The sequence below is a fragment of the Schistocerca gregaria genome, unplaced genomic scaffold (genome assembly GCF_023897955.1).
Source record: "Schistocerca gregaria isolate iqSchGreg1 unplaced genomic scaffold, iqSchGreg1.2 ptg000387l, whole genome shotgun sequence".
NCBI classification, from domain to species: domain Eukaryota; kingdom Metazoa; phylum Arthropoda; class Insecta; order Orthoptera; family Acrididae; genus Schistocerca; species Schistocerca gregaria.
In genome coordinates this window covers 6,705,295-6,777,383 of record NW_026061829.1, presented here as the reverse complement: position 1 = coordinate 6,777,383, position 72,089 = coordinate 6,705,295, and positions in this window count along the sequence as shown.

The window sequence follows — 72,089 nt, the reverse complement described above, 5'->3', positions numbered from 1 at the left end:
AGTTAATGACTTTTTACCCTTCGTTGGTGCCTTGGACACGTTCTTGGAAATTAAGATTTTGCATGAAGGAGGACTATCAGCCGAGTTGCACGGGAGAATGTGAAAAGTGTTCATATGTAGTAAAAACCTGAGACATCCGTCCGTTTTCGTCATTTGTTATCGAATCGACTTAAAGCCAGATCGTCACATTGGCCGCTCTTCTCTCTGAAACGCTTGTACCTATCGTCTGCAAAGCTATGTCGCGTGCTGCGGTATGCGGAGACACTAAAATCACCATTGTAGAACACTGATGAAGCATCTAAGTTGATGTAATAGCCAGTAAGAAGTAATCCAATTCAAGTTTTAGGTATCGATTATTGACTTTTTAGCTGGCTTTGGTGCCTTGGACATGGGCTAGGACCTTAAGATTCTGCATGAAAGGAAGACTAGCAGCCGAGTTGCATGGGAGAATGTGAAAAGTGTTCATATGTAGTAAAAACCTGAGCAATCCGTCCGTGTTCGTCATTTGTTATCGAATCGACTTAAAGCCAGATCGTCACATTGGCTGCTCTTCTCTCTGAAACGGTTGCACTTATCGTCTGCAAAGCTATGTCGCGTGCTGCGGTATGCGGAGACACTAAAATCACCATAGTAGAACACAGATGAAGCATCTAAGTTGATGTAATAGCCAGTAAGAAGTAATCCAATTCAAGTTTTAGGTATCGATTATTGACTTTTTAGCTGGCTTTGGTGCCTTGGACCTGAGCTAGGACCTTAAGATTCTGCATGAAAGGAGGACTAGCAGCCGAGTTGCACGGGAGAATGTGAAAAGTGTTCAGATGCAGTAAAAACCTGAGACATCCGTCCGTTTTCGTCATTTGTTATCGCATCGACTTAAAGCCAGATCGTCACATTGGCCGCTCTTCTCTCTGAAACGGTTGTACTTATCGTCTGCAAAGCTATGTCGCGTGCTGCGGTATGCGGACACACTAAAAGCACCATAGTAGAACACAGATGAAGCTTCTAAGTTGATGTAATAGCCAGTAAGAAGAAATAAAATTCAAGTTTTATCTATCGGTTATTGACTTTTTACTCTTCTTTGGTGCCTTGGACACGAGCTAGAAACTTAAGATATTGCATGAAGGAGGACTAGCTGCCGAGTTGCACGGGAGAATGTGAAAAGTGTTCATATGTAGTTAAAACCTGAGAAATCCGTCCGTTTTCGTCATTTGTTTTCGAATCGACTTAAAGCCAGATCGTCACATTGGCCGCTCTTCTCTCTGAAACGCTTGTACTTATCGTCTGCAAAGCTATGTCGCATGCTGCGGTATGCTGAGACACTACAAGCAGCATAGTAGAACACAGATGAAGCTTCTAAGTTGATGTAATAGCCAGTAAGAAGTAGTACAATTCAAGTTTTAGGTATTGATTATTGACTTTTAAGCTGGTTTTGGTGCCTTGGACATGAGCTAGGACCTTAAGATTCTGCATGAAAGGAGGACTAGCAGCCGAGTTGCACGGGAGAATGTGAAAAGTGTTCATATGTAGTAAAAACCTGAGAAATCGGTCCGTTTTCGTCATTTGTTATCGAATCGACTTAAAGCCAGATCGTCATATTGGCCGCTCTTCTCTCTGAAACGGTTGTACTTATCGTCTGCAAAGCTATGTCGCGTGTTGCCGTAGGCGAAAACAGGAAAAGCACCATAGTAGAACACAGATGAAGCTTCTAAGTTTACGTAATAGCCAGGAAGAAGTAGTACAATTCAAGTTTTAGGTGTCGGTTATTGACTTTTTAGCTGGCTTTGGTGCCTTGGACAAAAGCTAGGACCTTAACATTCTGTATGAAAGGAGGACTAGCAGCCGATTTGCATGGGAGAATGTGAAAAGTGTTCATATGTAGTAAAAACCCGAGAAATCCGTCCGTTTTCGTCATTTGTTATCGAATCGACTTAAAGCCAGATCGTCAAATTAGCCGCTCTTCTCTCTGAAACGGTTGTACTTATCGATTGCAAAGCTATGTCGCGTGCTGCGGTATGCGGAGACACTAAAAGCACCATAGTAGAACACAGACGAAGCTTCTAAGTTGATGTAATAGCCAGTAAGATGTAGTACAATTCAAGTTTTAGGTATCGATTATTGACTTTTTAGCTAGCTTTGGTGCCTTGGACATGAGCTAGGACCTTATGATTCTGCATGAAAGGAGGACTAGCAGCCGAGTTGCACGGGAGAATGTGAAAAGTGTTCATATGTAGTAAAAACCTGAGAAATCCGTCCGTTTTCGTGATTTGTTATCGAATCGACTTAAAGCCAGATCGTCACATTGGCCGCTCATCTCTCTGAAACGGTTGTACTTATCGTCTGCAAAGCTATGTCGCGTGCTGCGGTATGCGGAAACACTAAAAGCACCATAGTAGAACCCAGATGAAGCTTCTAAGTTAATGTAATAGCCAGTAAGAAGTAGTACAATTAAAGTTTTAGGTATCAGTTAATGACTTTTTACCCTTCGTTGGTGCCTTGGACACGTTCTTGGAAATTAAGATTTTGCATGAAGGAGGACTATCAGCCGAGTTGCACGGGAGAATGTGAAAAGTGTTCATATGTAGTAAAAACCTGAGACATCCGTCCGTTTTCGTCATTTGTTATCGAATCGACTTAAAGCCAGATCGTCACATTGGCCGCTCTTCTCTCTGAAACGCTTGTACCTATCGTCTGCAAAGCTATGTCGCGTGCTGCGGTATGCGGAGACACTAAAATCACCATTGTAGAACACTGATGAAGCATCTAAGTTGATGTAATAGCCAGTAAGAAGTAATCCAATTCAAGTTTTAGGTATCGATTATTGACTTTTTAGCTGGCTTTGGTGCCTTGGACATGGGCTAGGACCTTAAGATTCTGCATGAAAGGAAGACTAGCAGCCGAGTTGCATGGGAGAATGTGAAAAGTGTTCATATGTAGTAAAAACCTGAGCAATCCGTCCGTGTTCGTCATTTGTTATCGAATCGACTTAAAGCCAGATCGTCACATTGGCTGCTCTTCTCTCTGAAACGGTTGCACTTATCGTCTGCAAAGCTATGTCGCGTGCTGCGGTATGCGGAGACACTAAAATCACCATAGTAGAACACAGATGAAGCTTCTAAGTTGATGTAATAGCCAGTAAGAAGTAGTACAATTCAAGTTTTAGGTATTGAATATGGAACTTTTAGCTAGCTTTGGTGCCTTGGACATGAGCTAGGACCTTAAGATTCAGCATGAAAGGAGGACTAGCAGCCGAGTAGCACGGGAGAATGTGAAAAGTGTTCATATGTAGTTAAAACCTGAGAAATCCGTCCGTTTTCGTCATTTGTTATCGAATCGACTTAAAGCCAGATCGTCACATTGGCCGCTCTTCTCTCTGAAACGGTTGTACTTATCGTCATCAAAGATATGTCGCGTGCTGCGGTATGCGGAGACACTAAAAGCACCATAGTAGAACACAGATGAAGCTTCTAAGTTGATGTAATAGCCAGTAAGATGTAGTCCAATTCGAGATTTAGGTATCGATTATTGACTTTTTAGCTGGGTTTTGGTGCCTTGGACATGAGGTAGGACCTTAATATTCTGCATGAAAGGAGGACTAGCAGCCGAGTTGCATGGGGGAATGTGAAAAGTGTTCAAATGTAGTAAAAACCTGAGAAATCCGTCCGTTTTCGTCATTTGTTATCGAATCGACTTAAAGCCAGATCGTCACATTGGCCGCTCTTCTCTCTGAAACGGTTGTACTTATCGTCTGCAAAGCTATGTCGCGTGCTGCGGTATGCGGAGACACTAAAAGCACCATAGTAGAACACAGATGAAGCTTCTAAGTTGATGTAATAGCCAGTAAGAAGTAGTACAATTCAAGTTTTAGGTATTGAATATGGAACCTTTAGCTGGCTTTGGTGCCTTTGACATGAGCTAGGACCTTAAGATTCTGCATGAAAGGAGGACTAGCAGCCGAGATGCACGGGAGAATGTGAAAAGTGTTCATATGTTGTAAATACCTTAGAAATCCGTCCGTTTTCGTCATTTGTTATCGAATCGACTTAAAGCCAGATTGTCACATTGGCCGCTCTTCTCTCTGAAACCCTTGTACCTATCGTCTGCAAAGCTATGTCGCGTGCTGCGGTATGCGGAGACACTAAAATCACCATAGTGGAACACAGATGAAGCATCTAAGTTGATGTAATAGCCAGTAAGAAGTAATCAAATTCAAGTTTTAGGTATCGATTATTGACTTTTTAACTGGCTTTGGTGCCTTGGACATGAGCTAGGACCTTAAGATTCTGCATTAAAGGAGGACTAGCAGCCGAGTTGCATGGGAGAATGTGAAAAGTGTTCATATGTAGTAAAAACCTGAGAAATCGGTCCGTTTTCGTCATTTGTTATCGAATCGACTTAAAGCCAGATCGTCATATTGGCCGCTCTTCTCTCTGAAACGGTTGTACTTATCGTCTGCAAAGCTATGTCGCGTGTTGCCGTAGGCGAAAACAGGAAAAGCACCATAGTAGAACACAGATGAAGCTTCTAAGTTTACGTAATAGCCAGGAAGAAGTAGTACAATTCAAGTTTTAGGTGTCGGTTATTGACTTTTTAGCTGGCTTTGGTGCCTTGGACAAAAGCTAGGACCTTAACATTCTGTATGAAAGGAGGACTAGCAGCCGATTTGCATGGGAGAATGTGAAAAGTGTTCATATGTAGTAAAAACCCGAGAAATCCGTCCGTTTTCGTCATTTGTTATCGAATCGACTTAAAGCCAGATCGTCAAATTAGCCGCTCTTCTCTCTGAAACGGTTGTACTTATCGATTGCAAAGCTATGTCGCGTGCTGCGGTATGCGGAGACACTAAAAGCACCATAGTAGAACACAGACGAAGCTTCTAAGTTGATGTAATAGCCAGTAAGATGTAGTACAATTCAAGTTTTAGGTATCGATTATTGACTTTTTAGCTAGCTTTGGTGCCTTGGACATGAGCTAGGACCTTATGATTCTGCATGAAAGGAGGACTAGCAGCCGAGTTGCACGGGAGAATGTGAAAAGTGTTCATATGTAGTAAAAACCTGAGAAATCCGTCCGTTTTCGTGATTTGTTATCGAATCGACTTAAAGCCAGATCGTCACATTGGCCGCTCATCTCTCTGAAACGGTTGTACTTATCGTCTGCAAAGCTATGTCGCGTGCTGCGGTATGCGGAAACACTAAAAGCACCATAGTAGAACCCAGATGAAGCTTCTAAGTTGATGTAATAGCCAGTAAGAAGTAGTACAATTAAAGTTTTAGGTATCAGTTAATGACTTTTTACCCTTCGTTGGTGCCTTGGACACGTTCTTGGAAATTAAGATTTTGCATGAAGGAGGACTATCAGCCGAGTTGCACGGGAGAATGTGAAAAGTGTTCATATGTAGTAAAAACCTGAGACATCCGTCCGTTTTCGTCATTTGTTATCGTATCGACTTAAAGCCAGATCGTCACATTGGCCGCTCTTCTCTCTGAAACGCTTGTACTTATCGTCTGCAAAGCTATGTCGCGTGCTGCGGTATGCGGAGGCACTAAAAGCATCATAGTAGAACACAGATGAAGCTTCTAAGTTGATGTAATAGCCAGTAAGAAGTAGTACAATTCAAGTTTTATTTATCGATTATTGACTTTTTAGCTAGCTTTGGTGCCTTGGACATGAGCTAGGACCTTAAGATTCTGCATGAAAGGAGGACTAGCAGCCGAGTTGCACGGGAGAATGTGAAAAGTGTTCATAAGTAGTAAAAACCTGAGAAATTCGTCCGTTTTCGTCATTTGTTTTCGAATCGACTTAAAGCCAGATCGTCACATTGGCCGCTCTTCTCTCTGAAACGCTTGTACTTATCGTCTGCAAAGCTATGTCGCATGCTGCGGTATGCTGAGACACTACAAGCAGCATAGTAGAACACAGATGAAGCTTCTAAGTTGATGTAATAGCCAGTAAGAAGTAGTACAATTCAAGTTTTAGGTATTGATTATTGACTTTTAAGCTGGTTTTGGTGCCTTGGACATGAGCTAGGACCTTAAGATTCTGCATGAAAGGAGGACTAGCAGCCGAGTTGCACGGGAGAATGTGAAAAGTGTTCATATGTAGTAAAAACCTAAGAAATTCGTCCGTTTTCGTCATTTGTTATCGAATCGACTTAAAGCCAGATCGTCACATTGGCCGCTCTTCTCTCTGAAACGGTTGTACTTATCGTCTGCAAAGCTATGTCGCATGCTGCGGTATGCGGAGACAATAAAAGCACCATAGTAGAACACAGATGAAGCTTCTAATTTGACGTAATAGCCAGGAAGAAGTAGTACAATTCAAGTTTTAGGTATCGACTATTGACTTTTTAGCTGGCATTGATGCCTTGGACAGGAGCTAGGACGTTAAGATTCTGCATGAAAGGAGGACTAGCAGCCGATTTGCATGGGAGAATGTGAAAAGTGTTCATATGTAGTAAAAACCCGAGAAATCCGTCCGTTTTCGTCATTTGTTATCGAATCGTCTTAAAGCCAGATCGTCACATTAGCCGCTCTTCACTCTGAAACGGTTGTACTTATCGTCTACAAAGCTATGTCGCGTGCTGCGATATGCGGAGACACTAAAAGCACTATAGTAGAACACAAATGATGCTTCTAAGTTGATGTAATAGCCAGTAAGAAGTAGTCCAATTCAAGATTTAGGTATCGATTATTGACTTTTTAGCTGGCTTTGGTGCCTTGGACATGAGCTAGGACCTTATGATTCTGCATGAAACGAGGACTAGCGGCCGCGTTGCACGGGAGTATGTGAAAAGTGTTCATATGTAGTAAAAACCTGAGAAATCTGTCCATTTTCGTCATTTGTTATCGAATCGACTTAAAGCTAGATCGTCACATTGGCCGCTCTTCTCTCTGAAACGGTTGTACTTATCGTCTGCAAAACTATGTCGCGTGCTGCGGTATGCGGAAACACTAAAATCACCATAGTAGAACAAAGATGAAGCTTCTAAGTTGATGTAATAGCCAGTAAGAAGTAGTACAATTCAAGTTCTAGGTATCGATTATTGACTTTTTAGCAGGCTTTGGTGCCTTGGACATGAGCTAGGACCTTAAGATTCTGCATGAAAGGAGGACTAGCAGCCGAGTTGCAGGGGAGAATGTAAAAAGTGTTCATAAGTAGTAAAAACCTGAGAAATCCGTCCGTTTTCGTCATTTGTTATCGAATCGACTTAAAGCCAGATCGTCACATTGGCCGCTCTCTTCTCTGAAACGGTTGTACTTATCGTCTTTAGAACTATGTCGCGTGCTGCAGTATGCGGAGAAACTAAAAGCACCGTAGTAGAACACAGATGAAGCTTCTAAGTTGATGTAATAGCCAGGAAGAAGTAGTACAATTCAAGTTTTAGGTATCGATTATTGACTTTTTAGCTGGCTTTGGTGCCTTGGACATGAGCTAGGGCCTTAAGATTCTGCACGAAAGGAGGACTAGCAGCCGAGTTGCACGGGAGAATGTGAAAAGTGTTCATATGTAGTAAAAACCTTAGAAATCCGTCCGTTTTCGGCATTTGTTATCGAATCGACTTAAAGCCAGATCGTCACATTGGCCGCTCTTCTCTCTGAAACGGTTGTACTTATCGCCTTCAAAGGTATGTCGCGTGTTGCCGTAGGCGGAAACAGGAAAAGCACCATAGTAGAACACAGATGAAGCTTCTAAGTTGATGTAATAGCCAGTAAGAAGTAGTCCAATTCAAGATTTAGGTATCGATTATTGACTTTTTAGCTGGCTTTGGTGCCTTGGACAGGTGCTAGGACCTTAATATTCTGCATGAAAGGAGGACTAGCAGCCGAGTTGCATGGGAGAATGTGAAAAGTGTTCATATGCAGTAAAAACCTGAGACATCCGTCCGTTTTCGTCATTTGTTATCGAATCGACTTAAAGCCAGATCGTCACATTGGCCGCTCTTTTCACTGAAACGGTTGTACTTATCGTCTGCAAAGCTATGTCGCGTGCTGCAGTATGCGGAGACACTGAAAGCACCATAGTAGAACACAGATTAAGCTTCTAAGTTGATGTAATACCCAGTAAGAAGTAGTAAAATTCAAGTTTTAGTTATCGATTATTGACTTTTTAGCTGGCTTTGGTGCCTTGGACATGAGCTAGGACCTTAACATTCTGCATGAAAGGAGGACTAGCAGCCGAGTTGCACGGGAGAACGTGAAAAGTGTTCATATGTAGTAAAAACCTTAGAAATCCGTCCGTTTTCGTCATTTGCTATCGAATCGACTTAAAGCCAGATTGTCACATTGGCCGCTCTTCTCTCTGAAACGCTTGTACCTATCGTCTGCAAAGCTATGTCGCGTGCTGCGGTATGCGGAGACACTAAAATCACCATTGTAGAACACAGATGAAGCATCTAAGTTGATGTAATAGCCAGTAAGAAGTAATCCAATTCAAGTTTTAGGTATCGATTATTGACTTTTTAGCTGGCTTTGGTGCCTTGGACATGGGCTAGGACCTTAAGATTCTGCATGAAAGGAAGACTAGCAGCCGAGTTGCATGGGAGAATTTGAAAAGTGTTCATATGTAGTAAAAACCTGAGAAATCCGTCCGTGTTCGTCATTTGTTATCGAATCGACTTAAAGCCAGATCGTCACATTGGCTGCTCTTCTCTCTGAAACGGTTGCACTTATCGTCTGCAAAGCTATGTCGCGTGCTGCGGTATGCGGAGACACTAAAATCACCATAGTAGAACACAGATGAAGCATCTAAGTTGATGTAATAGCCAGTAAGAAGTAATCCAATTCAAGTTTTAGGTATTGAATATTGACCTTTTAGCTGGCTTTGGTGCCTTGGACATGAGCTAGGACCTTAAGATTCTGCATTAAAGGAGGACTAGCAGCCGAGTTGCATGGGAGAATGTGAAAAGTGTTCATATGTAGTAAAAACCTGAGAAATCCGTCCGTTTTCGTCATTTGTTATCGAATCGACTTAAAGCCAGATCGTCACATTGGCTGCTCTTCTCTCTGAAACGGTTGCACTTATCGTCTGCAAAGCTATGTCGCGTGGTGCGGTATGCGGAGACACTAAAAGCACCATAGTAGAACACAGATGAAGCATCTTAGTTGATGTAATAGCCAGTAAGAAGTAATCCAATTCAAGTTTTAGGTATCGATTATTGACTTTTTAGCTGGCTTTGGTGCCTTGGACCTGAACTAGGACCTTAAGATTCTGCATGAAAGGAGGACTAGCAGCCGAGTTGCACGGGAGAATGTGAAAAGTGTTCATATGCAGTAAAAACCTGAGACATCCGTCCGTTTTCGTCATTTGTTATCGAATCGACTTAAAGCCAGATCGTCACATTGGCCGCTCTTCTCTCTGAAACGGTTGTACTTATCGTCTGCAAAGCTATGTCGCGTGCTGCGGTATGCGGACACACTAAAAGCACCATAGTAGAACACAGATGAAGCTTCTAAGTTGACGTAATAGCCAGTAAGAAGAAATAAAATTCAAGTTTTATCTATCGGTTATTGACTTTTTACTCTTCTTTGGTGCCTTGGACACGAGCTAGAAACTTAAGATATTGCATGAAGGAGGACTAGCAGCCGAGTTGCACGGGAGAATGTGAAAAGTGTTCATATGTAGTAAAAACCTGAGAAATCCGTCCGTTTTCGTCATTTGTTATCGAATCGACTTAAAGCCAGATCGTCACATTGGCCGCTCTTCTCTCTGAAACGGTTGTACTTATCGTCTGCAAAGCTATGTCGCGTGCTGCGGTATGCGGAGACACTAAACGCACCATAGTAGAACACAGATGAAGCTTCTAAGTTGATGTAATAGCCAGTAAGAAGAAGTACAATTCAAGTTTTAGGTATCGATTATTGACTTTTTAGCTGGCTTTGGTGCCTTGGACAAGAGCTAGGACCTTAAGATTCTGCATGAAAGGAGGACTAGCAGCCGAGTTGCACGGGAGAATGTGAAACGTGTTCATATGTAGTAAAAACCTGAGACATCCGTCCGTTTTCGTCATTTGTTATCGAATCGACTTAAAGCCAGATCGACACATTGGCCGCTCTTCTCTCTGAAACGGTTGTACTTATCGTCTGCAAAGCTATGTCGCGTGCTGCGTTATGCTGAGACACTAAAAGCACCATAATAGAACACAGATGAAGCTTCTAAGTTGATGTAATAGCCTGTAAGAAGTAGTACAATTCAAGTTTTAGGTGTTGAATATGGAACTTTTAGCTGGCTTTGGTGCCTTGGACATGAGCTAGGACCTTAAGATTTTGCATGAAAGGAGGACTAGCAGCCGACTTGCACGGGAGAATGTGAAAAGTGTTCATATGTAGTTAAAACCTGAGAAATCCGTCCGTTTTCGTCATTTGTTATCGAATCGACTTAAAGCCAGATCGTCACATTGGCCGCTCTTCTCTCTGAAACGGTTGTACTTATCGTCTTCAAAGGTATGTCGTGTGTTGCCGTAGGCGGAAACAGGAAAAGCACCATAGTAGAACACAGATGAAGCTTCTAAGTTGATGTAATAGCCAGTAAGAAGTAGTCCAATTCGAGATTTAGGTATCGATTATTGACTTTTTAGCTGGGTTTTGGTGCCTTGGACACGAGGTAGGACTTTAATATTCTGCATGAAAGGAGGACTAGCAGCCGAGTTGCATGGGGGAATGTGAAAAGTGTTCAAATGTAGTAAAAACCTGAGAAATCCGTCCGTTTTCGTCATTTGTTATCGAATCGACTTAAAGCCAGATCGTCACATTGGCCGCTCTTCTCTCTGAAACGGTTGTACTTATCGTCTGCAAAGCTATGTCGCGTGCTGCGGTATGCGGAGACACTAAAAGCACCATAGTAGAACACAGATGAAGCTTCTAAGTTGATGTAATAGCCAGTAAGAAGTAGTACAATTAAAGTATTAGGTATCGATTATTGACTTTTTAGCTGGCTTTGGTGCCTTGGACATGAGCTAGGACCTTAAGATTCTGCATGAAAGGAGGACTAGCAGCCGAGATGCACGGGAGAATGTGAAAAGTGTTCATATGTTGTAAAAACCTTAGAAATCCGTCCGTTTTCGTCATTTGTTATCGAATCGACTTAAAGCCAGATTGTCACATTGGCCGCTCTTCTCTCTGAAACCCTTGTACCTATCGTCTGCAAAGCTATGTCGCGTGCTGCGGTATGCGGAGACACTAAAATCACCATAGTGGAACACAGATGAAGCTTCTAAGTTGATGTAATAGCCAGTAAGAAGTAATCAAATTCAAGTTTTAGGTATCGATTATTGACTTTTTAGCTGGCTTTGGTGCCTTGGACATGAGCTAGGACCTTAAGATTCTGCATTAAAGGAGGACTAGCAGCCGAGTTGCATGGGAGAATGTGAAAAGTGTTCATATGTAGTAAAAACCTGAGAAATCGGTCCGTTTTCGTCATTTGTTATCGAATCGACTTAAAGCCTGATCGTCATATTGGCCGCTCTTCTCTCTGAAACGGTTGTACTTATCGTCTGCAAAGCTATGTCGCGTGTTGCCGTAGGCGAAAACAGGAAAAGCACCATAGTAGAAAACAGATGAAGCTTCTAAGTTTACGTAATAGCCAGGAAGAAGTAGTACAATTCAAGTTTTAGGTGTCGGTTATTGACTTTTTAGCTGGCTTTGGTGCCTTGGACAAAAGCTAGGACCTTAACATTCTGTATGAAAGGAGGACTAGCAGCCGATTTGCATGGGAGAATGTGAAAAGTGTTCATATGTAGTAAAAACCCGAGAAATCCGTCCGTTTTCGTCATTTGTTATCGAATCGACTTAAAGCCAGATCGTCAAATTAGCCGCTCTTCTCTCTGAAACGGTTGTACTTATCGATTGCAAAGCTATGTCGCGTGCTGCGGTATGCGGAGACACTAAAAGCACCATAGTAGAACACAGATGAAGCTTCTAAGTTGATGTAATAGCCAGTAAGAAGTAGTACAATTCAAGTTTTAGGTATCGATTATTGACTTTTTAGCTAGCTTTGGTGCCTTGGACATGAGCTAGGACCTTATGATTCTGCATGAAAGGAGGACTAGCAGCCGAGTTGCACGGGAGAATGTGAAAAGTGTTCATATGTAGTAAAAACCTGAGAAATCCGTCCGTTTTCGTGATTTGTTATCGAATCGACTTAAAGCCAGATCGTCACATTGGCCGCTCATCTCTCTGAAACGGTTGTACTTATCGTCTGCAAAGCTATGTCGCGTGCTGCGGTATGCTGAGACACTAAAAGCTCCATAGTAGAACACAAATCAAGCTTCTAAGTTGATGTAATAGCCAGTAAGAAGTAGTACAATTCTAGTTTTAGGTATTGAATATTGAATTTCTAGCTGGCTTTGGTGCCTTGGACATGAGCTAGGAACTTAATATTCTGCATGAAAGGAGGGCTAGCAGCCGAGTTGCACGGGAGAATGTGAAAAGTGTTCATTTGTAGTAAAAACCTGAGATATCCGTCCATTTTCGTCATTTGTTATCGAATCGACTTAAAGCCAGATCGTCACATTGGCCGCTCTTCTCTCTGAAAAAGTTGTACTTATCGTCTGCAAAGCTATGTCGCGTGCTGCGGTATGCGGAAACACTAAAAGCACCATAGTAGAACCCAGATGAAGCTTCTAAGTTGATGTAATAGCCAGTAAGAAGTAGTACAATTAAAGTTTTAGGTATCAGTTAATGACTTTTTACCCTTCTTTGGTGCCTTGGACACGTTCTAGGAAATTAAGATTTTGCATGAAGGTGGACTATCAGCCGAGTTGCACGGGAGAATGTGAAAAGTGTTCATATGTAGTAAAAACCTGAGACATCCGTCCGTTTTCGTCATTTGTTATCGAATCGACTTAAAGCCAGATCGTCACATTGGCCGCTCTTCTCTCTGAAACGCTTGTACTTATCGTCTGCAAAGCTATGTCGCGTGCTGCGGTATGCGGAGGCACTAAAAGCATCATAGTAGAACACAGATGAAGCTTCTAAGTTGATGTAATAGCCAGTAAGAAGTAGTACAATTCAAGTTTTAGGTATCGATTATTGACTTTTTAGCTAGCTTTGGTGCCTTGGACATGAGCTAGGACCTTAAGATTCTGCATGAAAGGAGGACTAGCAGCCGAGTTGCACGGGAGAATGTGAAAAGTGTTCATAAGTAGTAAAAACCTGAGAAATTCGTCCGTTTTCGTCATTTGTTTTCGAATCGACTTAAAGCCAGATCGTCACATTGGCCGCTCTTCTCTCTGAAACGCTTGTACTTATCGTCTGCAAAGCTATGTCGCATGCTGCGGTATGCTGAGACACTACAAGCAGCATAGTAGAACACAGATGAAGCTTCTAAGTTGATGTAATAGCCAGTAAGAAGTAGTACAATTCAAGTTTTAGGTATTGATTATTGACTTTTTAGCTGGCTTTGGTGCCTTGGACATGAGCTAGGACCTTAAGATTCTGCATGAAAGGAGGACTAGCGGCCGAGTAGCACGGGAGAATGTGAAAAGTGTTCATATGTAGTAAAAACCTGAGAAATCCGTCCGTTTTCGTCATTTGTTATCGAATCGACTTAAAGCCAGATCGTCACATTGGCCGCTCTTCTCTCTGAAACGCTTGTACTTATCGTCTGCAAAGCTATGTCGCGTGCTGCGGTATGCGGAGACAATAAAAGCACCATAGTAGAACACAGATGAAGCTTCTAATTTGACGTAATAGCCAGGAAGAAGTAGTACAATTCAAGTTTTAGGTATCGACTATTGACTTTTTAGCTGGCATTGGTGCCTTGGACATGAGCTAGGACGTTAAGATTCTGCATGAAAGGAGGACTAGCAGCCGATTTGCATGGGAGAATATGAAAAGTGTTCATATGTAGTAAAAACCTGAGAAATCCGTCCGTTTTCGTCATTTGTTATCGAATCGTCTTAAAGCCAGATCGTCACATTAGCCGCTCTTCACTCTGAAACGGTTGTACTTATCGTCTACAAAGCTATGTCGCGTGCTGCGATATGCGGAGACACTAAAAGCACCATAGTAGAACACAAATGATGCTTCTAAGTTGATGTAATAGCCAGTAATAAGTAGTCCAATTCAAGATTTAGGTATCGATTATTGACTTTTTAGCTGGCTTTGGTGCCTTGGACATGAGCTAGGACCTTATGATTCTGCATGAAACGAGGACTAGCGGCCGCGTTGCACGGGAGTATGTGAAAAGTGTTCATATGTAGTAAAAACCTGAGAAATCTGTCCATTTTCGTCATTTGTTATCGAATCGACTTAAAGCCAAATCGTCACATTGGCCGCTCTTCTCTCTGAAACGCTTGTACTTATCGTCTGCAAAGCTATGTCGCGTGCTGCGGTATGCGGAGGCACTAAAAGCATCATAGTAGAACACAGATGAAGCTTCTAAGTTGATGTAATAGCCAGTAAGAAGAAGTACAATTCAAGTTTTAGGTATCGATTATTGACTTTTTAGCTAGCTTTGGTGCCTTGGACATGAGCTAGGACCTTAAGATTCTGCATGAAAGGAGGACTAGCAGCCGAGTTGCACGGGAGAATGTGAAAAGTGTTCATAAGTAGTAAAAACCTGAGAAATTCGTCCGTTTTCGTCATTTGTTATCGAATCGACTTAAAGCCAGATCGTCACATTGGCCGCTCTTCTCTCTGAAACGCTTGTACTTATCGTCTGCAAAGCTATGTCGCATGCTGCGGTATGCTGAGACACTACAAGCAGCATAGTAGAACACAGATGAAGCTTCTAAGTTGATGTAATAGCCAGTAAGAAGTAGTACAATTCAAGTTTTAGGTATTGATTATTGACTTTTTAGCTGGCTTTGGTGCCTTGGACATGAGCTAGGACCTTAAGATTCTGCATGAAAGGAGGACTAGCAGCCGAGTTGCACGGGAGAATGTGAAAAGTGTTCATATGTAGTAAAAACCTGAGAAATTCGTCCGTTTTCGTCATTTGTTATCGAATCGACTTAAAGCCAGATCGTCACATTGGCCGCTCTTCTCTCTGAAACGCTTGTACTTATCGTCTGCAAAGCTATGTCGCGTGCTGCGGTATGCGGAGACAATAAAAGCACCATAGTAGAACACAGATGAAGGTTCTAATTTGACGTAATAGCCAGGAAGAAGTAGTACAATTCAAGTTTTAGGTATCGACTATTGACTTTTTTGCTGGCATTGGTGCCTTGGACATGAGCTAGGACGTTAAGATTCTGCATGAAAGGAGGACTAGCAGCCGATTTGCATGGGAGAATGTGAAAAGTGTTCATATGTAGTAAAACCCCCGAAAAATCCGTCCGTTTTCGTCATTTGTTATCGAATCGTCTTAAAGCCAGATCGTCACATTAGCCGCTCTTCACTCTGAAACGGTTGTACTTATCGTCTACAAAGCTATGTCGCGTGCTGCGATATGCGGAGACACTAAAAGCACCATAGTAGAACACAAATGATGCTTCTAAGTTGATGTAATAGCCAGTAATAAGTAGTCCAATTCAAGATTTAGGTATCGATTATTGACTTTTTAGCTGGCTTTGGTGCCTTGGACATGAGCTAGGACCTTATGATTCTGCATGAAACGAGGACTAGCGGCCGCGTTGCACGGGAGTATGTGAAAAGTGTTCATATGTAGTAAAAACCTGAGAAATCTGTCCATTTTCGTCATTTGTTATCGAATCGACTTAAAGCCAGATCGTCACATTGGCCGCTCTTCTCTCTGAAAAAGTTGTACTTATCGTCTGCAAAGCTATGTCGCGTGCTGCGGTATGCGGAAACACTAAAAGCACAATAGTAGAACCCAGATGAAGCTTCTAAGTTGATGTAATAGCCAGTAAGAAGTAGTACAATTAAAGTTTTAGGTATCAGTTAATGACTTTTTACCCTTCTTTGGTGCCTTGGACACGTTCTAGGAAATTAAGATTTTGCATGAAGGAGGACTATCAGCCGAGTTGCACGGGAGAATGTGAAAAGTGTTCATATGTAGTAAAAACCTGAGAAATCGGGCCGTTTTCGTCTTTTGGTATCGAATCGACTTAAAGCCAGATCGTCACATTGGCCGCTCTTCTCTCTGAAACGCTTGTACTTATCGTCTGCAAAGCTATGTCGCGTGCTGCGGTATGCGGAAACACTAAAATCACCATAGTAGAACACAGATGAAGCTTCTAAGTTGATGTAATAGCCAGTAAGAAGTAGTACAATTCAAGTTTTAGGTATCGATTATTGACTTTTTAGCAGGCTTTGGTGCCTTGGACATGAGCTAGGACCTTAAGATTCTGCATGAAAGGAGGACTAGCAGCCGAGTTGCAGGGGAGAATGTAAAAAGTGTTCATATGAAGTAAAAACCTGAGAAATCCGTCCGTTTTCGTCATTTGTTATCGAATCGACTTAAAGCCAGATCGTCACATTGGCCGCTCTTCTCTCTGAAACGGTTGTACTTATCGTCTGCAAAGCTATGTCGCGTGTTGCCGTAGGCGGAAACAGGAAAAGCACCATAGTAGAACACAGATGAAGCTTCTAAGTTGATGTAATAGCGAGTAAGAAGTAGTCCAATTCAAGTTTTAGGTATCGATTATTGACTTTTTAGCTGGCTTTGGTGCCTTGGACATGAGCTAGGACCTTAAGATTCTGCATGAAAGGAGGACTAGCAGCCGAGTTGCACGGGAGAATGTGAAAAGTGTTCATATGTAGTAAAAACCTGAGAAATTCCTCCGTTTTCGTCATTTGTTATCGAATCGACATAGAGCCAGAACGTCACATTGGCTGCTCTTCTCTCTGAAACGGTTGTACTTATCGTCTGCAAAGCTATGTCGCGTGCTGCGGTATGCGGACACAATAAAAGCACCATAGTAGAACACAGATGAAGCTTCTAAGTTGATGTAATATTCAGTAAGAAGTAGTACAATTAAAGTTTTAGGTATCGGTTAATGACTTTTACACTTCTCTGGTGCCTTGGACACGAGCAAGGAAATTAAGATTTTGCATGAAGGAGGACTATCAGCCGAGTTGCACGGGAGAATGTGAAAAGTGTTCATATGTAGTAAAAACCTGAGAAATCCGTCCGTTTTCGTCATTTGTTATCGAATCGACTTAAAGCCACATCGTCTTATTGGCCGCTCTTCTCTCTGAAACGCTTGTACTTATCGTCTGCAAAGCTATGTCGCGTGCTGCGGTATGCGGAAACACTAAAATCACCATAGTAGAACACAGATGAAGCTTCTAAGTTGATGTAATAGCCAGGAAGAAGTAGTACAATTCAAGTTTTAGGTATCGATTATTGACTTTTTAGCTGGCTTTGGTGCCTTGGACATGAGCTAGGACCTTAAGATTCTGCACGAAAGGAGGACTAGCAGCCGAGTTGCACGGGAGAATGTGAAAAGAGTTCATATGTAGTAAAAACCTTAGAAATCCGTCCGTTTTCGTCATTTGTTATCGAATCGACTTAAAGCCAGATCGTCACATTGGCCGCTCTACTCTCTGAAACGGTTGTACTTATCGTCTGCAAAGCTATGTCGCGTGCTGCGGTATGTGGAGACACTAAAAGCACCATAGTAGAACACAGATGAAGCTTCTAAGTTGATGTAATAGCCAGTAAGAAGTAGTAGAATTCAAGTTTTAGGTATCGATTATTGACTTTTTAGCTGTTTTTGGTGCCTTGGACATGAGCTAGGACCTTAAGATTCTGCATGAAAGGAGGACTAGCAGCCGAGTTGCACGGGAGAATGTGAAAAGTGTTCATATGTAGTAAAAACCTGAGAAATCCGTCCGTTTTCGTCATTTGTTATCGAATCGACTTAAAGCCAGATCGTCACATTGGCCGCTCTTCTCTCTCAAACGGTTGTACTTATCGTCTACAAAGCTATGTCGCGTGCTGCGGTATGCGGAGACACTAAAATCACCATAGTAGAACACAGATGAAGCTTCTAAGTAGATGTAATAGCCAGTAAGAAGTAGTAGAATTCAAGTTTTAGGTATCGATTATTGACTTTTAAGTTGGCTTTGGTGCCTTGGACATGAGCTAGGACCTTAAGATTCTGCATGAAAGGAGGACTAGCAGCCGAGTTGCACGGGAGAATGTGAAAAGTGTTCATATGTAGTAAAAACCTGAGAAATCCGTCCGTTTTTGTCATTTGTTATCGAATCGACTTAAAGCCAGATCGTCACATTGGTCGCTCTGCTCTCAGAAACGGTTGTACTTATCGTCTGCAAAGCTATGTCGCGTGTTGCCGTGGGCGGAAACAGAAAGGCACAATAGTAGAACATAGATGAAGCTTCTAAGTTGATGTAATAGCCAGTAAGAAGTAGACCAATTAGAGATTTAGGTATCGATTATTGACTTTTTAGCTGGCTTTGGTGCCTTGGACATGAGCTAGGACTTTAAGATTCTGCATAAAAGGAGGACTAGCAGCCCAGTTGCACGGGAGAATGTGAAAAGTGTTCATATGTATTAAAAACCTGAGACATCCGTCCGTTTTCGTCATTTGTTATCGAATCGACTTAAAGCCAGATCGTCACATTGGCCGCTCTTCTCTCTGAAACGGTTGTACTTATCGTCTGCAAAGCTATGTCGCGTGCTACGGTATGCGGAGACACTAAAAGCACCATAGTAGAACACAGATGAAGCTTCTAAGTTGATGTAATAGCCAGTAAGAAGTAGTACAATTCAGGTTTTACGTATCGATTATTGACTTTTTAGCTGGCTTTGGTGCCTTGGACATGAGCTAGGACCTTAAGATTCTGCATGAAAGGAGGACTAGCAGCCGAGTAGCACGGGAGAATGTGAAAAGTGTTCATATGTAGTAAAAACCTGAGAAATTCGTCCGTTTTCGTCATTTGTTATCGAATCGACTTAAAGCCAGATCGTCACATTGGCCGCTCTTCTCTCTGAAACGGTTGTACTTATCGTCTACAAAGCTATGTCGCGTGCTGCGGTATGCGGAGACACTAAAATCACCATAGTAGAACACAGATGGAGCTACTAAGTTGATGTAATAGCCAGTAAGAAGTAGTACAATTCAAGTTTTAGGTATCGATTATTGACTTTTTAGCTAGCTTTGGTGGCTTGGACATGAGCTAGGACCTTAAGATTCTGCATGAAAGGAGGACTAGCAGCCGAGTAGCACGGGAGAATGTGAAAAGTGTTCATATGTAGTAAAAACCTGAGAAATTCGTCCGTTTTCGTCATTTGTTATCGAATCGACTTAAAGCCAGATCGTCACATTGGCCGCTCTTCTCTCTGAAACGCTTGTACTTATCGTCTGCAAAGCTATGTCGCATGCTGCGGTATGCTGAGACACTACAAGCAGCATAGTAAAACACAGATGAAGCTTCTAAGTTGATGTAATAGCCAGTAAGAAGTAGTACAATTCAAGTTTTAGGTATCGATTATTGACTTTTTAGCTGGCTTTGGTGCCTTGGACATGAGCTAGGACCTTAAGATTCTGCATGAAAGGAGGACTAGCAGCCGAGTTGCAGGGGAGAACGTAACAAGTGTTCATATGAAGTAAAAACCTGAGAAATCCGTCCGTTTTCGTCATTTGTTATCGAATCGACGTAAAGCCAGATCGTCACATTGGCCGCTCTGCTCTCGGAAACGGTTGTACTTATCGTCTGCAAAGCTATGTCGCGTGCTGCGGTATGTGGAGACACTAAAAGCACTATAGTAGAAGACAGATGAAGCTTCTAAGTTGATGTAATAGCCAGTAAGTAGTAGTACAATTCAAGTTTTAGGTATTGAATATTGACTTTTTAGCTGGCTTTGGTGCCTTGGACATGAGCTAGGACCTTAAGATTCTGCATGAAAGGAGGACTAGCAGCCGAGATGCACGGGAGTATGTGAAAAGTGTTCATATGTAGTAAAAACCTGAGAAATCCGTCCGTTTTCGTCATTTGTTATCGAATCTACTTAAAGACAGATCGTCACATTGGCCGCTCTGCTCTCGGAAACGGTTGTACTTATCGTCTGCAAAGCTATGTCGCGTGTTGCCGTAGGCGGAAACAGGAAAAGCACCATAGTAGAACACAGATAAAGCTTCTAAGTTGATGTAATAGCGAGTAAGAAGTAGTCCAATTCAAGTTTTAGGTATCGATTATTGACTTTTTAGCTGGCTTTGGTGCCTTGGACATGAGCTAGGACCTTAAGATTCTGCATGAAAGGAGGACTAGCAGCCGAGTAGCACGGGAGAATGTGAAAAGTGTTCATATGTAGTAAAAACCTGAGAAATTCGTCCGTTTTCGTCATTTGTTATCGAATCGACTTAAAGCCAGATCGTCACATTGGCCGCTCTTCTCTCTGAAACGGTTGTACTTATCGTCTACAAAGCTATGTCGCGTGCTGCGGTATGCGGAGACACTAAAATCACCATAGTAGAACACAGATGGAGCTACTAAGTTGATGTAATAGCCAGTAAGAAGTAGTACAATTCAAGTTTTAGGTATCGATTATTGACTTTTTAGCTAGCTTTGGTGCCTTGGACATGAGCTAGGACCTTAAGATTCTGCATGAAAGGAGGACTAGCAGCCGAGTAGCACGGGAGAATGTGAAAAGTGTTCATATGTAGTAAAAACCTGGGAAATTCGTCCGTTTTCGTCATTTGTTATCGAATCGACTTAAAGCCACATCGTCTTATTGGCCGCTCTTCTCTCTGAAACGCTTGTACTTATCGTCTGCAAAGCTATGTCGCATGCTGCGGTAAGCTGAGACACTACAAGCAGCATAGTAGAACACAGATGAAGCTTCTAAGTTGATGTAATAGCCAGTAAGAAGTAGTACAATTCAGGTTTTACGTATCGATTATTGACTTTTTAGCTGGCTTTGGTGCCTTGGACATGAGCTAGTACCTTAAGATTCTGCATGAAAGGAGGACTAGCAGCCGAGTTGCACGGGAGAATGTGAAAAGTGTTCATATGTAGTAAAAACCTTAGATATCCATCCGTTTTCGTCATTTCTCATCGAATCGACTTAAAGCCAGATCGTCACATTGGCCGCTCTTCTCTCTGAAACGGTTGTACTTATCGTCTGCAAAGCTATGTCGCATGCTGCGGTATGTGGAGACACTAAAAGCACTATAGTAGAACACAGATGAAGCTTCTAAGTTGATGTAATAGCCAGTAAGTAGTAGTAGAATTCAAGTTTTAGGTATTGAATATTGACTTTTTAGCTGGCTTTGGTGCCTTGGACATGAGCTAGGACCTTAAGATTCTGCATGAAAGGAGGACTAGCTGCCGAGTTGCAGGGGAGAATGCAAAAAGTGTTCATATGAAATAAAGACCTGAGTAATCCGTCCGTTTCCGTAATTTGTTATCGAATCGACTTAAAGCCAGATCGTCACATTGGTCGCTCTGCTCTCAGAAACGGTTGTACTTATCGTCTACAAAGCTATGTCGCGTGTTGCCGTAGGCGGAAACAGAAAAGCACAATAGTAGAACATAGATGAAGCTTCTAAGTTGATGTAATAGCCAGTAAGAAGTAGACCAATTAGAGATTTAGGTATCGATTATTGACCTTTTAGCTGGCTTTGGTGCCTTGGACATGAGCTAGGACTTTAAGATTCTGCATAAAAGGAGGACTAGCAGCCCAGTTGCACGGGAGAATGTGAAAAGTGTTCATATGTAGTAAAAACCTGAGACATCCGTCCGTTTTCGTCATTTGTTATCGAATCGACTTAAAGCCAGATCGTCACATTGGCCGCTCTTCTCTCTGAAACGGTTGTACTTATCGTCTGCAAAGCTATGTCGCGTGCTGCGGTATGTGGAGACACTAAAAGCACCATAGTAGAACACAGATGAAGCTTCTAAGTAGATGTAATAGCCAGTAAGAAGTAGTAGAATTCAAGTTTTAGGTATCGATTATTGACTTTTAAGCTGGCTTTGGTGCCTTGGACATGAGCTAGGACCTTAAGATTCTGCATGAAAGGAGGACTAGCAGCCGAGTTGCACGGGAGAATGTGAAAAGTGTTCATATGTAGTAAAAACCTGAGAAATCCGTCCGTTTTTGTCATTTGTTATCGAATCGACTTAAAGCCAGATCGTCACATTGGTCGCTCTGCTCTCAGAAACGGTTGTACTTATCGTCTGCAAAGCTATGTCGCGTGTTGCCGTAGGCGGAAACAGAAAGGCACAATAGTAGAACATAGATGAAGCTTCTAAGTTGATGTAATAGCCAGTAAGAAGTAGACCAATTAGAGATTTAGGTATCGATTATTGACTTTTTAGCTGGCTTTGGTGCCTTGGACATGAGCTAGGACTTTAAGATTCTGCATAAAAGGAGGACTAGCAGCCCAGTTGCACGGGAGAATGTGAAAAGTGTTCATATGTATTAAAAACCTGAGACATCCGTCCGTTTTCGTCATTTGTTATCGAATCGACTTAAAGCCAGATCGTCACATTGGCCGCTCTTCTCTCTGAAACGGTTGTACTTATCGTCTGCAAAGCTATGTCGCGTGCTACGGTATGCGGAGACACTAAAAGCACCATAGTAGAACACAGATGAAGCTTCTAAGTTGATGTAATAGCCAGTAAGAAGTAGTACAATTCAGGTTTTACGTATCGATTATTGACTTTTTAGCTGGCTTTGGTGCCTTGGACATGAGCTAGGACCTTAAGATTCTGCATGAAAGGAGGACTAGCAGCCGAGTAGCACGGGAGAATGTGAAAAGTGTTCATATGTAGTAAAAACCTGAGAAATTCGTCCGTTTTCGTCATTTGTTATCGAATCGACTTAAAGCCAGATCGTCACATTGGCCGCTCTTCTCTCTGAAACGGTTGTACTTATCGTCTACAAAGCTATGTCGCGTGCTGCGGTATGCGGAGACACTAAAATCACCATAGTAGAACACAGATGGAGCTACTAAGTTGATGTAATAGCCAGTAAGAAGTAGTACAATTCAAGTTTTAGGTATCGATTATTGACTTTTTAGCTAGCTTTGGTGCCTTGGACATGAGCTAGGACCTTAAGATTCTGCATGAAAGGAGGACTAGCAGCCGAGTAGCACGGGAGAATGTGAAAAGTGTTCATATGTAGTAAAAACCTGAGAAATTCGTCCGTTTTCGTCATTTGTTATCGAATCGACTTAAAGCCAGATCGTCACATTGGCCGCTCTTCTCTCTGAAACGCTTGTACTTATCGTCTGCAAAGCTATGTCGCGTGCTGCGGTATGCGGAGACAATAAAAGCACCATAGTAGAACACAGATGAAGCTTCTAATTTGACGTAATAGCCAGGAAGAAGTAGTACAATTCAAGTTTTAGGTATCGACTATTGACTTTTTAGCTGGCATTGGTGCCTTGGACATGAGCTAGGACGTTAAGATTCTGCATGAAAGGAGGACTAGCAGCCGATTTGCATGGGAGAATATGAAAAGTGTTCATATGTAGTAAAAACCTGAGAAATCCGTCCGTTTTCGTCATTTGTTATCGAATCGTCTTAAAGCCAGATCGTCACATTAGCCGCTCTTCACTCTGAAACGGTTGTACTTATCGTCTACAAAGCTATGTCGCGTGCTGCGATATGCGGAGACACTAAAAGCACCATAGTAGAACACAAATGATGCTTCTAAGTTGATGTAATAGCCAGTAATAAGTAGTCCAATTCAAGTTTTAGGTATCGATTATTGACTTTTTAGCTGGCTTTGGTGCCTTGGACATGAGCTAGGACCTTAAGATTCTGCATGAAAGGAGGACTAGCAGCCGAGTAGCACGGGAGAATGTGAAAAGTGTTCATATGTAGTAAAAACCTGAGAAATTCGTCCGTTTTCGTCATTTGTTATCGAATCGACTTAAAGCCAGATCGTCACATTGGCCGCTCTTCTCTCTGAAACGGTTGTACTTATCGTCTACAAAGCTATGTCGCGTGCTGCGGTATGCGGAGACACTAAAATCACCATAGTAGAACACAGATGGAGCTACTAAGTTGATGTAATAGCCAGTAAGAAGTAGTACAATTCAAGTTTTAGGTATCGATTATTGACTTTTTAGCTAGCTTTGGTGCCTTGGACATGAGCTAGGACCTTAAGATTCTGCATGAAAGGAGGACTAGCAGCCGATTTGCACGGGAGAATGTGAAAAGTGTTCATATGTAGTAAAAACCTGGGAAATTCGTCCGTTTTCGTCATTTGTTATCGAATCGACTTAAAGCCACATCGTCTTATTGGCCGCTCTTCTCTCTGAAACGCTTGTACTTATCGTCTGCAAAGCTATGTCGCATGCTGCGGTAAGCTGAGACACTACAAGCAGCATAGTAGAACACAGATGAAGCTTCTAAGTTGATGTAATAGCCAGTAAGAAGTAGTACAATTCAGGTTTTACGTATCGATTATTGACTTTTTAGCTGGCTTTGGTGCCTTGGACATGAGCTAGTACCTTAAGATTCTGCATGAAAGGAGGACTAGCAGCCGAGTTGCACGGGAGAATGTGAAAAGTGTTCATATGTAGTAAAAACCTTAGAAATCCATCCGTTTTCGTCATTTCTCATCGAATCGACTTAAAGCCAGATCGTCACATTGGCCGCTCTTCTCTCTGAAACGGTTGTACTTATCGTCTGCAAAGCTATGTCGCATGCTGCGGTATGTGGAGACACTAAAAGCACTATACTAGAACACAGATGAAGCTTCTAAGTTGATGTAATAGCCAGTAAGTAGTAGTAGAATTCAAGTTTTAGGTATTGAATATTGACTTTTTAGCTGGCTTTGGTGCCTTGGACATGAGCTAGGACCTTAAGATTCTGCATGAAAGGAGGATTAGCAGCCGAGTTGCAGGGGAGAACGTAAGAAGTGTTCATATGAAGTAAAAACCTGAGAAATCCGTCCGTTTTCGTCATTTGTTATCGAATCGACATAAAGCCAGATCGTCACATTGGCCGCACTGCTCTCGGAAACGGTTGTACTTATCGTCTGCAAAGCTATGTCGCGTGTTGCCGTAGGCGGAAACAGGAAAAGCACCATAGTAGAACACAGATGAAGTTTCTAAGTTGATGTAATAGCGAGTAAGAAGTAGTCCAATTCAAGTTTTAGGTATCGATTATTGACTTTTTAGCTAGCTTTGGTGCCTTGGACATGAGCTAGGACCTTAAGATTCTGCATGAAAGGAGGACCAGCAGCCGAGTAGCACGGGAGAATGTGAAAAGTGATCATATGTAGTAAAAACCTGAGAAATTCGTCCGTTTTCGTCATTTGTTATCGAATTGACTTATAGCCAGATCGTCACATTGGCCGCTCTTCTCTCTGAAACGCTTGTACTTATCGTCTGCAAAGCTATGTCGCATGCTGCGGTATGCTGAGACACTACAAGCAGCATAGTAGAACACAGATGAAGCTTCTAAGTTGATGTAATAGCCAGTAAGAAGTAGTACAATTCAAGTTTTAGGTATCGATTATTGACTTTTTAGCTAGCTTTGGTGCCTTGGACATGAGCTATAACCTTAAGATTCAGCATGAAAGGAGGACTAGCAGCCGAGTATCACGGGAGAATGTGAAAAGTGTTCATATGTAGTAAAAACCTGAGAAATTCGTCCGTTTTCGTCATTTGTTATCGAATCGACTTAAAGCCAGATCGTCACATTGGCCGCTCTGCTCTCGGAAACGGTTGTACTTATCGTCTGCAAAGCTATGTCGCTTGTTGCCGTAGGCGGAAACAGGAAAAGCACCATAGTAGAACACAGATGAAGCTTCTAAGTTCTGTAATAGAAAGTAAGAAGTAGTCCAATTCAAGTTTTAGGTATCGATTATTGACTTTTTAGCTGGCTTTGGTGCCTTGGACATGAGCTAGGACCTTAAGATGCTGCATGAAAGGAGGACTAGCAGCCGAGTAGCACGGGAGAATGTGAAAAGTGTTCATATGTAGTAAAAACCTGAGAAATTCGTCCGTTTTCGTCATTTGTTATCGAATCGACTTAAAGCCAGATCGTCACATTGGCCGCTCTTCTCTCTGAAACGCTTGTACTTATCGTCTGCAAAGCTATGTCGCGTGCTGCGGTATGCGGAGACACTAAATGCACCATAGTAGAACACAGATGAAGCTTCTAAGTTGATGTAATAGCCAGTAAGAAGTAGTAGAATTCAAGTTTTAGGTATCCATTATTGACTTTTTAGCTGGCTTTGGTGCCTTGGACATGAGCTAAGACATTAAGATTCTGCATGAAAGGAGGACTAGCAGCCGAGTTGCACGGGAGAATGTGAAAAGTGTTCATATGTAGTAAAAACCTGGGAAATTCGTCCGTTTTCGTCATTTGTTATCGAATCGACTTAAAGCCACATCGTCTTATTGGCCGCTCTTCTCTCTGAACCCTTGTACTTATCGTCTGCAAAGCTATGTCGCATGCTGCGGTATGCTGAGACACTACAAGCAGCATAGTAGAACACAGATGAAGCTTCTAAGTTGATGTAATAGCCAGTAGGAAGTAGTACAATTCAAGTTTTAGGTATCGATTATTGACTTTTTAGCTAGCTTTGGTGCCTTGGACATGAGCTAGGACCTTAAGATTCTGCATGAAAGGAGGACTAGCAGCCGAGTAGCACGGGAGAATGTGAAAAGTGTTCATATGTAGTAAAAACCTGAGAAATTCGTCCGTTTTCGTCATTTGTTATCGAATCGACTTAAAGCCAGATCGTCACATTGGCCGCTCTTCTCTCTGAAACGCTTGTACTTATCGTCTGCAAAGCTATGTCGCATGCTGCGGTATGCTGAGACACTACAGGCAACATAGTAAAACACAGATGAAGCTTCTAAGTTGATGTAATAGCCAGTAAGAAGTAGTACAATTCAAGTTTTAGGTATCGATTATTGACTTTTTAGCTGGCTTTGGTGCCTTGGACATGAGCTAGGACCTTAAGATTCTGCATGAAAGGAGGACTAGCAGCCGAGTTGCAGGGGAGAACGTAAGAAGTGTTCATATGAAGTAAAAACCTGAGAAATCCGTCCGTTTTCGTCATTTGTTATCGAATCGACGTAAAGCCAGATCGTCACATTGGCCGCTCTGCTCTCGGAAACGGTTGTACTTATCGTCTGCAAAGCTATGTCGCGTGCTGCGGTATGTGGAGACACTAAAAGCACTATAGTAGAACACAGATGAAGCTTCTAAGTTGATGTAATAGCTAGTAAGTAGTAGTAGAATTCAAGTTTTAGGTATTGAATATTGACTTTTTAGCTGGCTTTGGTGCCTTGGACATGAGCTAGGACCTTAAGATTCTGCATGAAAGGAGGACTAGCAGCCGAGATGCACGGGAGTATGTGAAAAGTGTTCATATGTAGTAAAAACCTGAGAAATCCGTCCGTTTTCGTCATTTGTTATCTAATCTACTTAAAGACAGATCGTCACATTGGCCGCTCTGCTCTCGGAAACGGTTGTACTTATCGTCTGCAAAGCTATGTCGCGTGTTGCCGTAGGCGGAAACAGGAAAAGCACCATAGTAGAACACAGATAAAGCTTCTAAGTTGATGTAATAGCGAGTAAGAAGTAGTCCAATTCAAGTTTTAGGTATCGATTATTGACTTTTTAGCTGGCTTTGGAGCCTTGGACATGAGCTAGGACCTTAAGATTCTGCATGAAAGGAGGACTAGCAGCCGAGTAGCACGGGAGAATGTGAAAAGTGTTCATATGTAGTAAAAACCTGAGAAATTCGTCCGTTTTCGTCATTTGTTATCGAATCGACTTAAAGCCAGATCGTCACATTGGCCGCTCTTCTCTCTGAAACGGTTGTACTTATCGTCTACAAAGCTATGTCGCGTGCTGCGGTATGCGGATACACTAAAATCACCATAGTAGAACACAGATGGAGCTACTAAGTTGATGTAATAGCCAGTAAGAAGTAGTACAATTCAAGTTTTAGGTATCGATTATTGACTTTTTAGCTAGCTTTGGTGCCTTGGACATGAGCTAGGACCTTAAGATTCTGCATGAAAGGAGGACTAGCAGCCGAGTAGCACGGGAGAATGTGAAAAGTGTTCATATGTAGTAAAAACCTGGGAAATTCGTCCGTTTTCGTCATTTGTTATCGAATCGACTTAAAGCCACATCGTCTTATTGGCCGCTCTTCTCTCTGAAACGCTTGTACTTATCGTCTGCAAAGCTATGTCGCATGCTGCGGTATGCTGAGACGCTACAAGCAGCATAGTAGAACACAGATGAAGCTTCTAAGTTGATGTAATAGCCAGTAAGAAGTAGTACAATTCAGGTTTTACGTATCGATTATTGACTTTTTAGCTAGCTTTGGTGCCTTGGACATGAGCTAGGACCTTAAGATTCTGCATGAAAGGAGGACCAGCAGCCGAGTAGCACGGGAGAATGTGAAAAGTGATCATATGTAGTAAAAACCTGAGAAATTCGTCCGTTTTCGTCATTTGTTATCGAATTGACTTATAGCCAGATCGTCACATTGGCCGCTCTTCTCTCTGAAACGCTTGTACTTATCGTCTGCAAAGCTATGTCGCATGCTGCGGTATGCTGAGACACTACAAGCAGCATAGTAGAACACAGATGAAGCTTCTAAGTTGATGTAATAGCCAGTAAGAAGTAGTACAATTCAAGTTTTAGGTATCGATTATTGACTTTTTAGCTAGCTTTGGTGCCTTGGACATGAGCTATAACCTTAAGATTCAGCATGAAAGGAGGACTAGCAGCCGAGTAGCACGGGAGAATGTGAAAAGTGTTCATATGTAGTAAAAACCTGAGAAATTCGTCCGTTTTCGTCATTTGTTATCGAATCGACTTAAAGCCAGATCGTCACATTGGCCGCTCTGCTCTCGGAAACGGTTGTACTTATCGTCTGCAAAGCTATGTCGCTTGTTGCCGTAGGCGGAAACAGGAAAAGCACCATAGTAGAACACAGATGAAGCTTCTAAGTTGATGTAATAGAAAGTAAGAAGTAGTCCAATTCAAGTTTTAGGTATCGATTATTGACTTTTTAGCTGGCTTTGGTGCCTTGGACATGAGCTAGGACCTTAAGATGCTGCATGAAAGGAGGACTAGCAGCCGAGTAGCACGGGAGAATGTGAAAAGTGTTCATATGTAGTAAAAACCTGAGAAATTCGTCCGTTTTCGTCATTTGTTATCGAATCGACTTAAAGCCAGATCGTCACATTGGCCGCTCTTCTCTCTGAAACGCTTGTACTTATCGTCTGCAAAGCTATGTCGCGTGCTGCGGTATGCGGAGACACTAAATGCACCATAGTAGAACACAGATGAAGCTTCTAAGTTGATGTAATAGCCAGTAAGAAGTAGTAGAATTCAAGTTTTAGGTATCCATTATTGACTTTTTAGCTGGCTTTGGTGCCTTGGACATGAGCTAAGACATTAAGATTCTGCATGAAAGGAGGACTAGCAGCCGAGTTGCACGGGAGAATGTGAAAAGTGTTCATATGTAGTAAAAACCTGGGAAATTCGTCCGTTTTCGTCATTTGTTATCGAATCGACTTAAAGCCACATCGTCTTATTGGCCGCTCTTCTCTCTGAACCCTTGTACTTATCGTCTGCAAAGCTATGTCGCATGCTGCGGTATGCTGAGACACTACAAGCAGCATAGTAGAACACAGATGAAGCTTCTAAGTTGATGTAATAGCCAGTAGGAAGTAGTACAATTCAAGTTTTAGGTATCGATTATTGACTTTTTAGCTAGCTTTGGTGCCTTGGACATGAGCTAGGACCTTAAGATTCTGCATGAAAGGAGGACTAGCAGCCGAGTAGCACGGGAGAATGTGAAAAGTGTTCATATGTAGTAAAAACCTGAGAAATTCGTCCGTTTTCGTCATTTGTTATCGAATCGACTTAAAGCCAGATCGTCACATTGGCCGCTCTTCTCTCTGAAACGCTTGTACTTATCGTCTGCAAAGCTATGTCGCATGCTGCGGTATGCTGAGACACTACAGGCAGCATAGTAAAACACAGATGAAGCTTCTAAGTTGATGTAATAGCCAGTAAGAAGTAGTACAATTCAAGTTTTAGGTATCGATTATTGACTTTTTAGCTGGCTTTGGTGCCTTGGACATGAGCTAGGACCTTAAGATTCTGCATGAAAGGAGGACTAGCAGCCGAGTTGCAGGGGAGAACGTAAGAAGTGTTCATATGAAGTAAAAACCTGAGAAATCCGTCCGTTTTCGTCATTTGTTATCGAATCGACGTAAAGCCAGATCGTCACATTGGCCGCTCTGCTCTCGGAAACGGTTGTACTTATCGTCTGCAAAGCTATGTCGCGTGCTGCGGTATGTGGAGACACTAAAAGCACTATAGTAGAACACAGATGAAGCTTCTAAGTTGATGTAATAGCTAGTAAGTAGTAGTAGAATTCAAGTTTTAGGTATTGAATATTGACTTTTTAGCTGGCTTTGGTGCCTTGGACATGAGCTAGGACCTTAAGATTCTGCATGAAAGGAGGACTAGCAGCCGAGATGCACGGGAGTATGTGAAAAGTGTTCATATGTAGTAAAAACCTGAGAAATCCGTCCGTTTTCGTCATTTGTTATCTAATCTACTTAAAGACAGATCGTCACATTGGCCGCTCTGCTCTCGGAAACGGTTGTACTTATCGTCTGCAAAGCTATGTCGCGTGTTGCCGTAGGCGGAAACAGGAAAAGCACCATAGTAGAACACAGATAAAGCTTCTAAGTTGATGTAATAGCGAGTAAGAAGTAGTCCAATTCAAGTTTTAGGTATCGATTATTGACTTTTTAGCTGGCTTTGGAGCCTTGGACATGAGCTAGGACCTTAAGATTCTGCATGAAAGGAGGACTAGCAGCCGAGTAGCACGGGAGAATGTGAAAAGTGTTCATATGTAGTAAAAACCTGAGAAATTCGTCCGTTTTCGTCATTTGTTATCGAATCGACTTAAAGCCAGATCGTCACATTGGCCGCTCTTCTCTCTGAAACGGTTGTACTTATCGTCTACAAAGCTATGTCGCGTGCTGCGGTATGCGGATACACTAAAATCACCATAGTAGAACACAGATGGAGCTACTAAGTTGATGTAATAGCCAGTAAGAAGTAGTACAATTCAAGTTTTAGGTATCGATTATTGACTTTTTAGCTAGCTTTGGTGCCTTGGACATGAGCTAGGACCTTAAGATTCTGCATGAAAGGAGGACTAGCAGCCGAGTAGCACGGGAGAATGTGAAAAGTGTTCATATGTAGTAAAAACCTGGGAAATTCGTCCGTTTTCGTCATTTGTTATCGAATCGACTTAAAGCCACATCGTCTTATTGGCCGCTCTTCTCTCTGAAACGCTTGTACTTATCGTCTGCAAAGCTATGTCGCATGCTGCGGTATGCTGAGACGCTACAAGCAGCATAGTAGAACACAGATGAAGCTTCTAAGTTGATGTAATAGCCAGTAAGAAGTAGTACAATTCAGGTTTTACGTATCGATTATTGACTTTTTAGCTAGCTTTGGTGCCTTGGACATGAGCTAGGACCTTAAGATTCTGCATGAAAGGAGGACCAGCAGCCGAGTAGCACGGGAGAATGTGAAAAGTGATCATATGTAGTAAAAACCTGAGAAATTCGTCCGTTTTCGTCATTTGTTATCGAATTGACTTATAGCCAGATCGTCACATTGGCCGCTCTTCTCTCTGAAACGCTTGTACTTATCGTCTGCAAAGCTATGTCGCATGCTGCGGTATGCTGAGACACTACAAGCAGCATAGTAGAACACAGATGAAGCTTCTAAGTTGATGTAATAGCCAGTAAGAAGTAGTACAATTCAAGTTTTAGGTATCGATTATTGACTTTTTAGCTAGCTTTGGTGCCTTGGACATGAGCTATAACCTTAAGATTCAGCATGAAAGGAGGACTAGCAGCCGAGTAGCACGGGAGAATGTGAAAAGTGTTCATATGTAGTAAAAACCTGAGAAATTCGTCCGTTTTCGTCATTTGTTATCGAATCGACTTAAAGCCAGATCGTCACATTGGCCGCTCTGCTCTCGGAAACGGTTGTACTTATCGTCTGCAAAGCTATGTCGCTTGTTGCCGTAGGCGGAAACAGGAAAAGCACCATAGTAGAACACAGATGAAGCTTCTAAGTTGATGTAATAGAAAGTAAGAAGTAGTCCAATTCAAGTTTTAGGTATCGATTATTGACTTTTTAGCTGGCTTTGGTGCCTTGGACATGAGCTAGGACCTTAAGATGCTGCATGAAAGGAGGACTAGCAGCCGAGTAGCACGGGAGAATGTGAAAAGTGTTCATATGTAGTAAAAACCTGAGAAATTCGTCCGTTTTCGTCATTTGTTATCGAATCGACTTAAAGCCAGATCGTCACATTGGCCGCTCTTCTCTCTGAAACGCTTGTACTTATCGTCTGCAAAGCTATGTCGCGTGCTGCGGTATGCGGAGACACTAAATGCACCATAGTAGAACACAGATGAAGCTTCTAAGTTGATGTAATAGCCAGTAAGAAGTAGTAGAATTCAAGTTTTAGGTATCCATTATTGACTTTTTAGCTGGCTTTGGTGCCTTGGACATGAGCTAAGACATTAAGATTCTGCATGAAAGGAGGACTAGCAGCCGAGTTGCACGGGAGAATGTGAAAAGTGTTCATATGTAGTAAAAACCTGGGAAATTCGTCCGTTTTCGTCATTTGTTATCGAATCGACTTAAAGCCACATCGTCTTATTGGCCGCTCTTCTCTCTGAACCCTTGTACTTATCGTCTGCAAAGCTATGTCGCATGCTGCGGTATGCTGAGACACTACAAGCAGCATAGTAGAACACAGATGAAGCTTCTAAGTTGATGTAATAGCCAGTAGGAAGTAGTACAATTCAAGTTTTAGGTATCGATTATTGACTTTTTAGCTAGCTTTGGTGCCTTGGACATGAGCTAGGACCTTAAGATTCTGCATGAAAGGAGGACTAGCAGCCGAGTAGCACGGGAGAATGTGAAAAGTGTTCATATGTAGTAAAAACCTGAGAAATTCGTCCGTTTTCGTCATTTGTTATCGAATCGACTTAAAGCCAGATCGTCACATTGGCCGCTCTTCTCTCTGAAACGCTTGTACTTATCGTCTGCAAAGCTATGTCGCATGCTGCGGTATGCTGAGACACTACAGGCAGCATAGTAAAACACAGATGAAGCTTCTAAGTTGATGTAATAGCCAGTAAGAAGTAGTACAATTCAAGTTTTAGGTATCGATTATTGACTTTTTAGCTGGCTTTGGTGCCTTGGACATGAGCTAGGACCTTAAGATTCTGCATGAAAGGAGGACTAGCAGCCGAGTTGCAGGGGAGAACGTAAGAAGTGTTCATATGAAGTAAAAACCTGAGAAATCCGTCCGTTTTCGTCATTTGTTATCGAATCGACGTAAAGCCAGATCGTCACATTGGCCGCTCTGCTCTCGGAAACGGTTGTACTTATCGTCTGCAAAGCTATGTCGCGTGCTGCGGTATGTGGAGACACTAAAAGCACTATAGTAGAACACAGATGAAGCTTCTAAGTTGATGTAATAGCTAGTAAGTAGTAGTAGAATTCAAGTTTTAGGTATTGAATATTGACTTTTTAGCTGGCTTTGGTGCCTTGGACATGAGCTAGGACCTTAAGATTCTGCATGAAAGGAGGACTAGCAGCCGAGATGCACGGGAGTATGTGAAAAGTGTTCATATGTAGTAAAAACCTGAGAAATCCGTCCGTTTTCGTCATTTGTTATCTAATCTACTTAAAGACAGATCGTCACATTGGCCGCTCTGCTCTCGGAAACGGTTGTACTTATCGTCTGCAAAGCTATGTCGCGTGTTGCCGTAGGCGGAAACAGGAAAAGCACCATAGTAGAACACAGATAAAGCTTCTAAGTTGATGTAATAGCGAGTAAGAAGTAGTCCAATTCAAGTTTTAGGTATCGATTATTGACTTTTTAGCTGGCTTTGGAGCCTTGGACATGAGCTAGGACCTTAAGATTCTGCATGAAAGGAGGACTAGCAGCCGAGTAGCACGGGAGAATGTGAAAAGTGTTCATATGTAGTAAAAACCTGAGAAATTCGTCCGTTTTCGTCATTTGTTATCGAATCGACTTAAAGCCAGATCGTCACATTGGCCGCTCTTCTCTCTGAAACGGTTGTACTTATCGTCTACAAAGCTATGTCGCGTGCTGCGGTATGCGGATACACTAAAATCACCATAGTAGAACACAGATGGAGCTACTAAGTTGATGTAATAGCCAGTAAGAAGTAGTACAATTCAAGTTTTAGGTATCGATTATTGACTTTTTAGCTAGCTTTGGTGCCTTGGACATGAGCTAGGACCTTAAGATTCTGCATGAAAGGAGGACTAGCAGCCGAGTAGCACGGGAGAATGTGAAAAGTGTTCATACGTAGTAAAAACCTGGGAAATTCGTCCGTTTTCGTCATTTGTTATCGAATCGACTTAAAGCCACATCGTCTTATTGGCCGCTCTTCTCTCTGAAACGCTTGTACTTATCGTCTGCAAAGCTATGTCGCATGCTGCGGTATGCTGAGACGCTACAAGCAGCATAGTAGAACACAGATGAAGCTTCTAAGTTGATGTAATAGCCAGTAAGAAGTAGTACAATTCAGGTTTTACGTATCGATTATTGACTTTTTAGCTGTCTTTGGTGCCTTGGACATGAGCTAGTACCTTAAGATTCTGCATGAAAGGAGGACTAGCAGCCGAGTTGCACGGGAGAATGTGAAAAGTGTTCATATGTAGTAAAAACCTTAGAAATCCATCCGTTTTCGTCATTTCTCATCGAATCGACTTAAAGCCAGATCGTCACATTGGCCGCTCTTCTCTCTGAAACGGTTGTACTTATCGTCTGCAAAGCTATGTCGCGTGCTGCGGTATGTGGAGACACTAAAAGCGCTATAGTAGAACACAGATGAAGCTTCTAAGTTGATGTAATAGCCAGTAAGTAGTAGTAGAATTCAAGTTTTAGGTATTGAATATTGACTTTTTAGGTGTCTTTGGTGCCTTGGACATGAGCTAGGACCTTAAGATTCTGCATGAAAGGAGGACTAGCAGCCGAGTTGCAGGGGAGAACGTAAGAAGTGTTCATATGAAGTAAAAACCTGAGAAATCCGTCCGTTTTCGTCATTTGTTATCGAATCGACGTAAAGCCAGATCGTCACATTGGCCGCTCTGCTCTCGGAAACGGTTGTACTTATCGTCTGCAAAGCTATGTCGCGTGTTGCCATAGGCGGAAACAGGAAAAGCACCATAGTAGAACACAGATGAAGCTTCTAAGTTGATGTAATAGCGAGTAAGAAGTAGTCCAATTCAAGTTTTAGGTATCGATTATTGACTTTTTAGCTAGCTTTGGTGCCTTGGACATGAGCTATAACCTTAAGATTCAGCATGAAAGGAGGACTAGCAGCCGAGTAGCACGGGAGAATGTGAAAAGTGTTCATATGTAGTAAAAACCTGAGAAATTCGTCCGTTTTCGTCATTTGTTATCGAATCGACTTAAAGCCAGATCGTCACATTGGCCGCTCTGCTCTCGGAAACGGTTGTACTTATCGTCTGCAAAGCTATGTCGCTTGTTGCCGTAGGCGGAAACAGGAAAAGCACCATAGTAGAACACAGATGAAGCTTCTAAGTTGATGTAATAGAAAGTAAGAAGTAGTCCAATTCAAGTTTTAGGTATCGATTATTGACTTTTTAGCTGGCTTTGGTGCCTTGGACATGAGCTAGGACCTTAAGATGCTGCATGAAAGGAGGACTAGCAGCCGAGTAGCACGGGAGAATGTGAAAAGTGTTCATATGTAGTAAAAACCTGAGAAATTCGTCCGTTTTCGTCATTTGTTATCGAATCGACTTAAAGCCAGATCGTCACATTGGCCGCTCTTCTCTCTGAAACGCTTGTACTTATCGTCTGCAAAGCTATGTCGCGTGCTGCGGTATGCGGAGACACTAAATGCACCATAGTAGAACACAGATGAAGCTTCTAAGTTGATGTAATAGCCAGTAAGAAGTAGTAGAATTCAAGTTTTAGGTATCCATTATTGACTTTTTAGCTGGCTTTGGTGCCTTGGACATGAGCTAAGACATTAAGATTCTGCATGAAAGGAGGACTAGCAGCCGAGTTGCACGGGAGAATGTGAAAAGTGTTCATATGTAGTAAAAACCTGGGAAATTCGTCCGTTTTCGTCATTTGTTATCGAATCGACTTAAAGCCACATCGTCTTATTGGCCGCTCTTCTCTCTGAACCCTTGTACTTATCGTCTGCAAAGCTATGTCGCATGCTGCGGTATGCTGAGACACTACAAGCAGCATAGTAGAACACAGATGAAGCTTCTAAGTTGATGTAATAGCCAGTAGGAAGTAGTACAATTCAAGTTTTAGGTATCGATTATTGACTTTTTAGCTAGCTTTGGTGCCTTGGACATGAGCTAGGACCTTAAGATTCTGCATGAAAGGAGGACTAGCAGCCGAGTAGCACGGGAGAATGTGAAAAGTGTTCATATGTAGTAAAAACCTGAGAAATTCGTCCGTTTTCGTCATTTGTTATCGAATCGACTTAAAGCCAGATCGTCACATTGGCCGCTCTTCTCTCTGAAACGCTTGTACTTATCGTCTGCAAAGCTATGTCGCATGCTGCGGTATGCTGAGACACTACAGGCAGCATAGTAAAACACTGATGAAGCTTCTAAGTTGATGTAATAGCCAGTAAGAAGTAGTACAATTCAAGTTTTAGGTATCGATTATTGACTTTTTAGCTGGCTTTGGTGCCTTGGACATGAGCTAGGACCTTAAGATTCTGCATGAAAGGAGGACTAGCAGCCGAGTTGCAGGGGAGAACGTAAGAAGTGTTCATATGAAGTAAAAACCTGAGAAATCCGTCCGTTTTCGTCATTTGTTATCGAATCGACGTAAAGCCAGATCGTCACATTGGCCGCTCTGCTCTCGGAAACGGTTGTACTTATCGTCTGCAAAGCTATGTCGCGTGCTGCGGTATGTGGAGACACTAAAAGCACTATAGTAGAACACAGATGAAGCTTCTAAGTTGATGTAATAGCTAGTAAGTAGTAGTAGAATTCAAGTTTTAGGTATTGAATATTGACTTTTTAGCTGGCTTTGGTGCCTTGGACATGAGCTAGGACCTTAAGATTCTGCATGAAAGGAGGACTAGCAGCCGAGATGCACGGGAGTATGTGAAAAGTGTTCATATGTAGTAAAAACCTGAGAAATCCGTCCGTTTTCGTCATTTGTTATCTAATCTACTTAAAGACAGATCGTCACATTGGCCGCTCTGCTCTCGGAAACGGTTGTACTTATCGTCTGCAAAGCTATGTCGCGTGTTGCCGTAGGCGGAAACAGGAAAAGCACCATAGTAGAACACAGATAAAGCTACTAAGTTGATGTAATAGCGAGTAAGAAGTAGTCCAATTCAAGTTTTAGGTATCGATTATTGACTTTTTAGCTGGCTTTGGAGCCTTGGACATGAGCTAGGACCTTAAGATTCTGCATGAAAGGAGGACTAGCAGCCGAGTAGCACGGGAGAATGTGAAAAGTGTTCATATGTAGTAAAAACCTGAGAAATTCGTCCGTTTTCGTCATTTGTTATCGAATCGACTTAAAGCCAGATCGTCACATTGGCCGCTCTTCTCTCTGAAACGGTTGTACTTATCGTCTACAAAGCTATGTCGCGTGCTGCGGTATGCGGATACACTAAAATCACCATAGTAGAACACAGATGGAGCTACTAAGTTGATGTAATAGCCAGTAAGAAGTAGTACAATTCAAGTTTTAGGTATCGATTATTGACTTTTTAGCTAGCTTTGGTGCCTTGGACATGAGCTAGGACCTTAAGATTCTGCATGAAAGGAGGACTAGCAGCCGAGTAGCACGGGAGAATGTGAAAAGTGTTCATATGTAGTAAAAACCTGGGAAATTCGTCCGTTTTCGTCATTTGTTATCGAATCGACTTAAAGCCACATCGTCTTATTGGCCGCTCTTCTCTCTGAAACGCTTGTACTTATCGTCTGCAAAGCTATGTCGCATGCTGCGGTATGCTGAGACGCTACAAGCAGCATAGTAGAACACAGATGAAGCTTCTAAGTTGATGTAATAGCCAGTAAGAAGTAGTACAATTCAGGTTTTACGTATCGATTATTGACTTTTTAGCTGTCTTTGGTGCCTTGGACATGAGCTAGTACCTTAAGATTCTGCATGAAAGGAGGACTAGCAGCCGAGTTGCACGGGAGAATGTGAAAAGTGTTCATATGTAGTAAAAACCTTAGAAATCCATCCGTTTTCGTCATTTCTCATCGAATCGACTTAAAGCCAGATCGTCACATTGGCCGCTCTTCTCTCTGAAACGGTTGTACTTATCGTCTGCAAAGCTATGTCGCGTGCTGCGGTATGTGGAGACACTAAAAGCGCTATAGTAGAACACAGATGAAGCTTCTAAGTTGATGTAATAGCCAGTAAGTAGTAGTAGAATTCAAGTTTTAGGTATTGAATATTGACTTTTTAGGTGTCTTTGGTGCCTTGGACATGAGCTAGGACCTTAAGATTCTGCATGAAAGGAGGACTAGCAGCCGAGTTGCAGGGGAGAACGTAAGAAGTGTTCATATGAAGTAAAAACCTGAGAAATCCGTCCGTTTTCGTCATTTGTTATCGAATCGACGTAAAGCCAGATCGTCACATTGGCCGCTCTGCTCTCGGAAACGGTTGTACTTATCGTCTGCAAAGCTATGTCGCGTGTTGCCATAGGCGGAAACAGGAAAAGCACCATAGTAGAACACAGATGAAGCTTCTAAGTTGATGTAATAGCGAGTAAGAAGTAGTCCAATTCAAGTTTTAGGTATCGATTATTGACTTTTTAGCTAGCTTTGGTGCCTTGGACATGAGCTAGGACCTTAAGATTCTGCATGAAAGGAGGACTAGCAGCCGAGTAGCACGGGAGAATGTGAAAAGTGATCATATGTAGTAAAAACCTGAGAAATTCGTCCGTTTTCGTCATTTGTTATCGAATCGACTTATAGCCAGATCGTCACATTGGCCGCTCTTCTCTCTGAAACGCTTGTACTTATCGTCTGCAAAGCTATGTCGCATGCTGCGGTATGCTGAGACACTACAAGCAGCATAGTAGAACACAGATGAAGCTTCTAAGTTGATGTAATAGCCAGTAAGAAGTAGTACAATTCAAGTTTTAGGTATCGATTATTGACTTTTTAGCTAGCTTTGGTGCCTTGGACATGAGCTAGGACCTTAAGATTCAGCATGAAAGGAGGACTAGCAGCCGAGTAGCACGGGAGAATGTGAAAAGTGTTCATATGTAGTAAAAACCTGAGAAATTCGTCCGTTTTCGTCATTTGTTATCGAATCGACTTAAAGCCAGATCGTCACATTGGCCGCTCTGCTCTCGGAAACGGTTGTACTTATCGTCTGCAAAGCTATGTCGCTTGTTGCCGTAGGCGGAAACAGGAAAAGCACCATAGTAGAACACAGATGAAGCTTCTAAGTTGATGTAATAGCCAGTAAGAAGTAGTCCAATTCAAGTTTTAGGTATCGATTATTGACTTTTTAGCTGGCTTTGGTGCCTTGGACATGAGCTAGGACCTTAAGATGCTGCATGAAAGGAGGACTAGCAGCCGAGTAGCACGGGAGAATGTGAAAAGTGTTCATATGTAGTAAAAACCTGAGAAATTCGTCCGTTTTCGTCATTTGTTATCGAATCGACTTAAAGCCAGATCGTCACATTGGCCGCTCTTCTCTCTGAAACGCTTGTACTTATCGTCTGCAAAGCTATGTCGCGTGCTGCGGTATGCGGAGACACTAAATGCACCATAGTAGAACACAGATGAAGCTTCTAAGTTGATGTAATAGCCCGTAAGAAGTAGTAGAATTCAAGTTTTAGGTATCCATTATTGACTTTTTAGCTGGCTTTGGTATCTTGGACATGAGCTAAGATCTTAAGATTCTGCATGAAAGGAGGACTAGCAGCCGAGTTGCACGGGAGAATGTGAAAAGTGTTCATATGTAGTAAAAACCTGGGAAATTAGTCCGTTTTCGTCATTTGTTATCGAATCGACTTAATGCCACATCGTCTTATTGGCCGCTCTTCTCTCTGAAACGCTTGTACTTATCGTCTGCAAAGCTATGTCGCATGCTGCGGTATGCTGAGACACTACAAGCAGCATAGTAGAACACAGATGAAGCTTCTAAGTTGATGTAATAGCCAGTAAGAAGTAGTACAATTCAAGTTTTAGGTATCGATTATTGTCTTTTTAGCTAGCTTTGGTGCCTTGGACATGAGCTAGGACCTTAAGATTCTGCATGAAAGGAGGACTAGCAGCCGAGTAGCACGGGAGAATGTGAAAAGTGTTCATATGTAGTAAAAACCTGAGAAATTCGTCCGTTTTCGTCATTTGTTATCGAATCGACTTAAAGCCAGATCGTTACATTGGCCGCTCTTCTCTCTGAAACGCTTGTACTTATCGTCTGCAAAGCTATGTCGCATGCTGCGGTATGCTGAGACACTACAAGCAGCATAGTAAAACACAGATGAAGCTTCTAAGTTGATGTAATAGCCAGTAAGAAGTAGTACAATTATTGACTTTTTAGCTAGCTTTGGTGCCTTGGACATGAGCTAGGACCTTAAGATTCAGCATGAAAGGAGGACTAGCAGCCGAGTAGCACGGGAGAATGTGAAAAGTGTTCATATGTAGTAAAAACCTCAGAAATTCGTCCGTTTTCGTCATTTGTTATCGAATCGACTTAAAGCCAGATCGTCACATTGGCCGCTCTGCTCTCGGAAACGGTTGTACTTATCGTCTGCAAAGCTATGTCGCTTGTTGCCGTAGGCGGAAACAGGAAAAGCCAGTAAGAAGTAGTCCAATTCAAGTTTTAGGTATCGATTATTGAATTTTTAGCTGGCTTTGGTGCCTTGGACATGAGCTAGGACCTTAAGATTCTGCATGAAAGGAGGACTAGCAGCCGAGTAGCACGGGAGAATGTGAAAAGTGTTCATATGTAGTAAAAACCTGAGAAATTCGTCCGTTTTCATCATTTGTTATCGAATCGACTTAAAGCCAGATCGTCACATTGGCCGCTCTTCTCTCTGAAACGGTTGTACTTATCGTCTACAAAGCTATGTCGCATGCTGCGGTATGCTGAGACACTACAAGCAGCATAGTAGAACACAGATGAAGCTTCTAAGTTGATGTAATAGCCAGTAAGAAGTAGTACAATTCAGGTTTTACGTATCGATTATTGACTTTTTAGCTGGCTTTGGTGCCTTGGACATGAGCTAGTACCTTAAGATTCTGCATGAAAGGAGGACTAGCAGCCGAGTTGCACGGGAGAATGTGAAAAGTGTTCATATGTAGTAAAAACCTTAGAAATCCATCCGTTTTCGTCATTTCTCATCGAATCGACTTAAAGCCAGATCGTCACATTGGCCGCTCTTCTCTCTGAAACGGTTGTACTTATCGTCTGCAAAGCTATGTCGCGTGCTGCGGTATGTGGAGACACTAAAAGCACTATAGTAGAACACAGATGAAGCTTCTAAGTTGATGTAATAGCCAGTAAGTAGTAGTAGAATTCAAGTTTTAGGTATTGAATATTGACTTTTTAGCTGGCTTTGGTGCCTTGGACATGGGCTAGGACCTTAAGATTCTGCATGAAAGGAGGACTAGCAGCCGAGTTGCAGGCGAGAACGTAAGAAGTGTTCATATGAAGTAAAAACCTGAGAAATCCGTCCGTTTTCGTCATTTGTTATCGAATCGACGTAAAGCCAGATCGTCACATTGGCCGCTCTGCTCTCGGAAACGGTTGTACTTATCGTCTGCAAAGCTATGTCGCGTGTTGCCGTAGGCGGAAACAGGAAAAGCACCATAGTAGAACACAGATGAAGCTTCTAAGTTGATGTAATAGCGAGTAAGAAGTAGTCCAATTCAAGTTTTAGGTATCGATTATTGACTTTTTAGCTGGCTTCGGTGCCTTGGACATGAGCTAGGACCTTAAGATTCTGCATGAAAGGAGGACTAGCAGCCGAGTAGCACGGGAGAATGTGAAAAGTGTTCATATGTAGTAAAAACCTGAGAAATTCGTCCGTTTTCGTCATTTGTTATCGAATCGACTTAAAGCCAGATCGTCACATTGGCCGCTCTTCTCTCTGAAACGCTTGTACTTATCGTCTGCAAAGCTATGTCGCATGCTGCGGTATGCTGAGACACTAAAATCACCATAGTAGAACACAGATGGAGCTACTAAGTTGACGTAATAGCCAGTAAGAAGTAGTACAATTCAAGTTTTACGTATCGATTATTGACTTTTTAGCTAGCTTTGGTGCCTTGGACATGAGCTAGGACCTTAAGATTCAGCATGAAAGGAGGACTAGCAGCCGAGTAGCACGGGAGAATGTGAAAAGGGTTCATATGTAGTAAAAACCTGAGAAATTCGTCCGTTTTCGTCATTTGTTATCGAATCGACTTAAAGCCAGATCGTCACATTGGCCGCTCTGCTCTCGGAAACGGTTGTACTTATCGTCTGCAAAGCTATGTCGCTTGTTGCCGTAGGCGGAAACAGGAAAAGCACCATAGTAGAACACAGATGAAGCTTCTAAGTTGATGTAATAGCCAGTAAGAAGTAGTCCAATTCAAGTTTTAGGTATCGATTATTGACTTTTTAGCTGGCTTTGGTGCCTTGGACATGAGCTAGGACCTTAAGATGCTGCATGAAAGGAGGACTAGCAGCCGAGTAGCACGGGAGAATGTGAAAAGTGTTCATATGTAGTAAAAACCTGAGAAATTAGTCCGTTTTCGTCATTTGTTATCGAATCGACTTAAAGCCAGATCGTCACATTGGCCGCTCTTCTCTTTGAAACGCTTGTACTTATCGTCTGCAAAGCTATGTCGCGTGCTGCGGTATGCGGAGACACTAAATGCACCATAGTAGAACACAGATGAAGCTTCTAAGTTGATGTAATAGCCAGTAAGAAGTAGTAGAATTCAAGTTTTAGGTATCCATTATTGACTTTTTAGCTGGCTTTGGTACCTTGGACATGAGCTAAGACCTTAAGATTCTGCATGAAAGGAGGACTAGCAGCCGAGTTGCACGGGAGAATGTGAAAAGTGTTCATATGTAGTAAAAACCTGGGAAATTCGTCCGTTTTCGTCATTTGTTATCGAATCGACTTAATGCCACATCGTCTTATTGGCCGCTCTTGTCTCTGAAACGCTTGTACTTATCGTCTGAAAAGCTATGTCGCATGCTGCGGTATGCTGAGACACTACAAGCAGCATAGTAGAACACAGATGAAGCTTCTAAGTTGATGTAATAGCCAGTAAGAAGTATTACAATTCAAGTTTTAGGTATCGATTATTGACTTTTTAGCTAGCTTTGGTGCCTTGGACATGAGCTAGGACCTTAAGATTCTGCATGAAAGGAGGACTAGCAGCCGAGTAGCACGGGAGAATGTGAAAAGTGTTCATATGTAGTAAAAACCTGAGAAATTCGTCCGTTTTCGTCATTTGTTATCGAATCGACTTAAAGCCAGATCGTCACATTGGCCGCTCTGCTCTCTGAAACGCTTGTACTTATCGTCTGCAAAGCTATGTCGCATGCTGCGGTATGCTGAGACACTACAAGCAGCATAGGAAACACAGATGAAGCTTCTAAGTTGATGTAATAGCCAGTAAGAAGTAGTACAATTCAAGTTTTAGGTATCGATTATTGACTTTTTAGCTGGCTTTGGTGCCTTGGACATGAGCTAGGACCTTAAGATTCTGCATGAAAGGAGGACTAGCAGCCGAGTTGCAGGGGAGAATGTAAAAAGTGTTCATATGAAGTAAAAACCTGAGAAATCCGTCCGTTTTCGTCATTTGTTATCGAATCGACTTAAAGCCAGATCGTCACATTGGCCGCTCTGCTCTCGGAAACGGTTGTACTTGTCGTCTGCAAAGCTATGTCGCGTGTTGCCGTAGGCGGAAACAGGAAAAGCACCATAGTAGAACACAGATGAAGCTTCTAAGTTGATGTAATAGCCAGTAAGAAGTAGTCCAATTCAAGTTTTAGGTATCGATTATTGACTTTTTAGCTGGCTTCGGTGCCTTGGACATGAGCTAGGACCTTAAGATTCTGCATGAAAGGAGGACTAGCAGCCGAGTAGCACGGGAGAATGTGAAAAGTGTTCATATGTAGTAAAAACCTGAGAAATTCGTCCGTTTTCGTCATTTGTTATCGAATCGACTTAAAGCCAGATCGTCACATTGGCCGCTCTTCTCTCTGAAACGGTTGTACTTATCGTCTACAAAGCTATGTCGCGTGCTGCGGTATGCGGAGACACTAAAATCACCATAGTAGAACACAGATGGAGCTACTAAGTTGACGTAATAGCCAGTAAGAAGTAGTACAATTCAAGTTTTAGGTATCGATTATTGACTTTTTAGCTAGCTTTGGTGCCTTGGACATGAGCTAGGACCTTAAGATTCTGCATGAAAGTAGGACTAGCAGCGGAGTAGCATGGGAGAATGTGAAAAGTGTTCATATGTTGTAAAGACCTGGGAAATTCGTCCGTTTTCGTCATTTGTTATCGAATCGACTTAAAGCCACATCGTCTTATTGGCCGCTCTTCTCTCTGACACGCTTGTACTTATCGTCTGCAAAGCTATGTCGCATGCTGCGGTATGCTGAGACACTACAAGCAGCATAGTAGAACACCGATGAAGCTTCTAAGTTGATGTAATAGCCAGTAAGAAGTAGTACAATTCAAGTTTTAGGTATCGATTATTGGCTTTTTAGCTAGCTTTGGTGCCTTGGACATGAGCTAGGACCTTAAGATTCAGCATGAAAGGAGGACTAGCAGCCGAGTAGCACGGGAGAATGTGAAAAGTGTTCATATGTAGTAAAAACCTGAGAAATTCGTCCGTTTTCGTCATTTGTTATCGAATCGACTTAAAGCCAGATCGTCACATTGGCCGCTCTGCCCTCGGAAACGGTTGTACTTATCGTCTGCAAAGCTGTGTCGCGTGTTGCCGTAGGCGGAAACAGGAAAAGCACCATAGTAGAACACAGATGAAGCTTCTAAGTTGATGTAATAGCCAGTAAGAAGTAGTACAATTCAAGTTTTAGGTATCGATTATTGACTTTTTAGCTGGCTTTTTTGCCTTGGACATGAGCTAGGACCTTAAGATTCTGCATGAAAGGAGGACTAGCAGCCGAGATGCAGGGGAAAATGTGAAAAGTGTTCATATGTAGTAAAAACCTGCGAAATCCGTCCGTTTTCGTCATTTGTTATCGAATCGACTTAAAGCCAGATCGTCACATTGGCCGCTCTTCTCTCTGAAACTGTTGTACTTATCGTCTGTAAAACTATGTCGCGTGCTGCGGTATGCGGAGAAACTAAAAGCACCGTAGTAGAACACAGATGAAGCTTCTAAGTTGATGTAATAGCCAGGAAGAAGTAGTACAATTCAAGTTTTAGGTATCGATTATTGACTTTTTAGCTGGCCTTGGTGCCTTGGACATGAGCTAGGACCTTAACATTCTGCATGAAAGGATAACTACCAGCCGAGTTGCACGGGAGAATGTGAAAAGTGTTCATATGTAGTAACAACCTTAGAAATCCGTCCGTTTTCGTCATTTGTTATCGAATCGACTAAAAGCCAGATCGTCACGTTGGCCGCTCTTCTCTCTGAAACGGTTGTACTTATCGTCTGCAAAGCTATGTCGCGTGCTGCGGTATGCGGAGACACTAAATGCACCATAGTAGAACACAGATGAAGCTTCTAAGATGATGTAATAGCCAGGAAGAAGTAGTACAATTCAAGTTTTAGGTATCCATTATTGACTTTTTGCTGGCTTTGGTACCTTGGACATGAGCTAAGACCTTAAGATTCTGCATGAAAGGAGGACTAGCAGCTGAGTTGCACGGGAGAATGTGAAAAGTGTTCTTATGTAGTAAGAACCTGAGAAATCCGTATGTTTTCGTCATTTGTTATCGAATCGACTTAAAGCCAGATCGTCACATTGGCCGCTCTTCTCTCTGAAAAAGTTGTACTTATCGTCTGCAAAGCTATGTCGCGTGCTGCGGTATGCGGACACACTAAAAGCACCATAGTAGAAAACAGATGAAGCTTCTAAGTTGATGTAATAGCCAGTAAGAAGTAGTCCAATTCAAGTTTTAGGTATCGATTATTGACTTTTTAGCTGGCTTCGGTGCCTTGGACATGAGCTAGGACCTTAAGATTCTGCATGAAAGGAGGACTAGCAGCCGAGTAGCACGGGAGAATGTGAAAAGTGTTCATATGTAGTAAAAACCTGAGAAATTCGTCCGTTTTCGTCATTTGTTATCGAATCGACTTAAAGCCAGATCGTCACATTGGCCGCTCTTCTCTCTGAAACGGTTGTACTTATCGTCTACAAAGCTATGTCGCGTGCTGCGGTATGCGGAGACACTAAAATCACCATAGTAGAACACAGATGGAGCTACTAAGTTGACGTAATAGCCAGTAAGAAGTAGTACAATTCAAGTTTTAGGTATCGATTATTGAATTTTTAGCTAGCTTTGGTGCCTTGGACATGAGCTAGGACCTTAAGATTCTGCATGAAAGTAGGACTAGCAGCGGAGTAGCATGGGAGAATGTGAAAAGTGTTCATATGTTGTAAAAACCTGGGAAATTCGTCCGTTTTCGTCATTTGTTATCGAATCGACTTAAAGCCACATCGTCTTATTGGCCGCTCTTCTCTCTGACACGCTTGTACTTATCGTCTGCAAAGCTATGTCGCATGCTGCGGTATGCTGAGACACTACAAGCAGCATAGTAGAACACAGATGAAGCTTCTAAGTTGATGTAATAGCCAGTAAGAAGTAGTACAATTCAAGTTTTAGGTATCGATTATTGGCTTTTTAGCTAACTTTGGTGCCTTGGACATGAGCTAGGACCTTAAGATTCAGCATGAAAGGAGGACTAGCAGCCGAGTAGCACGGGAGAATGTGAAAAGTGTTCATATGTAGTAAAAACCTGAGAAATTCGTCCGTTTTCGTCATTTGTTATCGAATCGACTTAAAGCCAGATCGTCACATTGGCCGCTCTGCCCTCGGAAACGGTTGTACTTATCGTCTGCAAAGCTGTGTCGCGTGTTGCCGTAGGCTGAAACAGGAAAAGCACCATAGTAGAACACAGATGAAGCTTCTAAGTTGATGTAATAGCCAGTAAGAAGTAGTACAATTCAAGTTTTAGGTATCGATTATTGACTTTTTAGCTGGCTTTTTTGCCTTGGACATGAGCTAGGACCTTAAGATTCTGCATGAAAGGAGGACTAGCAGCCGAGATGCAGGGGAAAATGTGAAAAGTGTTCATATGTAGTAAAAACCTGCGAAATCCGTCCGTTTTCGTCATTTGTTATCGAATCGACTTAAAGCCAGATCGTCACATTGGCCGCTCTTCTCTCTGAAACTGTTGTACTTATCGTCTGTAAAACTATGTCGCGTGCTGCGGTATGCGGAGAAACTAAAAGCACCGTAGTAGAACACAGATGAAGCTTCTAAGTTGATGTAATAGCCAGGAAGAAGTAGTACAATTCAAGTTTTAGGTATCGATTATTGACTTTTTAGCTGGCCTTGGTGCCTTGGACATGAGCTAGGACCTTAACATTCTGCATGAAAGGATAACTACCAGCCGAGTTGCACGGGAGAATGTGAAAAGTGTTCATATGTAGTAACAACCTTAGAAATCCGTCCGTTTTCGTCATTTGTTATCGAATCGACTAAAAGCCAGATCGTCACGTTGGCCGCTCTTCTCTCTGAAACGGTTGTACTTATCGTCTGCAAAGCTATGTCGCGTGCTGCGGTATGCGGAGACACTAAATGCACCATAGTAGAACACAGATGAAGCTTCTAAGATGATGTAATAGCCAGGAAGAAGTAGTACAATTCAAGTTTTAGGTATCCATTATTGACTTTTTAGCTGGCTTTGGTACCTTGGACATGAGCTAAGACCTTAAGATTCTGCATGAAAAAGGGACTAGCAGCTGAGTTGCACGGGAGAATGTGAAAAGTGTTCATATGTAGTAAGAACCTGAGAAATCCGTACGTTTTCGTCATTTGTTATCGAATCGACTTAAAGCCAGATCGTCACATTGGCCGCTCTTCTCTCTGAAAAAGCTGTACTTATCGTCTGCAAAGCTATGTCGCGTGCTGCGGTATGCGGACACACTAAAAGCACCATAGTAGAAAACAGATGAAGCTTCTAAGTTGATGTAATAGCCAGTAAGAAGTAGTACAATTAAAGTTTTAGGTATCGGTTAATGACATTTACCCTTCTTTGGTGCCTTGGACACGAGCTAGGAAATTAAGATTTTGCATGAAGGAGGACTATCAGCCGAGTTGCACGGGAGAATGTGAAAAGTGTTCATATGTAGTAAAAACCTGAGAAATCCGTCCGTTTTCGTCATTTGTTATCGAATCGACTTAAAGCCAGATCGTCACATTGGCCGCTCTTCTCTCTGAAACGGTTGTACTTATCGTCTACAAAGCAATGTCGCGTGCTGCGGTATGCGGAGACACTAAAAGCACCATAGTAGAACACAGATGAAGCTTCTAAGTTGACGTAATAGCCAGTAAGAAGTAGTACAATTCAAGTTTTAGGTATCGATTATTGACTTTTTAGCTAGCTTTGATGCCTTGGACATGAGCTAGGACCTTAAGATTCTGCATGAAAGGAGGACTAGCAGCCGAGTAGCACGGGAGAATGTGAAAAGTGTTCATATGTAGTAAAAACCTGAGAAATTCGTCCGTTTTCGTCATTTGTTATCGAATCGACTTAAAGCCAAATCGTCACATTGGCCGCTCTTCTCTCTGAAACGCTTGTACTTATCGTCTGCAAAGCTATGTCGCATGCTGCGTTATGCTGAGACACTACAAGCAGCATAGTAGAACACAGATGAGGCTTCTAAGTTGATGTAATAGCCAGTAAGAAGTAGTACAATTCAAGTTTTAGGTATCGATTATTGACTTTTTAGCTAGCTTTGGTGCCTTGGACATGAGCTAGGACCTTAAGATTCTGCATGAAAGGAGGACTAGCAGCCGAGTAGCACGGGAGAATGTGAAAAGTGTTCATATGTAGTAAAAACCTGAGAAATTCGTCCGTTTTCGTCATTTGTTATCGAATCGACTTAAAGCCAGATCGTCACATTGGCCGCTCTGCTCTCGGAAACGGTTGTACTTATCGTCTGCAAAGCTATGTCGCTTGTTGCCGTAGGCGGAAACAGGAAAAGCACCATAGTAGAACACAGATGAAGCTTCTAAGTTGATGTAATAGCCAGTAAGAAGTAGTCCAATTCAAGTTTTAGGTATCGATTATTGACTTTTTAGCTGGCTTTGGTGCCTTGGACATGAGCTAGGACCTTAAGATGCTGCATGAAAGGAGGACTAGCAGCCGAGTAGCACGGGAGAATGTGAAAAGTGTTCATATGTAGTAAAAACCTGAGAAATTCGTCCGTTTTCGTCATTTGTTATCGAATCGACTTAAAGCCAGATCGTCACATTGGCCGCTCTTCTCTCTGAAACGCTTGTACTTATCGTCTGCAAAGCTATGTCGCGTGCTGCGGTATGCGGAGACACTAAATGCACCATAGTAGAACACAGATGAAGCTTCTAAGTTGATGTAATAGCCCGTAAGAAGTAGTACAATTCAAGTTTTAGGTATCGATTATTGACTTTTTAGCTGGCTTTGGTGCCTTGGACATGAGCTAGGACCTTAAGATTCTGCATGAAAGGAGGACTAGCAGCCGAGTTGCAGGGGAGAATGTAAAAAGTGTTCATATGAAGTAAAAACCTGAGAAATCCGTCCGTTTTCGTCATTTGTTATCGAATCGACTTAAAGCCAGATCGTCACATTGGCCGCTCTGCTCTCGGAAACGGTTGTACTTGTCGTCTGCAAAGCTATGTCGCGTGTTGCCGTAGGCGGAAACAGGAAAAGCACCATTGTAGAACACAGATGAAGCTTCTAAGTAGATGTAATAGCCAGTAAGAAGTAGTCCAATTCAAGTTTTAGGTATCGATTATTGACTTTTTAGCTGGCTTCGGTGCCTTGGACATGAGCTAGGACCTTAAGATTCTGCATGAAAGGAGGACTAGCAGCCGAGTAGCACGGAAGAATGTGAAAAGTGTTCATATGTAGTAAAAACCTGAGAAATTCGTCCGTTTTCGTCATTTGTTATCGAATCGACTTAAAGCCAGATCGTCACATTGGCCGCTCTTCTCTCTGAAACGGTTGTACTTATCGTCTACAAAGCTATGTCGCGTGCTGCGGTATGCGGAGACACTAAAATCACCATAGTAGAACACAGATGGAGCTACTAAGTTGCCGTAATAGCCAGTAAGAAGTAGTACAATTCAAGTTTTAGGTATCGATTATTGACTTTTTAGCTAGCTTTGGTGCCTTGGACATGAGCTAGGACCTTAAGATTCTGCATGAAAGTAGGACTAGCAGCCGAGTAGCATGGGAGAATGTGAAAAGTGTTCATATGTTGTAAAAACCTGGGAAATTCGTCCGTTTTCGTCATTTGTTATCGAATCGACTTAAAGCCACATCGTCTTATTGGCCGCTCTTCTCTCTGACACGCTTGTACTTATCGTCTGCAAAGCTATGTCGCATGCTGCGGTATGCTGAGACACTACAAGCAGCATAGTAGAACACAGATGAAGCTTCTAAGTTGATGTAATAGCCAGTAAGAAGTAGTACAATTCAAGTTTTAGGTATCGATTATTGGCTTTTTAGCTAGCTTTGGTGCCTTGGACATGAGCTAGGACCTTAAGATTCAGCATGAAAGGAGGACTAGCAGCCGAGTAGCACGGGAGAATGTGAAAAGTGTTCATATGTAGTAAAAACCTGAGAAATTCGTCCGTCTTCGTCATTTGTTATCGAATCGACTTAAAGCCAGATCGTCACATTGGCCGCTCTGCCCTCGGAAACGGTTGTACTTATCGTCTGCAAAGCTATGTCGCGTGTTGCCGTAGGCGGAAACAGGAAAAGCACCATAGTAGAACACAGATGAAGCTTCTAAGTTGATGTAATAGCCAGTAAGAAGTAGTACAATTCAAGTTTTAGGTATCGATTATTGACTTTTTAGCTGGCTTTTTTGCCTTGGACATGAGCTAGGACCTTAAGATTCTGCATGAAAGGAGGACTAGCAGCCGAGATGCAGGGGAAAATGTGAAAAGTGTTCATATGTAGTAAAAACCTGCGAAATCCGTCCGTTTTCGTCATTTGTTATCGAATCGACTTAAAGCCAGATCGTCACATTGGCCGCTCTTCTCTCTGAAACTGTTGTACTTATCGTCTGTAAAACTATGTCGCGTGCTGCGGTATGCGGAGAAACTAAAAGCACCGTAGTAGAACACAGATGAAGCTTCTAAGTTGATGTAATAGCCAGGAAGAAGTAGTACAATTCAAGTTTTAGGTATCGATTATTGACTTTTTAGCTGGCCTTGGTGCCTTGGACATGAGCTAGGACCTTAACATTCTGCATGAAAGGATAACTACCAGCCGAGTTGCACGGGAGAATGTGAAAAGTGTTCATATGTAGTAACAACCTTAGAAATCCGTCCGTTTTCGTCATTTGTTATCGAATCGACTAAAAGCCAGATCGTCACGTTGGCCGCTCTTCTCTCTGAAACGGTTGTACTTATCGTCTGCAAAGCTATGTCGCGTGCTGCGGTATGCGGAGACACTAAATGCACCATAGTAGAACACAGATGAAGCTTCTAAGATGATGTAATAGCCAGGAAGAAGTAGTACAATTCAAGTTTTAGGTATCCATTATTGACTTTTTAGCTGGCTTTGGTACCTTGGACATGAGCTAAGACCTTAAGATTCTGCATGAAATGAGGACTAGCAGCTGAGTTGCACGGGAGAATGTGAAAAGTGTTCATATGTAGTAAGAACCTGAGAAATCCGTACGTTTTCGTCATTTGTTATCGAATCGACTTAAAGCCAGATCGTCACATTGGCCGCTCTTCTCTCTGAAAAAGTTGTACTTATCGTCTGCAAAGCTATGTCGCGTGCTGCGGTATGCGGACACACTAAAAGCACCATAGTAGAAAACAGATGAAGCTTCTAAGTTGATGTAATAGCCAGTAAGAAGTAGTACAATTAAAGTTTTGGGTATCGGTTAATGACATTTACCCTTCTTTGGTGCCTTGGACACGAGCTAGGAAATTAAGATTTTGCAAGAAGGAGGACTATCAGCCGAGTTGCACGGGAGAATGTGAAAAGTGTTCATATGTAGTAAAAACCTGAGAAATCCGTCCGTTTTCGTCATTTGTTATCGAATCGACTTAAAGCCAGATCGTCACATTGGCCGCTCTTCTCTCTGAAACGGTTGTACTTATCGTCTACAAAGCAATGTCGCGTGCTGCGGTATGCGGAGACACTAAAAGCACCATAGTAGAACACAGATGAAGCTTCTAAGTTGACGTAATAGCCAGTAAGAAGTAGTACAATTCAAGTTTTAGGTATCGATTATTGACTTTTTAGCTAGCTTTGATGCCTTGGACATGAGCTAGGGCCTTAAGATTCTGCATGAAAGGAGGACTAGCAGCCGAGTAGCACGGGAGAATGTGAAAAGTGTTCATATGTAGTAAAAACCTGAGAAATTCGTCCGTTTTCGTCATTTGTTATCGAATCGACTTAAAGCCAGATCGTCACATTGGCCGCTCTACTCTCTGAAACGCTTGTACTTATCGTCTGCAAAGCTATGTCGCATGCTGCGGTATGCTGAGACACTACAAGCAGCATAGTAGAACACAGATGAGGCTTCTAAGTTGATGTAATAGCCAGTAAGAAGTAGTACAATTCAAGTTTTAGGTATCGATTATTGACTTTTTAGCTAGCTTTGGTGCCTTGGACATGAGCTAGGACCTTAAGATTCTGCATGAAAGGAGGACTAGCAGCCGAGTAGCACGGGAGAATGTGAAAAGTGTTCATATGTAGTAAAAACCTGAGAAATTCGTCCGTTTTCATTATTTGTTATAGAATCGACTTAAAGCCAGATCGTCACATTGGGCGCCCTTCTCTCTGAAACACTTGTACATATCGTCTGCGAAGCTATGTCACGTGCTGCGGAATGCGGAGACACTAAAATCACCACAGTAGAACACAGATGAAGCTTCTAAGTTGATGTAATAGCCAGTAAGAAGTAGTAGAATTCAAGTTTTAGGTATCGATTATTGACTTTTCAGCTGGCTTTGGTACCTTGGACATGTGCTAAGACCTTAAGATTCTGCATGAAAGGAGGACTAGCAGCCGAGTTGCACGGGAGAATGTCAAAAGTGTTCATATGTAGTAAAAACCTGAGAAATCCGTACGTTTTCGTCATTTGTTATCGAATCGACTTAAAGCCAGATCGTCACATTGGCCGCTCTTCTCTCTGAAAAAGTTGTACTTATCGTCTGCAAAGCTATGTCGCGTGCTGCGGTATGCGGACACACTAAAAGCACCATAGTAGAAAACAGATGAAGCTTCTAAGTTGATGTAATAGCCAGTAAGAAGTAGTACAATTAAAGTTTTAGGTATCGGTTAATGACATTTACCCTTCTTTGGTGCCTTGGACACGAGCTAGGAAATTAAGATTTTGCATGAAGGAGGACTATCAGCCGAGTTGCACGGGAGAATGTGAAAAGTGTTCATATGTAGTAAAAACCTGAGAAATCCGTCCGTTTTCGTCATTTGTTATCGAATCGACTTAAAGCCAGATCGTCACATTGGCCGCTCTTCTCTCTGAAACGGTTGTACTTATCGTCTACAAAGCAATGTCGCGTGCTGCGGTATGCGGAGACACTAAAAGCACCATAGTAGAACACAGATGAAGCTTCTAAGTTGACGTAATAGCCAGTAAGAAGTAGTACAATTCAAGTTTTAGGTATCGATTATTGACTTTTTAGCTAGCTTTGATGCCTTGGACATGAGCTAGGACCTTAAGATTCTGCATGAAAGGAGGACTAGCAGCCGAGTAGCACGGGAGAATGTGAAAAGTGTTCATATGTAGTAAAAACCTGAGAAATTCGTCCGTTTTCGTCATTTGTTATCGAATCGACTTAAAGCCAGATCGTCACATTGGCCGCTCTACTCTCTGAAACGCTTGTACTTATCGTCTGCAAAGCTATGTCGCATGCTGCGGTATGCTGAGACACTACAAGCAGCATAGTAGAACACAGATGAGGCTTCTAAGTTGATGTAATAGCCAGTAAGAAGTAGTACAATTCAAGTTTTAGGTATCGATTATTGACTTTTTAGCTAGCTTTGGTGCCTTGGACATGAGCTAGGACCTTAAGATTCTGCATGAAAGGAGGACTAGCAGCCGAGTAGCACGGCAGAATGTGAAAAGTGTTCATATGTAGTAAAAACCTGAGAAATTCGTCCGTTTTCATTATTTGTTATAGAATCGACTTAAAGCCAGATCGTCACATTGGGCGCCCTTCTCTCTGAAACACTTGTACATATCGTCTGCGAAGCTATGTCACGTGCTGCGGAATGCGGAGACACTAAAATCACCACAGTAGAACACAGATGAAGCTTCTAAGTTGATGTAATAGCCAGTAAGAAGTAGTAGAATTCAAGTTTTAGGTATCGATTATTGACTTTTCAGCTGGCTTTGGTACCTTGGACATGTGCTAAGACCTTAAGATTCTGCATGAAAGGAGGACTAGCAGCCGAGTTGCACGGGAGAATGTCAAAAGTGTTCATATGTAGTAAAAACCTGAGAAATCCGTACGTTTTCGTCATTTGTTATCGAATCGACTTAAAGCCAGATCGTCACATTGGCCGCTCTTCTCTCTGAAAAAGTTGTACTTATCGTCTGCAAAGCTATGTCGCGTGCTGCGGCATGCGGAGACACTAAAAGCACCATAGTAGAACACAGATGAAGCTTCTAAGTTGACGTAATAGCGAGTAAGAAGTAGTACAATTCAAGTTTTAGGTATCGATTATTGACTTTTTAGCTGGCTTTGGTGCCTTGGACAAAAGCTAGGACCTTAACATTCTGTATGAAAGGAATACTAGCAGCCGATTTGCATGGGAGAATGTGAAAAGTGTTCATATGTAGTAAAAACCCGAGAAATCCGTCCGTTTTCGTCATTTGTTATCGAATCGACTTAAAGCCAGATCGTCAAATTAGCCGCTCTTCTCTCTGAAACGGTTGTACTTATCGATTGCAAAGCTATGTCGCGTGCTGCGGTATGCGGATACACTAAAAGCACCATAGTAGAACACAGATGAAGCTTCTAAGTTGATGTAATAGCCAGTAAGAAGTAGTACAATTCAAGTTTTAGGTATCGATTATTGACTTTTTAGCTAGCTTTGGTGCCTTGGACATGAGCTAGGACCTTATGATTGTGCATGAAAGGAGGACTAGCAGCCGAGTTGCCCAGGAGAATGTGAAAAGTGTTCATATGTAAAAAAATACCTGAGAAATCCGTCCGTTTTCGTCATTTGTTATCGAATCGACTTTAAGCCAGATCGTCACATTGGTCGCTCTTCTCTCTGACACGGTTGTACTTATCGTCTACAAAGATATGTCGCGTGCTGCGGTATGCGGAGACACTAAAATCACCATAGTAGAACACAGATGAAGCTTCTAAGTCGTTGTAATAGCCAGTAAGAAGTAGTACAATTCAAGTTTTAGGTATCGATTATTGACTTTTTAGCTTGCTTTGGTGCCTTGGACATGAGCTAGGACCTTAAGATTCTGCATGAAAGGAGGACTAGCAGCCGAGTTGCACGGGAGAATGTGAAAAGTGTTCATATGCAGTAAAAACCTATGAAATTCGTCCGTTTTCGTCATTTGTTATCGAATCGACTTAAAGCCAGATCGTCACATTTTCCGCTCTTCTCTTTGAAACGGTTGTACTTATCGTCTGCAAAGCTATGTCGCGTGCTGCGGTATGCGGAGACACTAAAAGTACCATAGTACAACACAGATGAAGCTTCTAAGTTGATGTAATAGCCAGTAAGAAGAAGTAAAATTCAAGTTTTAGGTATCGGTTATTGACTTTTTACACTTCTTTGGTGCCTTGGACACGAGCTAGGAACTTAAGATTTTGCATGAAGGAGGACTAGCAGCCGAGTTGCACGGGAGAATGTGAAAAGTGTTCATATGTAGTAAAAACCTGAGAAATCCGTCCGTTTTCGTCATTTGGTATCGAATCGACTTAAAGCCAGATCGTCACATTGGCCGCTCTTCTCTCTGAAACGGTTGTACTTATCGTCTGCAAAGCTATGTCCCGTGCTGTGGTATGCGGAGACACTAAAATCACCACAGTAGAACACAGATGAAGCTTCTAAGTTGATGCAATATCCATTAAGAAGTAGTACAATTCGCGTTTTAGGTATCGATTATTGACTTTTTAGTTGGCTATGGTGCCTTGGACATGAGCTAGGACCTTATGATTCTGCATGAAAGGAGGACTAGCAGCCGAGTTGCACGGGAGTATGTGAAAAGTGTTCATATGTAGTAAAAACCTGAGAAATCCGTCCGTTTTCGTCATTTGTTATCGAATCGACTTAAAGCCAGATCGACACATTGGCCGCTTTTCTCTCTGAAACGGTTGTACTTATCGTCTGCAAAGCTATGTCGCGTGCTGCGATATGCTGAGACACTAATAGCACTATAGTAGAACACAGATCAAGCTTCTAAGTTGATGTAATAGCCAGTAAGAAGTAGTACAATACAAGTATTAGGTATTGAATATTGATCTTTTAGCTGGCTTTTGTGCCTTGGACATGAGCTGGGACCTTATGATTCTGCATGAAAGGAGGACTAGCAGCCGAGTTGCACGGGAGAATGTGAAAAGTGTTCATATGTAGTAAAAACCTGAGAAATCCGTCCGTTTTCGTCATTTATTATCGAATCTACTTAAAGCCAGATCGTCACATTGGCCGCTCTTCTCTCTGAAACGGTTGTACTTATCGTCTACAAAGCAATGTCGCGTGCTGCGGTATGCGGAGACACTAAAAGCACCATAGTAGAACACAGATGAAGCTTCTAAGTTGATGAAATAGCCAGTAAGAAGTAGTCAATTCAAGTTTTAGGTATCAGTTAATGACTTTTTACCCTTCTTTGGTGCCTTGGACACGTTCTAGGAAATTAAGATTTTGCATGAAGGAGGACTAGCAGCCGAGTTGCACGGGAGAATGTGAAAAGTGTTCATATGTAGTAAAAACCTATGAAATTCGTCCGCTTTCGTCATTTGTTATCGAATCGACTTAAAGCCAGATCGTCACATTGGTCGCTCTGCTCTCAGACACGGTTGTACTTATCGTCTGCAAAGCTATGTCGCGTGTTGCCGTAGGCGGAAACAGAAAAGCACCATAGTAGAACACAGATGAAGCTTCTAAGTTGATGTAATAGCCAGTAAGAAGTAGACCAATTAGAGATTTAGGTATCGATTATTGACTTTTTAATTGGCTTTGGTGCCTTGGACATGAGCTAGGACCTTAAGATTCTGCATGAAAGGAGGACTAGCAGCCGAGTTGCACGGGAGGATGTGAAAAGTTTTCATATGTAGTAAAAACCTAAGAAATTCGTCCGTTTTCGTCATTTGTTATCGAATCGACTTAAAGCCAGATCGTCACATTGGCCGCTCTTCTCTCTGAAACGGTTGTACTTATCGTCTGCAAAGCTATGTCGCGTGCTGCGGTATGCGGAGACACTAAAAGCACCATAGTAGAACACAGATGAAGCTTCTAAGTTGACGTAATAGCCAGGAAGAAGTAGTACAATTCAAGTTTTAGGTGTCGGTTATTGACTTTTTAGCTGGCTTTGGTGCCTTGTACAAAAGCTAGGACCTTAACATTCTCTATGAAAGGAGGCCTAGCAGCCGATTTGCATGGGAGAATGTGAAAAGTGTTCATATGTAGTAAAAACCCGAGAAATCCGTCCGTTTTCGTCATTTGTTATCGAATCGACTTAAAGCCAGATCGTCAAATTAGCCGCTCTTCTCTCTGAAACGGTTGTACTTTCGATTGCAAAGCTATGTCGCGTGCTGCCGTATGCGGAGACACTAAAAGCACCATAGTAGAACACAGATGAAGCTTCTAAGTTGATGTAATAGCCAGTAAGAAGTAGTACAATTCAAGTTTTAGGTATCGATTATTGACTTTTTAGCTAGCTTTGGTGCCTTGGACATGGGCTAGGACCTTATGATTCTGCATGAAAGGAGGACTAGCAGCCGAGTTGCACGGGAGAATGTGAAAAGTGTTCATATGTAGAAAAACCTGAGAAATCCGTCCGTTTTCGTCATTTATTATCGAATCTACTTACAGCCAGATCGTCACATTGGCCGCTCTTCTCCTGAAACGGTTGTACTTATCGTCTGCAAAGCTATGTCGCGTACTGCGGTATTCGGAGACACTAAAAGCACCATAGTAGAACACAGATGAAGCTTCTAAGATGCTGTAATAGCCAGTAAGAAGTAGTAGAATTCAAGTTTTAGGTATCGATTATTGACTTTTTAGCTGGCTTTGGTGCCTTGGACATGAGCTAGGACCTTAAGATTCTGCATGAAAGGAGGACTAGCAGCCGAGTTGCACGGGAGAATGTGAAAAGTGTTCATAAGTAGTAAAAACCTGAGATATTCGTCCGTTTTCGTCATTTGTTTTCGAATCGACGTAAAGCCAGATCGTCACATTGGCCGCTCTTCTCTCTGAAACGCTTGTACTTATCGTCTGCAAAGCTATGTCGCATGCTGCGGTATGCTGAGACACTACAAGCAGCATAGTAGAACACAGATGAAGCTTCTAAGTTGATGTAATAGCCAGTAAGAAGTAGTAGAATTCAAGTTTTAGGTATCTATTATTGACTTTTTAGCTAGCTTTGGTGCCTTGGACATGAGCTAGGACCTTAAGATTCTGCATGAAAGTAGGACTAGCAGCCGAGTAGCATGGGAGAATGTGAAAAGTGTTCATATGTTGTAAAAACCTGGGAAATTCGTCCGTTTTCGTCATTTGTTATCGAATCGACTTAAAGCCAGATCGTCACATTGGCCGCTCTTCTCTCTGAAACTGTTGTACTTATCGTCTGTAAAACTATGTCGCGTGCTGCGGTATGCGGAGAAACTAAAAGCACCGTAGTAGAACACAGATGAAGCTTCTAAGTTGATGTAATAGCCAGGAAGAAGTAGTACAATTCAAGTTTTAGGTATCGATTATTGACTTTTTAGCTGGCCTTGGTGCCTTGGACATGAGCTAGGACCTTAACATTCTGCATGAAAGGATAACTACCAGCCGAGTTGCACGGGAGAATGTGAAAAGTGTTCATATGTAGTAACAACCTTAGAAATCCGTCCGTTTTCGTCATTTGTTATCGAATCGACTAAAAGCCAGATCGTCACGTTGGCCGCTCTTCTCTCTGAAACGGTTGTACTTATCGTCTGCAAAGCTATGTCGCGTGCTGCGGTATGCGGAGACACTAAATGCACCATAGTAGAACACAGATGAAGCTTCTAAGTTGATGTAATAGCCAGGAAGAAGTAGTACAATTCAAGTTTTAGGTATCCATTATTGACTTTTTAGCTGGCTTTGGTACCTTGGACATGAGCTAAGACCTTAAGATTCTGCATGAAAGGAGGACTAGCAGCTGAGTTGCACGGGAGAATGTGAAAAGTGTTCATATGTAGTAAGAACCTGAGAAATCCGTACGTTTTCGTCATTTGTTATCGAATCGACATAAAGCCAGATCGTCACATTGGCCGCTCTTCTCTCTGAAAAAGTTGTACTTATCGTCTGCAAAGCTATGTCGCGTGCTGCGGTATGCGGACACACTAAAAGCACCATAGTAGAAAACAGATGAAGCTTCTAAGTTGATGTAATAGCCAGTAAGAAGTAGTACAATTCAAGTTTTAGGTATCGATTATTGACTTTTTAGCTAGCTTTGGTGCCTTGGACATGAGCTAGGACCTTAAGATTCAGCATGAAAGGAGGACTAGCAGCCGAGTAGCACGGGAGAATGTGAAAAGTGTTCATATGTAGTAAAAACCTGAGAAATTCGTCCGTTTTCGTCATTTGTTATCGAATCGACTTAAAGCCAGATCGTCACATTGGCCGCTCTTCTCTCTGAAACGCTTGTACTTATCGTCTGCAAAGCTATGTCGCATGCTGCGGTATGCTGAGACACTACAAGCAGCATAGTAGAACACAGATGAGGGACCTAAGTTGATGTAATAGCCAGTAAGAAGTAGTACAATTCAAGTTTTAGGTATCGATTATTGACTTTTTAGCTAGCTTTGGTGCCTTGGACATGAGCTAGGACCTTAAGATTCTGCATGAAAGGAGGACTAGCAGCCGAGTTGCACGGGAGAATGTGAAAAGTGTTCATATGTAGTAAAAACCTGAGAAATTCGTCCGTTTTCGTCATTTGTTATCGAATCGACTTAAAGCCAGATCGTCACATTGGCCGCCCTTCTCTCTGAAACACTTGTACTTATCGTCTGCGAAGCTATGTCACGTGCTGCGGTATGCGGAGACACTAAAATCACCACAGTAGAACACAGATGAAGCTTCTAAGTTGATGTAATAGCCAGTAAGAAGTAGTAGAATTCAAGTTTTAGGTATCCATTATTGACTTTTTAGCTGGCTTTGGTACCTTGGACATGAGCTAAGACCTTAAGATTCTGCATGAAAGGAGGACTAGCAGCCGAGTTGCACGGGAGAATGTGAAAAGTGTTCATATGTAGTAAAAACCTGAGAAATCCGTCCGTTATCGTCATTTGTTATCGAATCGACTTTAAGCCAGATCGTCACATTGGTCGCTCTTCTCTCTGACACGGTTGTACTTATCGTCTACAAAGATATGTCGCGTGCTGCGGTATGCGGAGACACTAAAATCACCATAGTAGAACACAGATGAAGCTTCTAAGTTGTTGTAATAGCCAGTAAGAAGTAGTACAATTCAAGTTTTAGGTATCGATTATTGACTTTTTAGCTTGCTTTGGTGCCTTGGACATGAGCTAGGACCTTAAGATTCTGCATGAAAGGAGGACTAGCAGCCGAGTTGCACGGGAGAATGTGAAAAGTGTTCATATGCAGTAAAAACCTGAGACATCCGTCCGTTTTCGTCATTTGTTATCGAATCGACTTAAAGCCAGATCGTCACATTTTCCGCTCTTCTCTTTGAAACGCTTGTACTTATCGTCTGCAAAGCTATGTCGCGTGCTGCGGTATGCGGAGACACTAAAAGTACCATAGTACAACACAGATGAAGCTTCTAAGTTGATGTAATAGCCAGTAAGAAGAAGTAAAATTCAAGTTTTAGGTATCGGTTATTGACTTTTTACACTTCTTTGGTGCCTTGGACACGAGCTAGGAACTTAAGATTTTGCATGAAGGAGGACTAGCAGCCGAGTTGCACGGGAGAATATGAAAAGTGTTCATATGTAGTAAAAACCTGAGAAATCCGTCCGTTTTCGTCATTTGGTATCGAATCGACTTAAAGCCAGATCGACACATTGGCCGCTTTTCTCTCTGAAACGGTTGTACTTATCGTCTGCAAAGCTATGTCGCGTGCTGCGGTATGCTGAGACACTAAAAGCACTATAGTAGAACACAGATCAAGCTTCTAAGTTGATGTAATAGCCAGTAAGAAGTAGTACAATACAAGTATTAGGTATTGAATATTGATCTTTTAGCTGGCTTTTGTGCCTTGGACATGAGCTCGGACCTTAAGATTCTGCATGAAAGGAGGACTAGCAGCCGAGTTGCACGGGAGAATGTGAAAAGTGTTCATATGTAGTAAAAACCTAAGAAATTCGTCCGTTTTCGTCATTTGTTATCGAATCGACTTAAAGCCAGATCGTCACATTGGCCGCTCTTCTCTCTGAAACGGTTGTACTTATCGTCTGCAAAGCTATGTCGCGTGCTGCGATATGCGGAGACACTAAAAGCACCATAGTAGAACACAGATGAAGCTTCTAAGTTGACGTAATAGCCAGGAAGAAGTAGTACAATTCAAGTTTTAGGTGTCGGTTATTGACTTTTTAGCTGGCTTTGGTGCCTTGGACAAAAGTTAGGATCTTAACATTCTCTATGAAAGGAGGCCTAGCAGCCGATTTGCATGGGAGAATGTGAAAAGTGTTCATATGTAGTAAAAACCCGAGAAATCCGTCCGTTTTCGTCATTTGTTATCGAATCGACTTAACACCAGATCGTCAAATTAGCCGCTCTTTTCTCTGAAACGGTTGTACTTTCGATTGCAAAGCTATGTCGCGTGCTGCCGTATGCGGAGACACTAAAAGCACCATAGTAGAACACAGATGAAGCTTCTAAGTTGATGTAATAGCCAGTAAGAAGTAGTACAATTCAAGTTTTAGGTATCGATTATTGACTTTTTAGCTAGCTTTGGTGCCTTGGACATGGGCTAGGACCTTATGATTCTGCATGAAAGGGGGACTAGCAGCCGAGTTGCACGAGAGAATGTGAAAAGTGTTCATATGTAGAAAAACCTGAGAAATCCGTCCGATTTCGTCATTTATTATCGAATCTACTTACAGCCAGATCGTCACATTGGCCGCTCTTCTCCTGAAACGGTTGTACTTATCGTCTGCAAAGCTATGTCGCGTACTGCGGTATTTGGAGACACTAAAAGCACCATAGTAGAACACAGATGAAGCTTCTAAGATGATGTAATAGCCAGTAAGAAGTAGTAGAATTCAAGTTTTAGGTATCGATTATTGACTTTTTAGCTGGCTTTGGTGCCTTGGACATGAGCTAGGACCTTAAGATTCTGCATGAAAGGAGGACTAGCAGCCGAATTGCACGGGAGAATGTGAAAAGTGTTCATAAGTAGTAAAAACCTGAGATATTCGTCCGTTTTCGTCATTTGTTTTCGAATCGACTTAAAGCCAGATCGTCACATTGGCCGCTCTTCTCTCTGAAACGCTTGTATTTATCGTCTGCAAAGCTATGTCGCATGCTGCGGTATGCTGAGACACTACAAGCAGCATAGTAGAACACAGATGAAGCTTCTAAGTTGATGTAATAGCCAGTAAGAAGTAGTACAATTAAAGTTTTAGGTATCGGTTATTGACTTTTTACCCTTCTTTGGTGCCTTGGACACGAGCTAGGAACTTAAGATTTTGCATGAGGGAGGACTAGCAGCCGAGTTGCACGGGAGAATGTGAAAAGTGTTCATATGTAGAAAAAACCTGAGAAATCTGTCCGTTTTCGTCATTTGTTATCGAATCGACTTAAAGCCAGATCGTCACAATGGACGCTCTTCTCTCTGAAACGGTTGTACTTATCGTCTGCAAAACTATGTCGCGTGCTGCGGTATGTGGAGAAACTAAAAGCACCGTAGTAGAACACAGATGTAGCTTCTACGTTGACGTAATAGCCAGGAAGAAGTAGTACAATTCAAGTTTTAGGTATTGATTATTGACTTTTTAGCTGGCTTTGGTGCCTTGGACATGAGCTAGGACCATAAGATTCTGCATGAAAGGAGGACTAGCAGCCTAGTGGCAAAGGAGAATGTGAAAAGTGTTCATATGTAGTAAAAACCTGAGAAATCGGTCCGTTTTCGTCATTTGTTATCGAATCGACTTAAAGCCAGATCGTCACATTGGCCGCTCTTCTCTCTGAAACGGTTGTACTTATCGTCTACAAAGCCATGTCGCGTGCTGCGATATGCGGAGACACTAAAAGCACCATAGTAGAACACAAATGATGCTTCTAAGTTGATGTAATAGCCAGTAAGAAGTAGTCCAATTCAAGATTTAGGTATCGATTATTGACTTTTTAGCTGGCTTTGGTGTGCCTTGGACATGAGCTAGGACCTTATGATTCTGCATGAAACGAGGACTAGCGGCCGCGTTGCACGGGAGTATGTGAAAAGTGTTCATATGTAGTAAAAACCTGAGAAATCCGTCCATTTTCGTCATTTGTTATCGAATCTACTTAAAGCCAGATCGTCACATTGGCCGCTCTGCTCTCGGAAACGGTTGTACTTATCGTCTGCAAAGCTATGTCGCGTGCTGCGGTATGCGGAGACTTTAAAAGCACCATAGTAGAACACAGATGAAGCTTCTAAGTTGATGTAATAGCCAGTAAGAAGTATTACAATTCAAGTTTTAGGTATCGATTATTGACTTTTTAGCTAGCTTTGGTGCCTTGGACATGAGCTAGGACCTTAAGATTCAGCATGAAAGGAGGACTAGCAGCCGAGTAGCACGGGAGAATGTGAAAAGTGTTCATATGTAGTAAAAACCTGAGAAATTCGTCCGTTTTCGTCATTTGTTATCGAATCGACTTAAAGCCAGATCGTCACATTGGCCGCTCTTCTCTCTGAAACGCTTGTACTTATCGTCTGCAAAGCTATGTCGCATGCTGCGGTATGCTGAGACACTACAAGCAGCATAGTAGAACACAGATGAGGGACCTAAGTTGATGTAATAGCCAGTAAGAAGTAGTACAATTCAAGTTTTAGGTATCGATTATTGACTTTTTAGCTAGCTTTGGTGCCTTGGACATGAGCTAGGACCTTAAGATTCTGCATGAAAGGAGGACTAGCAGCCGAGTTGCACGGGAGAATGTGAAAAGTGTTCATATGTAGTAAAAACCTGAGAAATTCGTCCGTTTTCGTCATTTGTTATCGAATCGACTTAAAGCCAGATCGTCACATTGGCCGCCCTTCTCTCTGAAACACTTGTACTTATCGTCTGCGAAGCTATGTCACGTGCTGCGGTATGCGGAGACACTAAAATCACCACAGTAGAACACAGATGAAGCTTCTAAGTTGATGTAATAGCCAGTAAGAAGTAGTAGAATTCAAGTTTTAGGTATCCATTATTGACTTTTTAGCTGGCTTTGGTACCTTGGACATGAGCTAAGACCTTAAGATTCTGCATGAAAGGAGGACTAGCAGCCGAGTTGCACGGGAGAATGTGAAAAGTGTTCATATGTAGTAAAAACCTGAGAAATCCGTCCGTTATCGTCATTTGTTATCGAATCGACTTTAAGCCAGATCGTCACATTGGTCGCTCTTCTCTCTGACACGGTTGTACTTATCGTCTACAAAGATATGTCGCGTGCTGCGGTATGCGGAGACACTAAAATCACCATAGTAGAACACAGATGAAGCTTCTAAGTTGTTGTAATAGCCAGTAAGAAGTAGTACAATTCAAGTTTTAGGTATCGATTATTGACTTTTTAGCTTGCTTTGGTGCCTTGGACATGAGCTAGGACCTTAAGATTCTGCATGAAAGGAGGACTAGCAGCCGAGTTGCACGGGAGAATGTGAAAAGTGTTCATATGCAGTAAAAACCTGAGACATCCGTCCGTTTTCGTCATTTGTTATCGAATCGACTTAAAGCCAGATCGTCACATTTTCCGCTCTTCTCTTTGAAACGCTTGTACTTATCGTCTGCAAAGCTATGTCGCGTGCTGCGGTATGCGGAGACACTAAAAGTACCATAGTACAACACAGATGAAGCTTCTAAGTTGATGTAATAGCCAGTAAGAAGAAGTAAAATTCAAGTTTTAGGTATCGGTTATTGACTTTTTACACTTCTTTGGTGCCTTGGACACGAGCTAGGAACTTAAGATTTTGCATGAAGGAGGACTAGCAGCCGAGTTGCACGGGAGAATATGAAAAGTGTTCATATGTAGTAAAAACCTGAGAAATCCGTCCGTTTTCGTCATTTGGTATCGAATCGACTTAAAGCCAGATCGACACATTGGCCGCTTTTCTCTCTGAAACGGTTGTACTTATCGTCTGCAAAGCTATGTCGCGTGCTGCGGTATGCTGAGACACTAAAAGCACTATAGTAGAACACAGATCAAGCTTCTAAGTTGATGTAATAGCCAGTAAGAAGTAGTACAATACAAGTATTAGGTATTGAATATTGATCTTTTAGCTGGCTTTTGTGCCTTGGACATGAGCTCGGACCTTAAGATTCTGCATGAAAGGAGGACTAGCAGCCGAGTTGCACGGGAGAATGTGAAAAGTGTTCATATGTAGTAAAAACCTAAGAAATTCGTCCGTTTTCGTCATTTGTTATCGAATCGACTTAAAGCCAGATCGTCACATTGGCCGCTCTTCTCTCTGAAACGGTTGTACTTATCGTCTGCAAAGCTATGTCGCGTGCTGCGATATGCGGAGACACTAAAAGCACCATAGTAGAACACAGATGAAGCTTCTAAGTTGACGTAATAGCCAGGAAGAAGTAGTACAATTCAAGTTTTAGGTGTCGGTTATTGACTTTTTAGCTGGCTTTGGTGCCTTGGACAAAAGTTAGGATCTTAACATTCTCTATGAAAGGAGGCCTAGCAGCCGATTTGCATGGGAGAATGTGAAAAGTGTTCATATGTAGTAAAAACCCGAGAAATCCGTCCGTTTTCGTCATTTGTTATCGAATCGACTTAACACCAGATCGTCAAATTAGCCGCTCTTTTCTCTGAAACGGTTGTACTTTCGATTGCAAAGCTATGTCGCGTGCTGCCGTATGCGGAGACACTAAAAGCACCATAGTAGAACACAGATGAAGCTTCTAAGTTGATGTAATAGCCAGTAAGAAGTAGTACAATTCAAGTTTTAGGTATCGATTATTGACTTTTTAGCTAGCTTTGGTGCCTTGGACATGGGCTAGGACCTTATGATTCTGCATGAAAGGGGGACTAGCAGCCGAGTTGCACGAGAGAATGTGAAAAGTGTTCATATGTAGAAAAACCTGAGAAATCCGTCCGTTTTCGTCATTTATTATCGAATCTACTTACAGCCAGATCGTCACATTGGCCGCTCTTCTCCTGAAACGGTTGTACTTATCGTCTGCAAAGCTATGTCGCGTACTGCGGTATTTGGAGACACTAAAAGCACCATAGTAGAACACAGATGAAGCTTCTAAGATGATGTAATAGCCAGTAAGAAGTAGTAGAATTCAAGTTTTAGGTATCGATTATTGACTTTTTAGCTGGCTTTGGTGCCTTGGACATGAGCTAGGACCTTAAGATTCTGCATGAAAGGAGGACTAGCAGCCGAATTGCACGGGAGAATGTGAAAAGTGTTCATAAGTAGTAAAAACCTGAGATATTCGTCCGTTTTCGTCATTTGTTTTCGAATCGACTTAAAGCCAGATCGTCACATTGGCCGCTCTTCTCTCTGAAACGCTTGTATTTATCGTCTGCAAAGCTATGTCGCATGCTGCGGTATGCTGAGACACTACAAGCAGCATAGTAGAACACAGATGAAGCTTCTAAGTTGATGTAATAGCCAGTAAGAAGTAGTACAATTAAAGTTTTAGGTATCGGTTATTGACTTTTTACCCTTCTTTGGTGCCTTGGACACGAGCTAGGAACTTAAGATTTTGCATGAGGGAGGACTAGCAGCCGAGTTGCACGGGAGAATGTGAAAAGTGTTCATATGTAGAAAAAACCTGAGAAATCTGTCCGTTTTCGTCATTTGTTATCGAATCGACTTAAAGCCAGATCGTCACAATGGACGCTCTTCTCTCTGAAACGGTTGTACTTATCGTCTGCAAAACTATGTCGCGTGCTGCGGTATGTGGAGAAACTAAAAGCACCGTAGTAGAACACAGATGTAGCTTCTACGTTGACGTAATAGCCAGGAAGAAGTAGTACAATTCAAGTTTTAGGTATTGATTATTGACTTTTTAGCTGGCTTTGGTGCCTTGGACATGAGCTAGGACCATAAGATTCTGCATGAAAGGAGGACTAGCAGCCTAGTGGCAAAGGAGAATGTGAAAAGTGTTCATATGTAGTAAAAACCTGAGAAATCGGTCCGTTTTCGTCATTTGTTATCGAATCGACTTAAAGCCAGATCGTCACATTGGCCGCTCTTCTCTCTGAAACGGTTGTACTTATCGTCTACAAAGCCATGTCGCGTGCTGCGATATGCGGAGACACTAAAAGCACCATAGTAGAACACAAATGATGCTTCTAAGTTGATGTAATAGCCAGTAAGAAGTAGTCCAATTCAAGATTTAGGTATCGATTATTGACTTTTTAGCTGGCTTTGGTGTGCCTTGGACATGAGCTAGGACCTTATGATTCTGCATGAAACGAGGACTAGCGGCCGCGTTGCACGGGAGTATGTGAAAAGTGTTCATATGTAGTAAAAACCTGAGAAATCCGTCCATTTTCGTCATTTGTTATCGAATCTACTTAAAGCCAGATCGTCACATTGGCCGCTCTGCTCTCGGAAACGGTTGTACTTATCGTCTGCAAAGCTATGTCGCGTGCTGCGGTATGCGGAGACTTTAAAAGCACCATAGTAGAACACAGATGAAGCTTCTAAGTTGATGTAATAGCCAGTAAGAAGTAGTACAATTAAAGTTTTAGGTATCGGTTAATGACTTTTACCCTTCTTTGGTGCCTTGGACACGAGCTAGGAAATTAAGATTTTGCATGAAGGAGGACTATCAGCCGAGTTGCACGGGAGAATGTGAAAAGTGTTCATATGTAGTAAAAACCTGAGAAATCCGTCCGTTTTCGTCATTTGTTATCGAATCGACTTAAAGCCAGATCGTCACATTGGCCGCTCTGCTCTCGGAAACGGTTGTACTTATCGTCTGCAAAGCTATATCGCGGACTGCGGTATGCGGAGACACTAAAAGCACCATAGTAGAACACAGATGAAGCTTCTAAGTTGATGTAATAGCCAGTAAGAAGTAGTAGAATTCAAGTTTTAGGTATCGATTATTGACTTTTTAGCTGGCTCTGGTGCCTTGGACATGAGCTAGGACCTTAAGATTCTGCATGAAAGGAGGAATAGCAGCAGAGTTGCACGGGAGAATGTGAAAAGTGTTCATATGTAGTAAAAACCTTAGAAATCCGTCCGTTTTCGTCATTTGTTATCGAATCCACTTAAAGCCAGATCGTCACTTTATCCGCTCTTCTCTCTGAAACGGTTGTACTTATCGTCTGGAAAGCTATGTAGCGTGCTGCGGTATGCGGAGACACTAAAATCACCATAGTAGAACACAGATGAAGCATCTAAGTTGATGTAATAGCCAGTAAGAAATAGTACAATTCAATTTTTAGGAATCGATTATTGACTTTTTAGCTGGCTTTGGTGCCTTGGACATGGGCTAGGACGTTAAGATTCTGCATGAAAGGAGGACTAGCAGCCGAGTTGCCCAGGAGAATGTGAAAAGTGTTCATATGTAAAAAAATACCTGAGAAATCCGTCCGTTTTCGTCATTTGTTATCGAATCGACTTAAAGCCAGATCGTCACATTGGTCGATCTTGTCTCTGACACGGTTGTACTTATCGTCTACAAAGATGTGTCGCGTGCTGCGGTATGCGGAGACACTAAAATCACCATAGTAGAACACAGATGAAGCTTTTAAGTTGTTGTAATAGCCAGTAAGAAGTAGTACAATTCAAGTTTTAGGTATCGATTATTGACTTTTTAGCTAGCTTTGGTGCCTTGGACATGAGCTAGGACCTTAAGATTCTGCATGAAAGGAGGACTAGCAGCCGAGGTGCACGGGAGAATGTGAAAAGTGTTCATATGCAGTAAAAACCTGAGACATCCGTAAGTTTTCGTCATTTGGTATCGAATCGACTTAAAGCCAGATCGTCACATTGGCCGCTCATCTCTCTGAAACGGTTGTACTTATCGTCTGCAAAGCTATGTCGCGTGCTGCGGTATGCGGACACACTAAAAGCACCATAGTAGAACACAAATGAAGCTTCTAAGTTGATGTAATAGCCAGTAAGAAGACGTAAAATTCAAGTTTTAGGTATCGGTTATTGACTTTTTACACTTCTTTGGTGCCTTGGACACGAGCTAGGAACTCAAGATTTTGCATGAAGGAGGACTAGCAGCCGAGTTGCACGGGAGTATGTGAAAAGTGTTCATATGTAGTAAAAACCTGAGAAAGCCGTCCGTTTTCGTCATTTGCTATCGAATCGACTTAAAGCCAGATCGTCACATTGGCCGCTCTTCTCTCTGAAACGGTTGTACTTATCGTCTGCAAAGCTACGTCACGTGCTGCGGTATGCGGGGACACTAAAATCACCACAGTAGAACTCAGATGAAGCTTCTAAGTTGATGCAATATCCAGTAAGAAGTAGTACAATTCGCGTTTTAGGTATCGATTATTGACTTTTTAGCTGGCTTTGGTGCCTTGGACATGAGCTAGGACCTTAAGATTCTGCATGAAAGTAGGACTAGCAGCTCAGTTGCACGGGAGTATGTGAAAAGTGTTCATATGTAGTAAAAACCTGAGAAATCCGTCCGTTTTCGTCATTTGTTATCGAATCAACTTAAAGCGAGATCGACACATTGGCCGCTTTTCTCTCTGAAACGGTTGTACTTATCGTCTGCAAAGCTATGTCGCGTGCTGCGGTATGCTGAGAAACTAAAAGCACTATAGTAGAACACAGATCAAGCTTCTAAGTTGATGTAATAGCCAGTAAGAAGTAGTACAATACAAGTATTAGGTATTGAATATTGACCTTTTAGCTGGCATTTGTGCCTTGGACATGAGCTGGGACCTTAAGATTCTGCATGAAAGGAGGACTAGCAGCCGAGTTGCACGGGAGAATGTGAAAAGTGTTCATATGTAGTAAAAACCTAAGACATCCGTCCGTTTTCGTCATTTATTATGGAACCTAATTAAAGCCAGATCGTCACATTGGCCGCTCTTCTCTCTGAAACGGTTGTACTTATCGTCTGCAAAGCTATGTCGCGTACTGCGGTATTCGGAGACACTAAAAGCACCATAGTAGAACACAGATGAAGCTTCTAAGATGATGTAATAGCCAGTAAGAAGTAGTACAATTCAAGTTTTAGGTATCGGTTGTTGACTTTTTAGCTGGCTTTGGTGCCTTGGACATGAGCTAGGACCTTAAGATTCTGCAGTAAAGGAGGTCTAGCAGCCGGGTTGCACGGGCGAATGTGAAAAGTGTTCATATGTAGTAAAAACCTGCGAAATCGGTCCGTTTTCGTCATTTGTTATCGAATCGACTTAAAGCCAGATCGTCACATTGGCCGCTCTTCTCTCTGAAACGGTTGTACTTATCGTCTACAAAGCCATGTCGCGTGCTGCGGTATGCGGAGACACTAAAATCACCATAGTAGAACACAGATGGAGCTTCTAAGTTGATGTAATAGCCAGTAAGAAGTTGTAAAATTCAAGTTTTAGGTATCGATTATTGACTTTTTAGCTAGCATTGGTGCCTTGGACATGAGCTAGGACCTTAAGATTCTGCATGAAAGGAGGACTAGCAGCCGAGTAGCACGGGAGAATGTGAAAAGTGTTCATATGTAGTAAAAACCTGAGAAATTCGTCCGTTTTCGTCATTTGTTATCGAATCGACTTAAAGCCAGATCGTCACATTGGCCGCTCTTCTCTCTGAAACGGTTGTACTTATCGTCTGCAAAGCTATGTCGCGTGTTGCAGTAGGCGGAAACAGGAAAAGCACCATAGTAGAACACAGATGAAAATTCTAAGTTGATGTAATAGCCAGTAAGAAGTAGTCCAATATAAGATTTAGGTATCGATTATTGACTTTTTAGCTGGCTTTGGTGCCTTGGACATGAGCTAGGACCTTAAGATTCTGCATGAAAGGAGGACTAGCAGCCGAGTTGCACGGGAGAATGTGAAAAGTGTTCATATGTAGTAAAAACCTAAGAAATTCGTACGTTTTCGTCATTTGTTATCGAATCGACTTAAAGCCAGATCATCACATTGGCCGCTCTTCTCTCTGAAACGGTTGTACTTATCGTCTGCAAAGCTATGTCGGGTGCTGCGGTATGCGGAGACACTAAAAGCACCATAGTAGAACACAGATGAAGCTTCTAAGTTGACGTAATAGCCAGGAAGAAGTAGTACAATTTAAGTTTTAGGTGTCGGTTATTGACTTTTTAGCTGGCTTTGATGCCTTGGACAAAAGCTAGGACCTTAACATTCTGTATGAAAGGAGGACTAGCAGCCGATTTGCACGGGAGAATGTGAAAAGTGTTCATATGTAGTAAAAACCTGAGAAATCCGTCCGTTTTCGTCATTTGTTATCGAATCGACTTAAAGCCAGATCGTCACATTGGCCGCTCTGCTCTCGGAAACGGTTGTACTTATCGTCTGCAAAGCTATGTCGCGTGCTGCGGTATGCGGAGACACTAAAAGCACCATAGTAGAACACAGATGAAGCTTCTAAATTGATGTAACAGCCAGTAAGAAGTAGTACAATTCAAGTTTTAGGTATCGATTATTGACTTTTTAGCTAGCTTTGGT